Here is a 72,089-nt window from a genome sequence, read left to right on the forward strand (position 1 = left end):
ATAACTTGGGCTGGAAGAGTGGAGGGTGGCCCACATCACAGAACTCCCACCTCATGACACGTGACACAGTGAGAAAGAGTGCACGTGATCCTTTTAAACATTTAATTAAGCAACTCCTACACTGTCATGACAAAATGAAACTTGTTGAGGGTTACAGAGTTTAATGAGAAATAAAAATAAAAAATTCTCACAAAAGCTCCATTTAAGCCTATTATAAGTGCTGCACTCTCTTCTGAACATGGATTTTGAAAACAACTGTCAAAATGTAAATCCTCAGCACCCTAAAAATGACTTATCATTTTGATTCAATCTATAAGTCGATGATCATATTTCCAGTGCCAATTTTTGACATATGAGAACTGCAATAGCAAAGAATAGAAATGCATCTTGTTTGCCCAAATCCTCCCCAAGACTCGCCCACCCTGTGGGTTCCCCAGAAAGCACAGGGATGGTCCAAAGAGCCAGTCAGTAAGGCAGCATTTGCTATGCTTTGCTGCTCTGAATTCAGTTCTGCTGCTTTGCATTGAACTCTGTACAAATGTTCTGGATGACCCTGGGGTTGGATTTGTACAGGTTGTCAAACTCATCCACAAAGAAGGAGTGGTCTCTGGCAGGGTGAGTGGCAATGACCTCCAGCTTGTCCTGTGCAGCCCATGCAACCCCTATTGCACAGGTGATCACTCCTATGGGGACAAAGATCAGATGAAACAAATGCCCCTAAGAAAAAGTGTTGTTGATGAATCTTTGCCTTTTTGCTGCCCTGTCAGCACAACCCAATCCCAAATCAGAAATATGTCAAGCAAAAGAAAAAAACTCCCATGGAACTCTAGGCTCTAGAATTAAGACCAGGTATGGCCATTCATTCAAGAAATACTTTTGAGCATCCACTTCAGACAGGAGGTAACAATCTTCAGTGGGGAAAATGGAGAGACTGCCTGCTGTGATAGTTCTTGATTTGGTTGGGGGCAGTTGGATATCAGGTACTTGACCTTACTCTACAAACTCCTATTCCTATACCACCTTCAGGTTAACCAGGGTGGATGCACAGGATGGCCAGGAAACAGAGGGCAGAACCTGAGGTGGTCTTCCTGCCCAGGCACCTGCCCTGCAGCCCACTTTATGCCAGTGGCCCATCTCATCTTCTAGGTGTACAGTCCTGCTTATTAGTAGCTATCAATGCTTCACATAGCTCTGGTCTAATATGCTTTCAGTTATCCATCATTCTGCATATTATCTGCCAGTCCCTTTTCTCACCTCCCAGCTTCTTTTCTCTGAATATTGTCTCAATTAGGAGAAGTTAGCCTTGGGTTTTAAAATGCTGGTTAAGTGGCCATGGGAACTGAGCTTAGACTGGGCAAGCCCATGTTTCTGCTCAAAGAAAGAAAGAAAGAATATCCCCCTATAAAGACTAGAGAACAGTATGCAACTTTTCAGATCCTTGAGACCACCCTTGCACAGAACCTTCTACTGTCAATTCTGACAGATGGTTGTTAACTCTGGACTTGGATTATCCTAGGAACACAATGCTCATTGCATTTTTAGATGAATCACAGTGTTTGGCTGAGCAGGAACCCGCCTCCATGTAATTTGTATCTATTGGTCCCAGTTCTTTAAAGCTTCTCAGAATATGAGAATATGATCCCCTGAGAACTCCCATTTCCAACAGTCTTCTCATTCCCTCACTTCCTGGGTGAGGCCCAAAGAAGGTTTCTAGAGAAATAAGTGAGGGTGGGACTAAACGTGAGCTTGGACAGATGTGCTGGAAAAAGCCCTGAGCTGATGAGCCAAGAGCTGGCCCATGTGCCACTCACTCTGGGATTTGGAGCAGGTAGCTTATGACCCTTGAACCAACTCTGCTGATGTGAGACCAAGGGAATTTGTGACAACTGGCACAAAGAACATCACCATCTCACCATTGTGAAGGTGCCCCACAGACTCTGCAAAAGGCAAGTCCCTGAGAAGACTTTGCTGGAATGCATTGTCTAGATACTTTGGTTTCTAGAAGTCAGCACCACCCGTTCATTAAGAATTGTCTTAGAAAGGATTTAAAGCAGCTCTCAAGAATACAAAAAATCCTGAAAAAATAACCCATATTAAAAGTATGCACAGAAAAGGGAAAAATAATTGACCACTGCATTGTGTGAGTTTTGTACCCTAGCACTTAGAGGTCTCCAGTTCCTCTGACTACTTTATTCAGTTTTATCATTGTTATTGTTACTATTTTTCTTTTTCTTAGTTGTAGATGGCTAGAATACCTTTTATTTATTTATTTTTATGTGGTGCTAAGGATCAAACCCAATGCCTCACACTTGTTAGGCAAGCGCTCTACCACTGAGTTACAACCCCAGCCCATTTAATATTACTATTATTATTATCATTTTGGGTTTCTTCAGGCTATTATATTTTCATGCTATTTTATGGCACTTTTGAGAATATATATATTTATATATATATATATATATTAATTAATTAATTAATAAATGTGATTTATTTTCTAAACACTTAAGTACTTTGTTCATTTTTGGGGTTCTTTTAAATAATTATTTCTTAATTTTAGGTGGACACAATATCTTTATTTCATTTTTTTTATGTAGTGCTGAGGATCGAACCCAGTGCCCCATGCGAGTACACTATCACTTGAGCTACATCCTCAGCCCTCATATTTTTGTGTGTTTTTGAGCCTTCTCTCGACAACTTAGACATTTTTATATGGAAATATCACTTTTAAATATTCTGAATCAAAATTTCTTAAGGTTTCCCCCCAAACCCTCAATATCTAATTTACAAACATAGTACGACTTCCTTAAAGAACACTATTAGTCTTTAAAAGGTATTAAGGACAAATTGGTGTCTTCAACACAGCTAGGGATTTGTTTTTCTTTCATAGAAAGTGAAAAATAGAATTTCCTTTTAGTGCCTCAAGCCCTGGTGGGAAAAGCCTCAGGATGTAGGAGGTCAAGGAAAGGCTCCCTGTTTTCAAAGACACTGGGGGAGTCTCTGGCTGCCCTTCATCCTTCCCTCTTTGCTACTCAGACACCTGCAATATTTGCTCCTCTAATGGCTTTGAACATTTTTGAGAGTCACAGACAAAACCAACGCACAGAAAAGCAGAGCCTTCCTTGCCCTCCAAGGACAGCCTCTCCCTGCCCTAGAGAGGAGCCTCAGCAGCTGGCTGAGCCAGATTCCCCCTACCCTTCTGATGGGCGGCCATGGCTGGTATGTGCACGTCATCCTAGGTCCTGCTGTCTTCGGTGATGAGGATCATCAGCTTCCTCTTGTTGGGCTTGGACTTCTTGAAGAGCTTCTCCAGGGCATACTGGATGGAGGCGCCAGTGCTGGTGCCACCACTCCAGTACCCCACCCTCTTGATGGCATTGAGGATGTCAGGCTTGGTACTGTACTTGTCAAACCCAAACTCCAGCTGCTGCTCGTAGGGTACTGCACGGCCTGATACGTGTGTCTGTGTCTGAAATCTCAAACTCCTTGCTGATGTTGGCCACAAACTGCAGGACTGTGCAGAAGTTGCCTGTCCCCACACTGCTGGAGCCGTCAATGACAAAGCCAATGTCGGCTGAATTTAAGCAGGTCTTGCTGCAGGCCAGGCGGTCGGTGTCACAGACCCGCTTCACCAGGGGCTGCATGGTCTTGGGGAAGCCCAACCAACTCTGCACGTTGAAACATTGGTTCTGCACACAGCCTGGAGGACAGAGGGGAGGGACACTCACCAGGTCAGCAGTCAAGTCCCCCAACCTGGCACCCTTACCTTGGGCCTTCAGGTGGGTGAAGAAGCAAACAGACTCCTGTTTACTGGGCTAGTCCTTGTTGATGGCTCTTTCCCTTTCTGTTCCCCTATGTAGGCACTTGCTGAGACAAAGACCTCTCCAGTAATCTCTGAAATCACTCCTGTCTCCACAGATAACAATGCCTCAGTGGGAAGTCCTTGTACTAGGCAAACTCACAGGGAGATGTAAGTCACTGATTTCTGCTTCAGATTTATGCCTCTTCAGCTCAATTCATTTGTACTGGCAGCCACCCATGACTCGCATTGGTGGGCACCAATGCATGAGAAAATTAAAGAAAGCTTTTGTTATCCTGGGGAAAACAGAGCACACCTAAGAAGTGACTGAGGAATGTTTCCAGAGCAGGCTGCACCCACTGAGAAGGGGCCCCAGAGTTGCTGAGTAGTCACATGGGTCAGGGTCGTACTAGGTGCTCTTGGAGAGATTCTCTCATTCAATCCTCACCTCACCCTAAAAGGGGAACAATGACCCCCCCATTGTTAGAGAACAAACTGAGGGCCACTACAAGGGCACATGCCTGAGTTCCCCAAACTAGATTGCCTAGCTGTCTGCCTTCAAAACCCAAGCTCTGCCTTCCAGACAACCTTGCCAATAGGCAAACAAATATTTATTTACTTGTGCCTAAGCTTGTTCCAGAAAAAATTCAAGTCAGCTACAAATAAACATTGAGCAAACTTGCTGGTGTGTTCCTGGAAGTGACAGGGCTAGTGTTCCTAAGGTGGAACATTTGAACATTTTTTTTTTTGAGAGAGAGAGAGAGAGAGAATTTTTAATATTTATTTTCTAGTTCTCGGCTGACCCTACATCTTTGTTGGTATGTGGTGCTGAGGATTGAACCCGGGCCACACGCATGCCAGGCAAGCGCACTACCGCTTGAGCTACATCCCCAGCCCTAGGTGGAACATTTCTTCCCGTCCCTTCCTTTGCGGGTCACAGAGCATGTCTGACCTCATGACTACGGATGAATCTGTATAATTAAAAAATTATTTTGAAACTAGTAATGGCTTAAACATTCCAGGAAAAATACATGTTTTCTTTGATTTGTAAAAACCTAAAGCAGGTTACAAAACTTTCTATGGATGAGGCGGCACAAGAGGCTGAGTGCTGGTAGGAAGCTTATCTTCTGGATGGAGAGGCAGTATCCCTATCGAACAGCCTGTGTGAGATTCCAGCAGCAGAGAGTGGTGGTGCTAGCCAGGGACAGGTGGCCATTAGCTTGAGCACAGGGCCTTTGTGGTGTCACAGCAGCAGGGCCAGAAGCAGGGTTGGGACTATGCTTTAGAAGGCCTCAAGAACAAAGAGAAACAGTGAAGGGTTTGGAGCAAGAGCCCCAAAGTTGGAAGAACTCTTTATAAGCATGAGTTGGGCTTCACTGTTAAATCTCTACACAGGAGACCCAGGAGAAAGGCAGGTAAGATGTTAAATACTGACTTGAAGTGGGGAGATGTCACTGGGCAAGAGAAAGAACAGAGAGAAAAGGGATGCAATTTGGGATCTGATGAGGAATTCTGGGATGGATGGGGCTGTTCATGCAAAGTCCTGAGAAGGAGATATTTTGGGTGGGAAAGATGATGATGAACTTGGCTTGCTGCATGTAGGACTTCAGGTTCTGACAGGGCTTCCGAAAAGGGAAAGGTCACCCAGGTATGATGGCACATGCCTACAATCACAATGACTTTGGAGTCTGAGGCAGGAACAACAGCAGGAGACTGTCTAAAAATAAAAAGGGCTGGGATATACCTCAGTGGCAGAGCACCCTAGGGCTCAATCCATAGTATGGAGGTACTGGGAGAGAGTCTTTCATCTGAACAGAGAAGACTGTACAGCTCAAGAGATGAGAACTGAAGCTGTGGCCTTGGGAAGAGTGGAGGAAGAGACGATTGTGAAGGAAGATGGATGAACAGGATCTAAGTCCTGAAAAGGTCCATGTTCAGGGTACATAATGGAAGAAAAGAGCAAGTGAAATAACAGCTGCACAGGGCCAGGAAGCCAATGAAGAGGATTTCATGGAGCAAGAAGAAGTCAGCAGCCTGCTATGCTGCAGGAGGTCCGGCCTTATTAGCTCCAAAAACATAATAATAAAGTTGGAGGAGCATCATGGACAAGATTTTGCCAGGCGTGATGGCACAGTCCTGAGATCCCAGCAACTCAGGAGACAGAGGCAGGGATCCCAAGTTCAAGGCCAGCTTCTGCAACTTAGCAAGATTCTGTCTCAAATATATATAAATAAATAGATAGATAGATAGATAGATAGATAGATAGATAGATAGATAGACCTGAGGATGTAGCTCACTGGTAGAGCACCCCTAGAATCAAACCCCAGTATGAAAAAAATAAAAAATAAAAAATAAAAGACATGTCCAAGCTTGCTGGCTCTGTTCCTCCATCCCTCCATCCTTTCTTCTCTCTTTTTCTGTCCTTCAGTGGAAGCTTTGCCTTTGAAGGAAGGTTTACGTGGACAACCAGTGGAAAACACCAAAGGTGGTTTAGTAGACTGGAAAAGGAAGCCAACTATCCCATCTGTCCTGCCTCACGTCCAGCCAGACATCTCAGCAGAACCCAGAAGTAGCATTGGAAACATGACCTGCCTGAAATGTCGCAACACCTCCCTTCTCTTGTTTATCAGATTAATTTGTAGCATGTTTGTGTGAAAGTACATGTGTATGTGTGTGTGTGTGTGTGTGTGTGTGTGTGTACATACATGTGCATGCTCATGTGTTTGTATGAAGCCTTCCTGGACTGCCTGGTCGAGGTCCCTGATGCTGTGGGAGGAACAAGGAAGAGCCTCCACATGAGACCTTTGGAACACTGCTCCTGCCTTCTGTTCCCAAGCTGCTGGCCTTGGGTGGGTGTGAGACTTTTCTTTGAGAGAGTAATTTGAGGTTCCTTCATTGGAGATACCACTACCTAGATGTGAGATTCATACACTTTTGAAAGCCCAAGAAAACAATCTTCCTGGAATTTCAGCTTTTCAGAGTATGGGGAGCTTGATTGTGGGTGAGTCTCTGGCAATTACAAACCTTGTTGGCAAAGTTAGGCTCCATCACATACTGCTTCTCATTTTCCACAGCAGCTTCTACAGTGATGAAGAAAATGTTGATTCCTGATTCTCTTGCAAGCCTTGAAGCCTCCTCCACTTTGTCTGTGGGCCAACCATCCACCATCACTATGGCCACATTGGGAGCACCACCTCTGTTTCCATTGGCTTTGGAAAAGAAGGTCTTGGTCACAAAGGACATGGCCCAGCCTAGAAGAAAAAGACTCATGCTTGAAGGGATTATGCAAGTGGTAAATTCAGAAACAGATCACAGCAGCACAAAAAGATCCAGAAAAACACACTCATTCCCTCCCAGTTTGACTGTTCTATTTTTTGAACCACTTTAGTTTTAGGTGTACAATTCAGCAGCATTTGTGAGTGTACAGTTTAGTGGCACTGGGGCACATTCACAATGCAGCTGTCACATCACTCCCTTAGTTTCATTTTAAGCCTTTAATTTCTAATTGCCTTGAAAAAAGTTATAGGGACCAGCAAGTAGCAGGGAAAGACTTTCATAGAAATAAAGGGACTCTTATTTGCTTGGGTACCAGACTCACTCTAAGTCTCTAAGCTGCCTCACCTTGTGTCCTAGAGCACAGGATCAGGGGAGTTGAACTGGAGTGACAGTAGCCTTCTCTGGGCTTCCTAAATCCTGGGAGCTGCTGGGCCTGCAGGGATGTATTCTGTGGTCAATGGTCTTTCTGCCAGTTCCAAGCCAGGGGCCCAAGTTTGGCTGTCCAGGGAAGAGCTATACCAGGAACTGAGAGACTGTGTTCTAGCCCTGGCTGTGCCAACCACTGGCTGTGTGGCGCTGGGTGGTCCCTAATGGTCTCTGGGTCTAGACTTCCAGGCCAATGATCTGCTTCAGCTAAGTGCAACAGTCATGAGGCTTTGTGAAACCTTGAGATGCCTTTCTCCCATGTGCAGGGTCTCAGGACATTTTCAGAGTCAACTAGATGACAAACTATCCTACTTTCCCAGCAATTTCCCAGTCTCAGTGCTAAAAGCCCAAGTTCCCCTGGGAAAATTGGGATGACAAGGCTCCCTTGCTGGGTTGTGTGGAACCAGTGTGTGTGTGTATGTGTGTGTGAGAGAGATGTGTATGTATAGCCATGCATCCTCTGAAATTATACACAGGATCTTTTGTATGAGTACTATCTGGGTAGCAAGGCCATACATATTCTTTTTGGAGATTCTCAAATGAGTCCCTAATAACAGCTAAGTAAATATTATCACACTAAATGCTTCTCTGGTTTGGGCAGTATAATATTACCTGTCAAATGAAAGTATCAAATGGTTACATCTAAAGTCCTGGAGAAGTGTCTTAGTGAACCCCTGTGAACTGTCTGCACTGAACCTGGTTGCTAAGGGAAAACATTGGCTGCTAAAAACTGCTTCCATGGCCAAGGCATAATTTCCATCAAGACCCAAAGCTTCCAGTAGTCCTTTCTGGCTCAATATTAGGCACCATAAGGGAGCCAAAAGATCACTTTGACCCCACCTAATCTTGAGACTAGTTGAGCCTACAGTGAACCAGTGCTTGAAGCACATTCCACCCACCTTGCAGTGGATTTTTATTGTTGTTGTTGATTCATTCCTTCCTTCCTTCCTTCCTTCCTTCCTTCCTTCCTTCCTTCCTTCCTTCCTTCCTTCCTCCTTCCTCCTCCTCCTCCTCCTCATCCTCCTCTTCTTCTGGTACTAGGGATTGAACTCAGGGGCACTTAACCAATGAGTCATATCATGAGCCATTTTTTTAAAATATTTTATTTAGAGACAGGTTGTCACTGAATTGCTTAGGGCTTTGCTAAATTGCTGAGGCTGGCTTTAAACTTGCAATCCTCCTGCCTCAGCCTCCAGAGCTGATGGATTACAGGCATACACCACTGTGAGGGGCTTGTAGTGGGTCTTGAAACCAGATGCTGGATGTCTGAAAAATACAATGTCCATACTCTCTTGCATCTAGGTTTTCAGCTTTCTTTTACTTTCACAAATTGATATATTTACATGAGATTTAGAAGATGACAGCAGGCAGGGGCTGTACTTTTCTTTCAGCAGTTTATGCTGATGAGAATCTGTAGAGTATTTGACTTCTCTTGGAGCACCTTTGACAGACATGTTTGTGTTGGTTGCTAGCTTTGATGGTGTTAGGAGAGAGGGTGCAGAATAGCCCTTTTGTGGATAAGAATGGGTCAGGGAGGACTTGGTTCTGGAGTGGCAGCTGTAGAAGAAGCTTCCTAATTGTAGGCTTCCTGCTGAAGCAGGTTCCTGAAGAGGTTATGGTGGCAGAATTCAGAAAGTTGTTTCTAGATCTTGGAAGAGGTAGTAGCTCCTTTGGAAGCCCTGTTGCAAAAAAAACCTCCCAAATTCTGCTTCTTCAGTCCTTTCTATAATTCTCATAATGTTTAATGCTCTGAAATAAATCACTTTATACCTGAACCAGCTGGTTGGATTCTGTCCTCTGAACCCAAATCCTGAACCAGAGGCAGAATTAAAACCTGTGCTACACTGAAAAAGGTATACTGATTAGGTTGAAACACCTTTCTGATCTCCTCAGGGAAGTTAATTGTCTTCTGAAGTTTTTCTCCAGTAAAGTTTTGCTCATGGAAGGATTAAGTGGAGAACAAGTCAGAAATCAACTTTATCATGTTTGTAATGAAGATGCTTTTGAATTTGGGGCATGGAGAACAGCAGCTTGGTCAGTGGTTATTTAACATTGTTCAAAAGTGACAGGCTCTGCATTTACTTGATTCTTATGTTTGATGGCTACAAAATGTTCTCTCAGGGTTGGGGGAGGAAAATAATTAATCAGATTTATTGTAACTCCCTCAAGGATAAGATAGTTCTACACCCTGCACGTAGATTCTCCATGCCAAGCAAATGTGGCCCACATCTCCAGTCCTTTGGATTTTGATGGTATGAACAGGTTCCCTGAGAAGCATATAATCATCCCCCCTTGTGTCCCCCCAAATCAGGCTAACATTTAGACATTAATTACACATTGGCATGGGTTCTTTGACAGTCTGAACACGGTTAGTGTGAAAATGTGAAACTGTTGTTTCCTAATGCCCGGTCACCTCTGGGTGAAATGATAAAATGGAGTTTCTGAACCTGCTCCAGTGAGGATTACATCTTGAACCTCTGTTTCCCCCTCCAAAGGCTCAAACATCACAAAAGATTCATCTTGAAATAGAGGACAAGACTCTGTTTGCAAAGTCATTGCTGCAACAGTAGCCGATTGGAACAAGACTCCCAAGGAGCACTGAACTGCTTTCTGATGGAATTGGTGGTGGGATTTAATGTTCAATCTTGGCAACTTGGAGTTCAACCAGGAAATAGTCACAACAGCAGTCCTGCTTGTCCCGAAGAATGTTGGCATCCCGAGGAACCAAGCAAGCTGGAACTAGATGACACACATGTTTTGACAATTCTTGCCACCTGAACTCATTATAATACTTTAGAAAAGACACAGATGTTACATGAGTCATTTCTTCATGGATTCTTTTTTTCCTCCTTTAATATAGAATGTTAGAAGACAACCACATAGAAAGAGAACCATGGCAACAAGATAGAATTATCTGAAGTGGGGTCACATACCTACATTAGAAAGCCCTCCTCTCTGGGTAATTTTCTCAAAAGCTGTCTTCAGGTCTCGAGAATTCATGTGAGTTTTGAGGTTAAACTGGTTAGCAGGGTTGTCATTGAAGAGGTAGAACAAAAAAAAAATAAAAATTAGCTCAAAAGTTATTACTGTCAAGAAAGGTAAAAATAATACTTAATTCTTTTATATACAAAGAGAAGCTGCTTCAAAGCCTTAAACTGTGGTTCATAAAATGTTCCACTGTAGGCAGAGTGATAGGAAGACAGAGACCGGGATCCTTCACAGGGGATGGAGAGAGGTTATTTCAGAACTGTGACACACTGTATGGGTGTGCAATCCATGTAGTCAGATGGGGGTTGGTTTACTGCTTTGCTACCACCATTTGGGATTCTTAACAATTTTTGAAAGAGGACCTGCATATTATGAGGCTATTTTGGGCTTTAGGTTACTAAGTCCTCAAGTGTGGGCATGGAGACCTTTTTTTTTTTTAATTTGATGGTACTGGGGATTGAACTCAGGGCCTCCTGCATGCTAGGCAAGAGCTTTACCACTGAGCTACACTCCCAACCCGGGAGGAGACTTTCAAAGCATCTTTTCCAAGATCCCCAGAAGTAGATCAATGAGAAGTTGCTTTGGGCGGCAAAGGTGCCTGACAGTAGATCCCTACTGAGTTCTTGGGGATAGACAATGCAGTCACCAGGGAACCAGTCACCAGGATCTAAGAGACAGGAGACATTCTCTGCTTCTTTTCCCACCCTTCCTTCTTCCCTCTTTTCTAATCTTCTTAGGTATCTCAAGGTGATCTGAGTTATTTCCATAAGCTGTGCTAATCAAAATGGCAGGTGATGTAAAGCTGGGGTCAGGAGATAGAAAGCCACTTTCAGGGAAGACAGGAAATTTAAAATAAGTTCAACCAAGGTAAGGCCTTGGGGCAACTCCCCACCAGATGAAAACTAAGTCCCATGGTGAGGATTAAATGAAAACAAGTAAAAACAGCAAAGCAATCAGGAAATGGGGAATTTTGGACCTCTTAGCTGAGCATCAAGTGTCCTTATCTGAGGAGGTAGTCACACACTTACACTCTTACAAAGCAATCCAGTGATGGATGGAGGCTCAAACCTTTCTTTTTTTAATATTTATTTTTTAGTTGTAGTTGGATACAATACCTTTATTCTGCTTAATTATTTTTATGTGGTGCTGAGGATCGAACCCAAGGTCTTGCACATGCTAGGCAAATGCTCTACGGCTGAGCCACAACCCCAGTCCTCAAATAATTTCTTTATAGTAACAAAACCCAGACTCATGTACTCCCATTGTTTGGCTTCATATTTTGGCTTTCAAAGCCTCCATGATTTGGTTCTAACTTATGGTGATACTCCTCTCTCTTTTTCTCTCCTCTCTTCTTCTTTTCCAAGATATCCTATATTCTAGTCAAAATGCCAAAATGAACTGATCACTCTTTCCTGTGTTCTATACCATCTTGTTACTTTGTTTTTGTTTGGTTTCGTGGTACTGGGGATGGCATCCATGGGCGCTTTTTGCCACTGAGGCTGGCTTTGAACTTGCGATCCTCCTGCTTCAGCCTTCTGAGTGGCTGAGATTACAGGCATGCATCATTACACCCAGCAAGTCTTGTTATTCCTTGTGGTCATGTTTTTCAGCCACCACAATCACTGGCTTGTAGGGGACAGTGACATGTTACCTAAAAGAAACACAGGGATCCATTCCTGTGTACCTCTGGTCATAGTAGTATCATCAACAGATCAACACATTACCTATTTTACATGCGTTTGTCTTTGAAGATACTGAAAGTTAATATTTCTTAAAAATTAATGATATGTATGTTTTTTTAATAATACAACATTAGGTGAGAAGGGTTTAATACTTTTCTTGACCTTGGATAATGTGTAAATGTCTTTGGCTTTCAGTCTCATAACAGTGCTGTTCATTAGGCTTTGTTTGGTGATTTGCTTTTTAGTCAGTTGTCACCTCATGAATTCCTGAGTTTGGTCTCTTTTCCATCTTTTCCACAGCTTCACCACACATGGTAGATGTTACTTAAGCACTTTCTGAAACACACTCACATACCAATCAGCAAATCTCCTCTCCTATTGCTGAAAGTACCAAATTATCAATTAACATTGAGCTCACAACCAATGGCACTATATCTCATGCCTGAGGGAAGCTCATCTAACTTTTGTGACTTTCTCTGGAAGCCATAGCACAGCCTTCTTGTTACATCACTATTAACTATCAGAAGCAAAGAGGTTATTACAGGAAAAACATAGCTTTCCAAAAATTGAAGGAGCCAAATGGGGACCATAGACAACTTATAAATAGGTGGAGGATAGGTGTCCCAAAAAAGCTCTCAAAACCACAAGGAAGATGTTGTTAAGAATACATCAGAGGCACCAGGCACAGTGGTACATGCCTGTAATCCCACTGACTGAGGCGGCTCAGGCAAAAAGATGGCAAGTTTGGGGCCAGCCTCAGCAACTTAGTGAGACCGTGTCTCAGAATGAAAAATAAAAAGGGCTGGGGATGAACCTCAGTGATAAAGCATCCTGAGTTTAATCTCTAGCATGCCAAAAAAAAGAAAAAGAGGTACAATTTTGATTAAATAATAAATAGGAGCCACTCATATTAGGAGCTAAAGGTAAACTCAGCAGAGGAAACGAGATGGTGGATTTCTTCCTTATGTTATTTTTTAAAAGTTGAAAAGGTCACTACTCCCAAGTGCTTCCCTGCAACCAATGAGCCAGAAAACACTGTATCAAGTATTGGACAGCACCCACAACATTCTAGGCCAATCTGACAAAAAATAAATGCAGATAAGTCACTGTGATTTAAATAGCATAAAAGGGATTAAGACCTAAAGGAGGATATGGAGAACTGGAGGCCATCCTGCAGATTGTAGTATTCCTGAGGGCTGCTGAGCTGGCAAGGTATGAAAATACAAAAGCACCTTGTACAAAACCAGGGTTCAAAATGGTAGGCAGGAGATTATAGGCCTTATATCTCCCTATTATGCCAAGTAAGCACATGGAGACTAAAATAAAAGATTGATTCACAGAACACTGATCAGCTGGGCTCTGCTGATCTAAGCTGGGCTGGGCCAGACAGCTCTGCTTCTTGCTGCAGGCCTGCGGGTTGGCGGGAGGAGAGGGGGGGATCTCTCTCTTCTACAAGGATGTATACTGGGACAGCAACTTTATAAGAGAAGTGCTCATGGCAAAGGCAAAGCAGCAAGAGGACAATGGAAAACACGTGGGGATGCTCAGAACTGGCACATTGTCATTTCTAGCCAAAGGAAGTCCCATGACCAAGTCAAAAGCCAAGAAGCAAGAATCTACACTACTCAGGAAGAGGCTATGGCAAGAGTGTGAATCGGAGGGGAATGAAAAATTGGGACCAGTAGAAATCCAGTCTAACACACAGGTCCTTAATAGTCACCTTTCCTTTGTCCTTATGTTTATTGTGAATCTTGAAATAACATTCAACTGAATTTTTTTAAAAAATTCTAACTCATGAATCTCTTCATTTTATTGCTTAATTTATTTATATTTATTAGAATTACAAACATTGCTGGTCTTATTTAAGTTCATTACTTGTTTTTATGTACTATTCTTAACTTTATTTATTGATTGATTTTTAAAAAAAAATTTATTAGTTGCTCAAAACATTACAATGATCTTGACCTATCATACATTTTATTTAAATGGGGTATGAATTCTTATTTTTCCACATGTACAGATTGCAGTATCACGTTGGTTATGCAGCCACGTTATTTATTTTTCTATCTTCTGATAGAATAACCAACTGTTCTATGTTCCCTCCTCCCTCTCTGTTATTTTCAGAATTTATATATTATGCTTCTGAACTTTTAGTGTTGTCCTTTCATGCGCAGCTATAAAAAAATTAAGTTATTTTTTACTTGTACGCTCCTCTTAACCTGATGAGAATCCTAGGCCTCTTTAACTCTGACCTCATGTCCCATAGTTTTTGTTAATAATTTTAATATTACCCTTTTGCAATACAAACTAAAGTGTTATAATTCTTATTCAAAAAGATTCTTAGATTTAATACACAAGCATATTTTATTAGGTCCAGGTGTGTCATTGTGTCCTTTTTCCCTGTACCTTCTTTCTGAATTTACATTTCTTCTTGTTGATAAAAAAACATTCAAAAAATAAGAATTGATAGATACTTAACATAATAACCTCTATGTCTTTAGATCTGAAACCTATTATCCTTGCTAGCTACTCTTCTGACAAAGGATTAATAGCCAGAATATATAATGAACACAAAAAATTAACACCAAAAAAAAACCCAATCAATAAATGGACAAATGACCTAAGTAAATATTTCTCAAAAGAAGAAAGGCAAATGGCCAACAAATATATATAAAAAAAGGTTAAATCTCCTTAGCAATCAGGGAAATGTACATCAAAACTACACTGAGAGTTCATCTCACTCCAAATAGAATGCCAGTCATCAAGAATACAAATAATGGGATGGGGATATAGCTCAGTGGGTAGAGTGCATGCCTGGAATGTACAAGGCCCTGAATTCAATCCCCAGCACATTTGTGGGATGTATTAATGTATAAAATGTTTTTTTTTTTTGTATGTGGTGCTGAGGATCGAACCCGGGCCGCACGCATGCCAGACGAGCGCGCTACCACTTGAGCCACATCTCCAGCCCTAAAATGTTTAATTAACATAAGAGATTAATTACAAAGCACGAACTAAATGAATCCTAATTCTGATGAAAGTTGAACATAAACACTTCATTAGCAAAATGAAATGGCACTTGGAAGAAAATGAAGTTCCCAGCCATGGGGCAGGTGAGCCAGAGTCCTCTGCATTGCTTGAAAGCCCCCAAACCAGGGCTTGGTGTCCAGCTAGAGGGTCCTGTCACTGTGCACAGTCCAGGATTGGCCCACTTGAACACCAAATTCCCTGGTTTAGCAAAATTGTATTCTCAGTGACTTCAAATCAGTTCCATGACCTGTATAGACTGAGTGGGTTTATGCTCTCTATTGATCTCTGCTTCCTGCCATCTTCCTTCACCCTCCTCAGGTGGATCTTGTGTCTGCTCCTGAGGCTCTGGCCTTCCTAGTGGTCTAGCCCCAACTGTTGCTTCTCCTCCCTCTTCCTCCTCAGTTTGTTTTATTCACATTTGTAGTTTTAATACTAAGTATATGATGAACTCTTTCAAATTCTTATCTCTAGACTCTCTTATAAGTTCCCTTAGCTATTATTCATCATCATTGTGATACTGTTGTTAAGTACTGAATATTTTTGTTACCCCACAACCAATATGTTGAAATTCTAGTCCCCAGTGGAGACTAGGCATGCAAAGATGGGCCTTTGAGAGGCAAATAGGTTAAGATGAGGTTACAAGGGTGGGGTCTTCATAATGGGATTAGTGTCCTTATATAGAGAAAGAAAGACCAGAAATCTCTCTGTCTACCATGTGAGAACAGAGAGAAGGCAACCATCTATAAGCCATGAAGAGGACCCTCCCCAGGAACCAAATCTGCAGGTACCTTGACATTAAACTTTAGAGTCTCCAGAATCATAAGAAAAAAAAATTGTAGTTTAAGTCACCTAATTGATGACCTTTTGTTATGGCAGTCTGAGGCGACTAATACAACTTTGTAGATGTCTCAAACCAAATATGCAGAAAGAAGCTTGTAATCCTTCTGACTCCCTGTCCTGATTTGTGGTAGGCCCATCCACACAGATGGCCAGGTTGTAATCAGAGCATTGGTGCATCTCTTGATCTGGCTTTATCATTCTCCTTTTTCTTAAAAAATACTCCTTGTTGAGGTATAATTCACATATTATAAAATCTACCTATTTTAAGTGTGCATGCAACTCAATGGCTTTTACTATGTTCACAGAGTTGTATATCTACCCCCCCAGAATCAAAATGTTTATAACTCCAGAAAGAAACCCCACAACTTTTGCCATTCCACTTTTTCTGTTTCTTCTGGTTACAATCAACTCTATAGATTTACTAATTCTGTAAGTTTCATACAAATGGAATCATACAATATGTGACTTTCATTTAGCATAACGCTTTTGAGGTTTATCCCTGTTGTAGCATGGACCAGTTCTTTATTTCTTTTCAATGGATAGATAATCCTACCATCATTTCTTCTGTGGTAAATTGTACAAATTCCTGATTTGTTCCTTGCTTTACTATTATTTCCTTTAGTGCTTTTTCCCCACTCTTCCCAGAGGAATCTGTAAGCATTACGCTGCTTAAATCCCACTTAAGATCTTCCAGTGCTTCCCACTGTTTGCAGGACATCCAAACTTCTGGGTGTGTCATAGCAGTCCTAAGGTGCTTCCCTTCACTACCCAGACTTTTCCCACCCCATCCTACTGTGCCCTTGGCGCAGTCATGGGAACATCTGTTTTGCCTGTGTCCTACAGGTGCATCCCCTCTCACCGAATGTCCTTCTTCTAAAATTCAGCCCGGAACACTCCGGCTCATCCTTCTTTACCTACTCGTCATCTCCTCTTTGGGTTTCCACAAGACCTTGAAGGCAATTCTATTAGGCATGTGCCACTTGCTCTAAGGATTTCTGTGTACCTTTGAATTCCTTGAGTCCCTGTCTATCCTCAGGGCCTGGATTGTAATACAGGCAGAACTTGGTAAATGTTGAATAAATAAATGATTAGAGATAGAAAGAAATATACTATGTTGAATTATCCTGTTAGTGGCTCACAAAATAATAGCAATTGGAAGATTTGTATTTGAGCACATGTGTTGAAAACCTTCAGTTACTAAACATCAGCCTATTCTTGGATAAACCCCAAGAATGGCAAATCAAATCTACCTTTAAAAGGGACACAAATTTTACTGCCTGGAAATAGCTTAATTTACTTATCAAAAATTCGCTAGATATACTGCTGACCACTGTTTTTTACCTTGACACTAATAGCTCAAGGATCTCAGTCAATAACTGTTTCATAGGAAGTACCTGCTTTTGAATTTCACTGAGCAAAATGCCCTTTGCACACATGCAACAAATTTCGATCATGTGATTCTTGTGACTGAAGGTATGATTAATAGATGTAGGTATCAAAGGACTCTGTTGCCACATACTAAATCTAAGCAGATCAAACAGAATTCATTTTTAGGAAGTGGGTGGCTGATCCTCACTGAATGGTCAGTGTCCTTACCTTATTATGAAACTGAAATTAATTCCATGAATTTTGTTTGATACCATTTTTAAAAAATATTTATGTTTGGTAGAGTTCCTACTCTTTCATTCATAGTGGCAGTATTAGGATACCTTCTGAAAAGTTAATGGTTTTGGGCAACAGGTGATATTCAGAGACAGAGTGTGGCCTCTATATTCAGAAGTACATAAGAAGCCTAAGTAAGAACTGAGGTTTGGGCTGAGTGGTAGAGCATTTGCCTATCATGGGTGAGGCACTGGGTTCGATCCTCAGCACCACATAAAATAAAGGCATTGTGTTCATTTACAACTAAAAGAAAAAGAAAAGGAAGAAGAAGCCTAAGTAAAATGATAGACCCAAACATCAAGAGTTAGGGAAAATCAACATATCTACCCAAATACCTCTCCTTTCCATGTACATTCCTCTTCTACCTGGAAAATTACTTCAAGTAGCTAGCTGGACTTAGAATTCAAGTCCTGGACAGTAAAGCACTAGGAGTTTCCCTCCATCCCATACCCTAGGGCACTTCTCAGTTGTTTTCTTGGGTGAACCTGTGGCTGTTGAAGGCTCATAGGCAATAAGAAAAGCAATGAACCTCTATAAAGAACCTCACTTTCCATGTCCAAACCAGGGGATAAAACTTCATGTATGTTATCAAGATGATTATTACCTGACAATATTATTAGGCCATCTCAAAATCCTCCTCTTCTGGCACATGAAAAAGAGCAATGGCACTCAACTTCTGGAAAGACTAGTCTTCCATATGCTCTATCCAAGGCAAAGAATTTTCAAAGAAAGAGTTTGGGTGATAGCATAGAACCTATGTTTGATTAAGAGAGTCATAGAAGGGGAAACCCCAAATCTATAGACTCCCTTCAAATTTTTGGCACATGTTCAAACGTGATTGTATGGAATGAGATTCTGAGAATCCTCAGGGGGAAAAAAAAAACATCAACAGGAAGACTTAAAAAGTCAAGGAGAGATTTCTGCAGATATCCACTGTTGGTGAGACAGAATTTGAATCCCATGTCCTGCTGAATTAGATAGTCTTGGCAAATATCTCAGGTTTTTCACTGAGTCTACAGAAAGGGTATGACTTAGAATAAAAAACACTTTCCAGGATTAAGAAAACCACCATAGGGCTGTGGTTGTGGCTCAGTGGTAGAGTGCTTGCCTAGCACATATGAGGCATTGGGTTTGATCCTTAGCACCACATATAAATAAATTAAAAAGGTATTGTGTCCATCTACAACTAAAAATATTTTAAAAAAAAGAAGAAAACCACCATAAGATTGATAGCAAAACCTATATAGATGACCCTGACAAAACTTAAAAATAAAACATAACAAAACCTTTTCAAGAGATATTTGATCCATCAATAACTTAATTGCTTGAAAAAATACAAGCGATATTTTCACAGGAAGATAACAGAATCGAGAGTTTCTAAAATGTATTATCCATAATGTTCAAAATACAATTTTTAACAATGCTATACAAATGAATAACATAGGGAAATGTCATTCAGAGACAGGAGTAGGGTAATGGGTGGGGGTTGAGGAGGCAGTCAATAACAACAATATGAAAGGGGTGAGAGACAATCAGATCTTGGAGTTAGCAGACAAGGACTGTAAAAAAATATTCTGATAAATATGTTAAATAAGCATGTAAATATAATGGTAGACAAGGTGAAAATGCGAAATTGAAAGAATGACATGGGAATTCTAGATCTGAAAAGTACATTTGAAATTACAAATTTATTGAATAGGATCAACACAGATTGGACACAAGTGAATATACTTCAAGGTATGTCCGTAAAATTATTGAAAGAGTTTCAGAAGCACAGAAAACGGGGGAGGGGGGAATGAACAAATTTCAGTGACCTGTAGGATAGCATCAAATGGTGTATCATATATATAACTGGAGTCTAAAAAAAGAGAGAGAGAAAAAGAGGTATAAAAAATCACTTAAAGAAGTATTGGTCAAAATATTCCAACTTTTAGTGAATAAATGACAAAACAAAAATTATCAGAATACATATAAAAGAAAAACACATTTATGGACATAATGATATACTGCTCAAAATTCATCCAGAGGGAGGGAAAAAGACACATTATATACAGGAAAACAATGATAAAAAATGATTATTGAGTTGTCATGAGAATTATTGGAATCTAGGAAACAATGGGATGATGACCCATTTTTAAGTGGCAAAAGAAAAGTGTACAAGTCTATTTGGAATTTAAATCCATTGGGAAAAAAAAGAACTGTTTGCCATCAGTGAGTGGTATTGTTCCTAAGATAATTACTAGAGTCATTCTTATTTGTTAGACTTGGAAAGTAACATAAAAAAATCAGTTTCCAATAATGGTGCCCTACAGCAACTCTCCTATTGAAAACAGCTATAAATTCTGTACAAAATATTTTTACAATCTTCTTAAAAGAAACACAAAGCTGACAAGATAACAAAGAATGACATGGTCAAAATTTGACAAGACAAGGGAATCCAGTTAAGTACATGGAATAAAAGCCATTTTTTCCCCTTTTGGGTATTGAACAATCAGAAAAAAAACTTGAACTTTAGTTTGGACAGCTATGTAAGACCCAAGGGAAAAAAATCAAAGACCCAGACAATCCAAAATAGAAGAGTCTGAGAGGTAACATATTTCACACTAAGCTAAGACACTAAAGAACAAACTCAAAGCAAAAATGGCATAAGTGTAGTGACACTCAGATGTATTTATAATCATAATTTATATCAGCTGGGTGTTCAAAAAAATCTTAGCAATGAATTCACTTTAAAGTAGCTTTGAATTTTGATAATGCCTCCAGATATCCACAAGAAGCAAAAACAAAACCCTCCTAAAGAAGACACCTCTATCTCAGAGCTCATATTAGTCTTATACTTTCTAAAGGACAGTGAGTAGAACACAAAAATAAACCAGGAATATAAAAGAATAAGTCAAGTCATCATGAGCAAGAACTAGAAAACAAGAGACCATTCAAAGGCTCCTCTAATATCTCAAGTGTAAGAACTACAGAGACAGTAATTATGAAATAACTACTAAGTTTAAAGAATAAAAGATCATTCTGAAAATATCTACTACAAACAGAATGTTATTTGGAGGGGGATAAAAAATACCCAGCAGATTTGATTGAAAAAATAACCAAGGTGAATGTCAACAAAACCAAAACTTCACTGGATAAAAGGATTAGAATTAAGACATGAGAAAATGAACTAGAAGATAAATGAGAATAAATTACCCAGAATAGAACAGAGATGACATGCATGGTGGCACACACAAGTAATCCCAGCTACTTGGGGAATGAGGAGAAGATTGCAAGTTTGAGGCCATCATTAGCAACTCAGTGAGATCCAGGCTCAAAAAAAATAGGAAAGAAAGAAATTCAGAGATAAAAAGATGTAAAATATAGACTAGAGAAAAGGAGAGGACCTACGATATACATATAATTAAAGCCTTTTTTCAAAAAAAGAAAGTGCAATCAGAGACATATTTAAAGAAATTATGAGAATTAGACAAAATTAAAGAAATGCCAACCTAAAGATTTAAGAAACCTAATAAAGTCCCAAACAAAATAAAAAGGAATCCATACTCTGACAAATCAATAAAACTACAAAACACTAAAGACAAAGAAAATATGAAATGTAAAATAAGAAAGTGGCAAAACACAATAAAATATTTGTGTCTGATATATTAAATAAAATAAGTAAAATGCATTCTGTCACAACTAAGGAGAACAAATAAAAATCATAATAATAAAAAGTAGCACTAGTGTGGCTCTGATTACTTCTGAAAGTTTTAGGAATGAAGGAGATATTAGGGCTGGGGTGTGCCTTAGTGGTAAGTGTGTGTTTAGCATGTCTAATGGCCTGAGTTTGAACCCCAGAACCAAAAAATAAATAAAATAAAATCAACAATAAAAAGAAAGATAGTGGGACTGGGGTTGTGTCTCAGTGGTAGAGCGCTCACCTAGCATGCATGAGGCACTGGGTTCAATACTCAGCACCACATTAAAAAATAAACAAAATAAAGGTTGTGTCCATTTACAACTAAAGAAGAAATTCTTAAAAAAAAAGAAGTAGTATCTGAAAAGACTTTTTAAAAGAGTAGCTGGATCTGGGCATGATGGTACACACCTGTAATTTCAACAGCTCTGGAGGCTGAAGCCGGAGGATCTGGAGTCAAAACCAGCCTCAGCAATTTAGCAAGGTCATAAGCAACTGAGTGAGGCCCTATCTCTAAATAAAACATTAAAAAGGGGGTGGGGGGGCTAGGGATGTGGCTCAGTGGTTAAGCGCCCATAGGTTCAATCCCCAATACCAAAAAGAAAAAAAGACATCTGTTAATTTAAGTGACAGAGCTTATAAAAAACTATTTCATTCTTGATCATTTAATCTTTCTCTCTCTGGCCTTACTTTACCTATACCTAAAGTAAGGGTTATTTTCAAAGTTAGTTCCAGCTCAAAGATTACACTGTCATTATATACTTCAGTCAGTGGGAAGTGATTCAAATTATAATATTCTACTGCCTAAAAATAAAATGCTAGCTATCATCAGAAAGAACAATGGAAATAAAAAAAGAAATCATATCCCAAATTCTATAAAGCTATCCATATATGGAAAACCAACACAAGTGTTGAAACTGCCAAACTTTTTTTAATACATACTGTGTGTTTTGTATATGTAAAAACAAAAAACAATAACTAAAGCACTTGTTCTTAAACCTTGCATATTACAACTATAAGGTAGCTTTAAAAAATGAACAAACAAACAACAACAACAAAACCCAGTAATGCCAGGGACCATATTTCCAAAGATTCTGATAAATATTATTGATTGGTCTGGGGTGGAGCCCAGGGAATATGTAACTTTTAAAGTTCCACACATTATTCTAAGACTTCAGCAAGGTTTGAGAAATGTTAAAACTTAAATAACAAATAACAAGATATGTTTTAAAAGAGTAAAACCTCATAATTAAAGCTTGTGAAATTATCAAGGCTATGAATAGAATGAAAAATGAACCTGCTCACAAAATTATACCATACCATCATGGGGTTTACCTGTTCCCAAAATAAAGAAGTTAAAGGACCAATTGAAATTGAGGATTAGTTGCATAGAGTAGTAAGTGTGTACAATGTTACCCAAGGTATAATGCAAACTTTAGATAATTATATTCAGAAGAGCTCATATGAATTCCAAGATAGCAGATGCCTGGGGGTTATCAAAGAGAGCAGTTACTTTCAAAGTATATAACTATTTTGAAGCAGATACTCAAGATCATCATTCCTATTAAAATGTCCTTAGTGCAAGGGTCAGAACCAGAATACTAGACTGCATGGACCCAGGATGGCACATACATACTCTAGCTTTGAAAGAATTCATGACTGAAGATCATACTTTTCTCTGGGGATAAAAGAAATAGAGTAAAACTTAACACAGTGCATTTGCTGCTATTTATTTATTCAGCACTTATTTGTGTTATGTACCACACCTGTACCAGATACTTTAAAATAACTCATTTAAGTCTCACAAGGCAATTAATTATCCTCACTTTACACACAAGAAATCAAGGCTCTGGAAGGTCATTTGGGCAAATATGTATTAAAGGCATGATATACAACAGTAAATTGTAGAGCATGGAATTAAACAAAGATCTATACCACTGTGCCTTTCACAATATTTTATATATTATCATAATAACAAAAATAAACATCATTTTAAGTGCTTACTTTTTTCCACTTAAATGCTTAGAAAGTCTTCTCCACAGTTTTATGAAGCCACTTCATCAAAAGATGTTTCAATCATTTTTGACTCCCCTTTTTCTCAAATTTTACATCCAACGCCTAGTACATCTTGCTGGTTCTATCTTCAAAGCTGTTCAGAATCCATTATACTTTGATGACATAACAAAAAATACATTCATATATCCCTGCCACCCTCACTCATTTATAGCCTGAATTAACTCAGCCTCCTAACTAGTCTTCCTGCTTCTTCTACCCTTCCACATCTATTCTCATTTTGGCAAAGGGATCTTTTTAAAGACAGCCATTACCTCTGCTCTCTGATTAAAACATTACAATGGCTGCCCATCTTGCTGAGGTATAATAGGCAAGACTCAGTACTTCTATGACATTATTTTTTCCATCAGCTTTCTCTACTCTTGCCACATCTGCCTCTTTGTTATTCCCCAAACATTCCAAGCATTCCCCCTTCTCCTGGCTGCTTCCCCTGCTTACACAGCTTCAATTTAGGTTATTACATTTTCAGGTTTTAACTCAAATGGCATCTTATCAGTAAAAGCTTTCTTCCCCTCTCAAGTATTACACATCCCCCTTATCCCAACAGGGCATTTATCACCTTCCAATCTGTTATGTATGTATTTATCACTGTCTGCTCCCAATTTAAACTTGATTAGAGCAAGATCTCTTCATTCTCTTCATTGTTGTATGTTTTCTGGTACCTCAAATGGGATACAGCATGAGGTAGGTACTTAAGAAATATATGCTGAATGAAAATATAAATTATTACTGACAAAACCCAGATTCATGAATACTCCAGCATACAACCTCCACACCACATGCCCTGCACAATCTTATAACCAACTACATACAATTCTAGCACTTTCTGGTAAATATCCAAGCCTCTTCCAATTCTACCACATATAATCATCAAAATCTAGGGCCAAGCCAGGAACAGTGAGTGGTGCACACTTATAATTCCAGTGACTTGGGAGGCTGAGGCAGGAGAATCATAAGTTCGAGGTCAGCCTCAGCAATTTAAAGAAACCCTGTTTCAATTTAAAAATTAACAACAAAAAAAGGAGGGATGCTGAGGATGCAGCTCAGTGGTAAATCACCTCTGGGTTCAAACCCTAGTAATCCCCAAAAATCAAGGGCATGGGTTATGGGGAAGGACCAGGAATTAAACCCAGGGGCACTTAATCACTGGGCCACATCACCAGACTCCTTTTTACATTTTATTTTGAGACTGGATCCAAGTTGCTGAGGCTGTTTTTGAACCTGTGATCCTCCTGCCTCAACCTCCCAATCTGCTGGGGTGGTGAGCACTGTGCCACTGCTCCCAGCTAGGGCCACTAATTTTTGTATTTCATATATTTGCTTTCCTAATAGTTAGAAAATTTCAAATACTGACCTTTGGGTTCTCTTTAACTCAAAGCATTTTCCTCCAGCTCTCGTTTCCTTCACTTTCAATTCTTCCCTCTTATGCTATTCTAAGAATATTAACCTTCCTAGCAAATTAGAAACTCTGATTCTTCTACATATTGTTTATTTTCTATTATACTAACTAGACTACATGTTTCTTTGGGGTTTTTAGCACAATGTCTCACATACAGAAAATATTCTCAAATCCTATTAGTATTCCTTCTCCAATTCCTTTCACACATGTAAAGCTCAGTAATACCTTGATTATTCTTTTTTCTCCCACAAATAGCCTATTCTCTTAGAGTGGGAGAACATTGCCAAAAGTTAATAGACAGTCTATTAAAATGTGCCTGGGTAAATAAATGACAAAAGTTTTTGGTACAATATAGCTGTTTCCTTACTCTCAAAATCAGAATGTGGCAGAGGCAGGCCAGGTAGTTGGGACCTTGGATTGCCTTTGAAAACTCTGCCTTGTCAACTTGAAAGAGACAGAATCTTAAATCTTTGTTGGTGTTAATAACATGAGAAGAAATTTTAAAATGATCCATATTTCATCAAAATTCATTTAACTATTTTATTTCCTATTGTTTTACTAGGAATATTTCTAATGGTGAAGAAGAAAAAGGAAGTGAAATGTTTGAATTTAATGATGATCTGATGCAAAAAAAATGTTGTTGTTTTTTTTTTTAAATTTCCAATTTCACTAATAAGGGAGACAAAGATCACAGAATACTGCAAACCCTCTTCCCCTTTAATACTTAGGTTCAGAAAATATGACAGTTTTTAAGTTTCTCTATGGGAACTTAATTTTAGCACGAATCAAGACACTGTAAAAATGTATTGTTCTTAATATGATGAGCATGAATGAGAAACCTACCTTAAGTTTAAAGTGTTCATGTGTGTGTCTGTGTCAAAAAGTAAAGATTGACAACACAGGAAAATCAAAAAGTTTAAACCTGAGGGAGAGGGTGAACAGGACAGGATGGATTAGAAATTCCCAAACTCCTACTTATAGTATTGAGTTCTTGTTTGTTTTTGACCAAATTAGCATGACTTATTTTACAATTCCTAAATCAGAAATTAAAATATAAGCAGCTATATAAAAAATCATATCCTGCAAATGCACACATTAATGTTAAGCCCTGCCTTTAACTCTTTCTTGAAGCCTGAAATCCACAAGCTCATTTACACAATGCATTACTAATAAAGGTAAAAATGTATAAGCATTCAAACTTGTTGGGTACTATATAGACATGATCAGACTCATTCTAAGAAAACTTACAAATTTCAAATAGACTATATTAGAGCACCATAACAGTAGAAATGAAAGTCACCAAAGAATATAAACATACAACTGTAGAAATACAGACTTAGAAGAAATCATAGACACCATGGACAACTTTCACATTCATTCAACCTGTTCATCCATCATCTCCATGAGAGATCTTCCCTAATGATCCCATCTACAACAGCTGCCCCATCACACTTTATTCCTCTACCCTGACTTGTTTTTCCCCACAGCTGTTACCACTGTAAACCATTATTCTTACACAGCTGCACTTGCTGATTATTTGCCTTCAGACTAAAACATAAACTCCACAAGGGCAGAAGCTCTGTCATTTTTGTTAATCCCATAACCTAGACACACATGGTGGGTATTCAGTAAACATGTCATGAATATAAATGATGAAAGTGAAGCCCAGAGAGGTTAAAGGATTTCCTCAAGGTCACAGAGCTAGCAGCAAGCACAGTCCTTATTGATAACCCTGTCTACTATAATCTTGCCTTGTTGGTCTTTCCAGAACCACTTCTCCACAAAAGCAGTCTGTTTTAGCACATGATTCTACTTAACAGATTTTATCTTCTCTCTCTGCCAAAGAAAATACATGTTACAAAAAGAGGTGGGGGGGGGTAAACTGGATAGCATTTTAACTTCAAGTACTTTACAAACAAAAACTGTACTCAAATTTCCTAAGCATATAGGATTAGCCCCTTAAACAGGCACAACCAATAACAGTTCTTTAAGTTCCTTCTGAAATTAAGTGTGTGCTTTATAACTTTTAAGAACCAGCACTGAAAACCAGCTTACCAACTCAGAATGGCCTGTAAAGTATCAACTCACTTTCATTCTTCTCAGAGCCCACGATAGCTCACCTCTGGATATATTTTATCTGGCAGATTATGTAAGGCAAGTAATTAATACTGAAGCCTCTTTAGCTCCTTTAAAAATACATGCCAATCTCACAAAACATGGAACATAAAATTAACTCTTGGCAAGTTTTAGATTCTGAGAACTGGAACCATCTGCAAACCAAGACTGGACCACAATTACCTAGGTCCTTCATTCAAAATCCATGAAACTAAACGAAACACAGGAGCGGTGAAAAGAGAAGAAAAAGCCAGAAAAAAAGACATTCACATACAAAAAAAGGGAGTTGATATTTCTAACACTATTGCCCAACATCAGTCTCTCACTGAAAGCCAAGGCCCCAGGGACACAACTTGGGCTGTCTTCTTGGATCACTTTCCTTGCAGAAAGAGAAATCAACTATCAATACCTTTGGCAGATAACGTGTCCAGACCTAGGATGGGACACGGTAGGACAGCATGTTTTGCTCAGTGTCTCTCAAAACTACTGTCAGCCCAATTAGTAAAGTAAAAGGGACGCCCTAAGATGTAGCATGGCAGGAGAGTGGAAATGAGACTGGGAGTTAAGAGTGGGAAGCAGCAGAGGAAAAGGCGCGGGGAGGGTCAACAACGCATCCAGAGCTGGAGTGAGAACCCGGGTGGAAGAAGTGGGGTTAGCGAAAGGCAAAGGTGAAGGGAAGAAGGGGATGAGGTTCTGGGTGGGATGGGCGCGAGCCAAGGGGGAAGGGACGCGAGAGGACTGTGGGAGGGACTCGTCGCCGGCTGCAGCAGCCTCCGCCAGAGGCCGGAACCCCTTAGCACCGCCGGCGCCCGCCTGGGTGGTTGTTACTGAAGAAGACGCAAGGACCTGCCTTGCTTGGCCATGGCGGCCGCAGAAACCCAGGGAGCTGCCCAGGCGCCCAGCAGCTGAGGCAACGGAGGCAGCCAGCAGCACCTCCCACTCCCTCCGCAGCTCCCGACCCACACCCCAGTCAGCAGGGAGCAGTCGCTTGGGCGCAGGGCCAGCCTAGCCCGTGACTGGCCGAAAGTGGGTCAACTGCGGCTGCGCCGCAGCCCAGCGCCTGCTGGGAAATGTAGTCGCGGGGCGGGGCGCGGGAGGCCTGCAGGCTGCGCCTGGGCTGGGCGTGGCCGCGGTCCTGCTCCGCCCCATCTCCACCGAGGGGCCTTGGAAGCGCCCGGAGCGGGTTTCTTCTAGGTCTGGGCTAGGCGGCGCTGTGCCCGGCGCCCGCGGATGTCCATCTAGGGCCCTTGGAAGCGCCCAGCGCGGATTTCCTTCACCTATGGGCTAGGCGGAGCTGTGCCCCGCGCCCGCCCGGGGGCAGAAGCTGCGGAAGTTCATGGTCGGCGCTCCCAGTTGTACGCACACTCACACAGGGAAGTATCACGCTAACATATCAGCCCGAGTTGTACATCGTTTAGAGCTTCCTGATCATTTTGTTTTTAAAAATAAAAAAGCTCAAAGCAAGCTGTACTGTCCACCTGCAGGACGTTGGTCCTCCCACCGGCCGCACTCCGTCCTCTCCTCCAAGACCTTCTACTCGCCCACTCAGGGTCGCCGTGGCGCTTGCCTTTTTACCCGAGGGGCTCAAACCTGTTGCCTGATGAGTTTTCATTTACAGGAAACTCTGATCATCTCTTCCCTGAGACAACACAGCGGCTTCCTGGGGCTTGTTCCCATTTCTAGTTTGTTGAGGTCTCCAGAAAAACTCTTTCATCTGAAGTACATTTCCCTTTGTAGTAATCCTGCAGTGAATCCTGTAAATGTTTCAGATATCAAGTAACAGATGCTATGTTTTTTCGGTCTCATTTTTCCTATCATCCCCCACTCCCCGAGATTTTTGCTCAATTCATTAGAGCAGATATTTTGATTTGTCAGTTATATCCCGCGCCCTGGAGCTGTAAGATAGATGACACAGTTCAGAGTTCCTATCATCAGAGATTGAGATTTTATACACACACACACACACACACACAATGCCTTGAAACTACACTGACATTATTATTACCCTATATAAACGTATGATTACACTACTGGTGTGACTCAGCACCATATACAGCCAAAGGAATGAGAAGTTATCCTCCATATGTGTTCAATATGTCAAAATGCACCCTACTGTCATACATAGCTAATTAAAACAATTAATAAAAAAAAAAAACTACACTATGTGAAAGAACAAAGTCCCTTTCTGCTGCAGACCAGATCTCCCTTGGGTATCTAGGGACCTCTCCTTTCTCACTTGTCAGGTTCCCAGTTTCTTCCACATTTTACTTGCATACTAGCAACACTATCAATCTACTAAAGGCACACCCAAGTCCATTCCTTTTAAATGAACGTTTTGTAAATGTTTTTCTTTTCTGAATACCTTGATATTATTATATTACTAAAAAAAACTCACTACAACGAAGGGACAAAGGAAGGAAAAACACTTAGAATTGAAAATGAAATTATTGGGCACTGATTTCTTCAACCTAAAAAGTTACTTGTAATCCTCTGTTACATAGGATGATCTTTTGGGATATCAGAACTAATGTCCACGGCGGGGGGGGGGGGGACGTAAAAATATAGGGTGATGAGTGATATGTAAGGGAAGGACATCCTCTCCTTCTCCTCTCTGGCCTCCCCCTCTTCCCATGGATACTTGTGCAAAGAACAGGAAACACATTGTATCTGGTCTAGTTGCAAATAAAGATGGCAAGCTCTAGCTTCTCTGTTATTGAATGTTTCTGTTTTGTGAATTCATCCTTTAGTACAATAAGAAGTTGATCAAGGCCTGGTGTATTTCCTGTGTCATAAATTATGTTGGATGCTAAGTGTCCTTTGAGATACAACCCAGTTTTTTCATTTACAACTCAAATAACAAAAGTCCAAAGAAATTGATTCTTGTCCACAATGAGATTCTGAGTGCCGAAGCCAAAAGTAGCACATAGATTTCCTGCCTGCTAATTCAGGGATTTTTTGTTAATTAACAGGTTGACTCTTCTCCTTTGATCTACCAGAGTACCAAGGAGACAATTATTCAATAACCACTTTTTTTTTTTATCTGAGAGGTTTAAGTAATCTTACAGGTTTGAATATTAGCTGTTTTTCTCTAATGTAGACGTGTGCTGATTCATCTTTCAACTCAATTCATAACAGACTATGAAACGTAATTAAATTGAGATAACCTGGACTACCATATATATACAAAAAGCACTGTTTTGATTCGTGGTTTAACTTTATTACCTTTTTTTTCCTTTTCAAGAATTTATTTATACTCAAGATAATGTTGATGATTTATGTCATGAGAATATCATTCAATTTACCAAAATATTAAAAGTGGTTATAGTAGAAATGGGATTATGGAGCAATTTTCACTTGGTCAAAAATTTTTCATATATGGTTATATTTCTTTTTAGTAACAAAAAATATTTGTAAATAGGAGAACTTCCCTTGTAGTTCTTTTGCCTCAAATTGCTTTAAGATAATAAGATACATGCATTCCCAAATTTCCTCCTAAATGAATCAACTTCTAAAATTATTCATTTTTAGTAGTGAACTTACTGGTGTTTCCCCTGCCCCACTTTGTGCTTTTCTGTTTTTCACATTTTCTATATTAATTATGAATTACTAAAAGTATTTTATTGAATATAACATATATATAGAAAAAGCCAATGAACTTTGACAAATTCAACATATCCATATAACCACTATTCAAATCATGACATACAACATTATAGGCATCCCAGAAGCTTCCTCTCAATGTACATTCTCAGTTATAACAGCAAAAATGTCTCTTGAATTCCAGGGAAATATCCTTTAAAAGTTAATGCCAAAAATGACATAGCATTTGTAATTAGTCAAAGTTAAACTTTATTTTACTCTCTACTTAATTTTCCAGATTTGGAAACCTTGAGCAAATGAGATTTTTTTCATACTTGATTATTTTGTTTTTAATATGGTAATATCAGTTACACTACAAAGTAACAGTGAGATTATATGAGAGGTGAAATGTAAATCCCTTTGCATAGTGCCTAGCATATGGTAAATACTAATAATGGCTATATTTTAATACAATTCAGAATATTGACTAAAATGATACATATAAAAAGCAGGCTTTGAGCTGGGCAAGGTGGCACATTCCTGTAATCCCAGCTACTTCTGAGGCTGAGGCAGGAGGATTACAAAGTTTGAGGTCAGCCTGGAGAGTTTAACAAATTTGTCTCAAAATTGCCTAAGCAATTTGTCTAAAAATTAAAAACAAAAAACAGGCCCTGATAAATATGAGGGGTTCGGTTATTGTTCTTTTTACTTTCTCATCCCTCTTCCCCTATTCAGAATTTTAATTTAGTAGAGTTAAAATAATCTTATAAACAAAACAAAATTAATGCCTAAGACTAACATTTAAGACCTCATAGTGTGGTAGATTTCCTAGTCTTTTCCTTTATAATGAAGTCTAAATAATATAAAAATAGTGTTCCCTAAGAACACAGAGTTAAAACCAGATTAAAGTGAAAAATGTAAAATACTAAAAGTTTATTTTGATAATAGGAATATTTTCTACTTTTTTATATATGTGTATGTGTTGTGGGATGAGCATTATAGTTCTATAAAATGACAATACGTCTGCTTTTATGTGTGTGTGTGTGTATGTGTGTGTTTCATTAAAATGAGTGGTTATCTTTTTTTCAAGTGATTTTATTTTATTCATTTTTTTAATTTTTGATGCTTTTATTGAAAAGGTACATTTAAAAAATACACAGACATTTTACCATTTACAGATTGCAGATATAGATACTCTAAAAGAGTTCACTATTTTATTGTTTTATGATACTTCTTGCCCCTGATATCACAAATATTCTAGTCTTGTTGATACCAACTTTGAAAGGGGGGCATGGGAGCATGACCTGCAACATATTCAGTGAACAGAAAGACAAATTGTTCAATTATAAATTTTATATCTTCTGTACATTATTGCATTAGGGAGCCACAAAATTATGTAGCATCATTACAAATGAAAACAAGTTAAAAATGAAGATAATTATGTAGAAATACATGGATTCATTGTCTTCTTGCAGAATGCACAGGAGGTGCCAAAATGTGCAATTTAGGAAGCTCTTTTTGTGTTTGTGTATATTTGCTTAGCAACTCAAACCAGTGAGGAAGCTACAAAATAAGTTAGACAAAAATAGCAAACAGGTAGTAATTATAGCTATGTTATATGGCTTTCTATTTTGTTTAAATATCTCCAAATAAAATATGAAATAAAGAAAATACATTATCTTTTGTTCTCTTAACAAGAAATTCAAAGCTATTTTGCTTCCTAACATTTACACAGCAACTAAAGATGTTGAATTCAGACAAGAGATACAATCTAGTACTACACAGGATACAACAGTACTTGGGTCTAAAACAGTACACAATCCCTGTCGATGAGAGTACACCAAAAAGAAAATGTGATCCTTTGGTAAGATGGTATTCACAAGTAAGCACTTGTGTTCTATTTTTCTTCCACACTAGAATATGCCCGGTTGGATTCCAGAGCTATTTACAGACATCTGAGGAAGATCCTAGTTTTCAAGTCTGTCAGGAAAATATTCCATATTGTTCTAAGCCAGATTATACCCATGGGAAAACAGAGACTGGTTTTCTTTTTCTTTACTTTCTGACTGTACATTTTCAAGCACCCAGATTTCTCAGATACACCAATTAAATGGCGTCGAGTTGGGGAGGGAAGAGGGAACCTGTGCTGCTCACATTCCAAAATGATTTGATCGGTCCATAAAAGCACTCTTGAATCTAGTGATTTGTTTTTCACTGAAGCTGGGGTTTCAGGTGGTAGGCTGCATTTTGTGGGTAGGTGGGATACTTACTGTAACACAAAATGCTCAAGTTACTGAAATCCTTTTGGCTTGGCTTCTCGACTTTCCTACTGGCCTGGTTGGTCTTGGGACTTGCATATGTCAGTATGGGGCAAACAGGATGGAGGCTGGAGTGGCACAGATGGGCCCATGCCCTGGCCTCAGGAGAGCTGGAGGGATGGCTGGAGCCTGGAAGAGCGAGGCAGATCGCTGGGGTGGCAGTGACAGTGCAGAGGACACAGCCGCTGCTGCTGCCAGGGATGAGGACAGGAAGGCTGGGGCCAAAGGTTTCATCATATCTTTCTGGAATGCAAGTTTTGCTGTTAAAATGCTTGGGCTCCACTGGAGTTTGTTGTAAGGGCTGTATTTCAGCTTCAGTGGCTTCCCTGCAACTAGGTCTTTATGCCTCCGGCTAGAAATGTGCTGTTTGAGTTGAATTTCTGAGTTAACATGAACATCACAGATTTCACAATGAAATGTCTTGTTCTGTAGTCCTGACCCCTTATTGCCATTCTGCATCTTTAATCTTGATCTAGGTCTAGGATAGGACTTAATTGGACCAGCTCCATTACGAGCCTCAACCATGGTCTTGTGTTTAGATCCTGTGTTGTGTGCCTCTAGCTGTGACAGGGAGTTCACAGCCACTTTGCATAGTGAACAATAAAGCAATTTTTTGGCTTTCTCTTCTTCGGATTCAGCAACAGACCCTGGTGCTCCATTTGTGCTTTTGGAGGGCGAAGTGGCTGTCCCAGGTGGCAGGGCAGTTGTGCCAGATTTGAGGAGAAATGAGCCACTTTCAGAGCATGATGGCTGACTGGAACTATTGGCTTTCAGCTTTCCTTTATCTTCTGATTTGTCAGAGCTGTTGCCTGTGATTGGAGTGATGGAGCAGCTGGGATTAGCCTTTGTGCTGTCCTTGGAAGAAACCATTTTGGGTTTATTTTTCGTTGCCTCTAGTGCTTTGACCTTCTTGGCATGTTTACTTCCTTTGTAGTGGGCCTCGGCCTGGCTATCTGAGTTAAAGCTGACAGACATTACAAGAAATAACTTGTTTCTTCTTTGGGGGAATGGATACTCCAAATGTGTGGTTAATGACTGCCTTTTGCACAGGATCCATTGTGTTAAAATTTGGAAAGAGCCCAACAGCCGAACTACCTTCCACTGGAAAAGACATAAATGGTTTGATATCCAGTGAAGGCTGCATCATCAGAGTAGTAGTGCGCATAAGAGCAGGAAGGGTAGTAGTATGGCATGTACTGCCTGTGCTGGTGTTGGGGCTGGGGCTGGCCAGCAGTGTCCCGGAGCTCTGGGCTGGAAGCGGGGGCTGCCCATCACTCAGCTGCTTCACTCGCTTGCGATGGGATTTGCCGTTGTAATGGACCTGGGCCTGGGCTGCAGAGTACAGCTGGATGTTGCACACCTCACAGAAGGAGAACAGAATTTTCTTTTTCTCTTTACTTAACTGGTCCTCAGGCCTGTCGGTCTTAATCCCCCTTTCTTCAAAGCCCCGTAGAAAAGCTGCCATATTCATAATTCCATCTTCAAGATGGTACTTCATACATTGGGTTGTGTTCTAAAACCCCTTTTTTAAGTCGGTTGATGGGAAATTGTGCATATTTTCTTATAGATTTAGAAAAACAAATTGCTTTTAGGTTTCCAGATCAGCCCATAAACATCAATTTAATCTTCGATGAACTTGAAACGTAGACCATCTCGGCGCGCCGGCCGCAGGCGCCTAGGGCAGTGGCTCCTCCAGCCTGGAAGCTGTTGCTCGCGCTCCTGCGGTTGCAGCGGTCTCGCCAGGGCTGCACTGAAGCTCCGAGCAGACGCTCTCCTGCGATCTGCTGCAGCCCTGGACGGTGGCTACCGCGACAGCGGCGGCGGTGGCGACGGCGACAGCTGGGTGCAGCGCGGCCCCGGAACTGTCCAACTCTTTCGGGCGTGGGGCTCAGACGCCCGGCCGCGGCCCCGGCGCTGAGCGCCTGCGCGCCCGGCCTCGCCCAGGTGAGCCGCGTGTGCCCCGAGCCCACAGGGCGCGCCCTGCCCGCACCAGCCGCCCGCCGGGCTCCCTCGTCTGGCCGAGGATCCCAGGGTTTAGACGCTCCAACGCCACTCCCGCGCGCCAATGGTGGTGACGGTTGACCAAGGAGAAACTTGCAAGGCACACACACTAAAGCGATGAGGCGGGACTGTTCGGGGATGGTTGACACTGCAGAGCCTCCCGCAGCAGCGCTGCCTTAAATCCGACCTTGCCAGGCGCACGCGCACAGCTAGGGACAGCAGGCGCCGGCGGACCAGGGGTCCCACCCGGGGCGCAGCTTCGGGGCTCAGGTCCTTGAAGAAATGCTTGGCGATGACAGAGGTCCCCAAACCCGGATGCCAAGCCGCGCAGAGGGCGGATGTTTCATGTATTAGGTAAACCAGAGTGAAACTCTCTTCTTGGAGATGAGCAGACCAACTATTTGTTTTTTCTCTTTGACCAGCTCTCTGCTCGCTGACCACCCGGAGCAGCCTGGGCGTTTTTGGCTGAGCCGGGAAGGCCCGGAGAGCCGAGGCATCGTAGCCTTGCTTGGACCTGAAACCCTCGTGGGCGGGGAGAGGGCTCATTTCCTCAAGTGATTTTAAATGACCAGTTATTTGAGTATTTGAGAATTTACCCAAAGAAAAACTTCAAATTGAACTTGACAGTTCTTTCAAATTTCTGAGCAAGAAAAAAAGGGGAACAGCTGGAGCTAAGAGAGAGGTCGCCCCAAGGGTGAAGAGAATTTTGGGGAAGAACAAGTGATAACCCATTGCTTAGGCTCCTCTGCTACCATCTGGCTTCTTGGCAATCTCTCTCCCTTCTCCTGACTGCTTACCTGCATCTGCGTCTGACTTCCCTTAGACTCCAGCCAAACCTACTGCCTAGATCTGAAGTCTGCTAATGGCTTGGTTGGGAAAACAGCCAATAATAAGTTAGAAATGAAGGAAATTTATCATTTGAAACTCTCTTTGAGTCCAAGAACTAAATCTACATCATAGGCTTGTGATATGATGGGAAAATAGCCTCTGTTAGTTGTTGTTATTATTACTATTATTATTTTCTCTTGGATGAGTATGGTTGAGGTTAAGGAGCTGCCTAATTTTAAAATTATTTTATTAATTATGTTTAATAAGTTTATGAAAATTAAATTTAATTTTAAATTAAAACTAATTTTATCATAATTGATAATCTGACAAATAAATACTTCAAATCCCAAATCAGGATTACTTTAATAAATTTAAATAACACAGGAGAGACCAAATTGATTACACAGTTCTGAAACTGTAGCAAGACTTCTCTTGGAATATTAATGGTGATCAAATTCTATTTTTCTAAGCAAAGACTGGGTTTTGACATATTCAAAACCACATACAAAACCACATTCTGGTTTTCTCCCCTTCAACTCCATCTCTTGTTTCTCTACCCCTTTTCCCTTTTAAAATTTCCAGTGAATGAAAATTCTACTCAACAAATATTGTTTTTTTTTAATAACTAAAGTCTCCCCATTTCTAAGCTAAGAACTGAATTTCAAACAATTATATAACCTTCATTCTCTAAAAATAACTCTGTGTGTGTGTGTGTGTGTGTGTGCGTGTAAGAACATTTTTGAACACTGGCTATTCCTGCCAAGAATGCAACTGAAATACACTGGCTTCTAGGTATAGCCACTTTCTCAGCAGAAGACACTCAATCTTCGTTTAGGTGTAAATTATTCAGAACAGCACCACCTCCCCAAACTCCTGTTAGACTGCTTCTCAAAAGAATTAAAAGGTGATATACTTTTGCACATTATTTTTTTTACAAACCTGACAGGGGAAAAATATCTGGACTTTGTGCCAGAAAACAAAGAAAAATGAAGTTAATGTCTGTTTAAGTTTTTGAAGACACATGCTTTTCTTAGATTTTTTTAAAACAGCATTTAATATATTTTGAATGTACTACAACTCTATTCTGCAGGCTCTCCATAGGGTACTATTATTGTTCAATATCTGTTAATTATAGTACTTGTTCTTGTTCTCTAAAATGGAAAATTCTACCATTATCTATGTTATCTCCTTTTCCAGATTTCCCCTCAGCAGCAGGAAATAAAATAACAAGAGTAGGAGAGTAGGACTGGTTTGAACCAGCTAATCCAGACTTTCCCATGAACTCATAATGTTTAATATGACCAATAAGCTGACTGCATTCAAATTTAGCCAATACATATAAATTTACTAGGGAAAAGAAGACAATTTAAATAAAATGGTTCTTAGTATTTGGCAATAACCAAATTAATGCTGCAATATTAATTAAAAATTAATTCTTCCTTATTTTTTTTTAAAAAGGAAGAGGGCAGAATGGAGTTTTAAAGCAGAGTTCAAATACTCAGAGGAAGAAAAGTATGATGAAAGAAACCCAATATTGCTGACCCAAAAAGTAATAACAATTATTTTATAGTTAATATTTATTGAGCATGTACTAAGAAGAGCATTTCATGTGTTTTAATTCAAACTTTACAATGTCCCCATAAGGTAAATTCGATCTTTATTGGACATCTAAGGATACTACCACATGGCCATAGATACCAGAAGGCAGGGGCCAGGTTATGTAGGACCTTGAGAATTGTGTTGAGGAGTTGGTCTTTATCTAAGGTAACCAGCTGAAGGGTTTTTAGTAAGGTGTCAAATTTTAATATATGTCATTTGATTTTGTGTGTAGAAAACAGCAAATCCAGAGCTACTCTATGAGATAAACAGTATTATTGTTCTTATTTTGCAGAAACAGAAACTGAGGCAAAAAAAAAAAAAAAAAACAAGTGACTTACCAGTGTTATACAAGTTGTGACATAGCTGGATTCCTACCCAGGCTGAGCCTACCATCCACAGCTATATTTTTACTTCTTCACCTATGATGGGAGTTTTATCCTGATAAAATCATCTTAAATTGAAAACATCATAAGTCAGAAATATATGAATATACCTAACCCACGGAACATCCTAGCTTAGCAACAGGGTACACTGTAGAGACATGGTTGTGTTTCCTCTTAGTAGCACGAGGCTCAACTGAAGCTGACCAGGAGCAGCAGTTCACAGCCACTACCCAACATGGAGAGAGACTATCCTATGGCTATTCCTCACCTGGGAAAAGACTAAAATGCAAAATTTGAAGTATGGTGCTTACTGAATGTGTAGCACTCTTGCTTGTACCATCATAAAGTCAAAAAAGTTTAAGATGAAACATTGTTAAGTCAAGAATCATCTTTACTGCAAATGAGCATGGGGAACTGGAGTAGGGTAGTAACAGTAATAATAAAGACACATGGAAGGATTTGGTAAGATATTGAGACTTGTGCCCACTTCGGCGGCATATACACTAAAATTGGAGTCACACAGAGAAGATTAGCATAGCCCAAGTGCAAGAATGACATGTGAATTTGTGAAGCATTCCATGTTTTTAAAAAATTTATTGAGATCTGGTGATATATTAAGCACAGTGAGTGAGAAGGCCGGAATTGTAAGTGATGATATGCTTATGTCTTAAGCAAAATGAGAATTTAGCTGTTGAGTGGGAGATCATGGTCACAGAAGCAGGTTTTAGGTAAGGAGATGAAGAGTTCAATCTTAAATTAACCAAGTTTGAGGAGTTTCTGAGACAACTAACAGGTTATTTAAGATGTAAATGTGGCTGGGTATGGTGGCACATACATGTAATCCCAGCAGCTCAGGAGGCTGAGGCAGTAGGATCACGAGTTCAAAGTCAGCAATTTCAACTTAGCAAGGTACTAAATAACTGAGCAAGACCCTGTATCTAAATAAAATATAAAAAATGGCTGAGGATGTGGCTCAGTGGTAAAGCAACCCAGGTTTCAATGTCTGCTATAAAAAAAAAAAAGATGACAACAAAAAAGTAAATCTTAAGGGCTCCTGATAACCTTTAAAAAGAACATTTTGTCCTCTTGCATGCCATATTTCATACCATTCCTTCCTTTTTACTACCATCTGTGATTGTTTTATTCCATCTCCTGCCAGAATGTAAGGCTATTATGATAGATTTTTTGTTTGACCACTATATTCCCAACATCTGTCATACATGATTTGTCCAATGAATGAATAAAAGACAGCCTTGGAGAATCATATCACAAAATTTTTTGATAAAGCGGAATACAAGTTCTCCTTATTCATGTGTCCAGTGTGAATAAAAGCACTGTCATAAGGCAATCCATTTGAGGAGCGGGTGGCTTACTAGGGATTGAACCTAGAGGCTCTTAACCACTAGGCCAGCACTTTTTATTTTGAGATAGTGTCTTACTGAGTTACTTAGAGTCTCACTAAGTTGCTGAGTTGACTTTGAACTCACAATCCTCCTGCCTCAGCTTCCAGATCCACTGGGATTACAGGTGTGAGCCACCACACCCAGCTCCATTTTTATTTTACAGTTTAGGAAACTTTTTTAATATTTATTTTTTAGTTATAGGTGGACACAATGTCTTCATTTTACTTTATGTGGTGCTGAGGATGGAACCCAGAGCCTCACATATGCCAGGCAAGCTCTCTACCTCTGAGCCACAACCCCAGCCCCAGGAAACTCATTTTTAAGTGTTTTCCAAATTACAGTGACATACTGACCTGTTTATGCAGGTGGGCTATCCTGGACCTCCTACCTAAAAATTAATGATCACATGGTTCTTTTAAAACCTGAGTTCCTCTAAATCACTTGGCTTAAATGAACATCAGTTTGTCATTGTCCTTGACATTCTCTACCCTTCTCCACCTCCTATGTATACACACTGGGGTTCACAGTATTTAAAACAGTACTATCAAAAATTTAGTATTCACTAAAAACAGGCCAAACTCATTAACTTTTCTACTTGCTGCTCAACTAAAATGCCATTAAAAAAATATAACACTGCGTTATATCAAAATATATGGCAATGTAAAAGGTCTCCTTTATATTATTTTCTTGGAGTTTGGAAAAGAGTGACCCAGTTTCATCATTTTCAAATCTGTTTATTCAAAAAAAATTACATTCTAAAGATTCAACAATCTATCAAAATTCAAGTCTGTTTTTTTTTTTTTTTTTGTCCCTGGTAGGACTAGAAAACGGTCATATTTTTATAACCCTTTTAGGAAATCTATCCTAAAAAAATAATACACAAAGTTTGACTTTTTAAAAGTCAAATGCAACATTACTTATTGAAATGTAAAAACTGGAAACAAAGTGTACATGTACAGGATATTGATAATGGCACATCCAACATTAAGTAGCCAGCCATCAAAATGTCATTGCTAAATCCCTCTTATATTTTCAGAGTAGTAGTATGGGGGAAATGCTTATAAAATAAATAGAGGAAAGCAAGATACAACATCCACTACGTAGGATGATTGCAACTATGGAAATAAATAAAGTCAAATATTAACATTTGTTCTGGTTGGTGGGTTCTGGGAATTTTTCCAAAATTTTGCTGAATGTAAACTTAATGATTGAAATAAATTAATTCATAACAAGATATAAAATTGACTTTCCTTTTTCCTCTGAGTCTCTTTATATGCTCATTGGACAAGATTAAAGCCCTTGCTGGGCATAGTAGCACTATCCTGTAATCCCAGCAACTCCAGAGGCTGAAGCAAGTAGATCCCCAGTTCAAGGTTGCCTCAGCAACCTCAGCAAAAATACTCAGCAACTTAACAAGACCCTGACTCAAAATTAAAAATAAAAAGGGCTGACAATACAGCTCAGTGGTAAAAACCCCTGGATTCAATCCCCAGTACCAACCAACCAACCAACCAACCAACAAAAAGATTAAAGCCCTTTTTTTCACAAACAAAACAAAAGCCATTTTTCTCTCTAACTTGAAATAATTTGAAATGAAGAAAGAGGTAAAGAAAATAGTCAAAAACAAAGGAAAAAGAAAGGAAGAAAGTATCAATAATGGAAGTTAGAATACTCGAAGAAGTCCACTTAAATTTTATGGATTCTTTGACTAGAATTGACAGTAGTGGGGTAGGGAAAAAGACATTATAGGTATGAGAACATACTGAGGTAGAAAGCCATGAGTTCCAATGACAGAGACAGAGAATTGTGGATATCAGACAAAGGGTGTAAACAAATTCCTCTTTGGGAAAAGAATAGAGTAAATGGGAAAGAAAGAGTAGTTGTAACTTGTCACTGGTAGACATGATTATCACATGCTTGCTTAGGATAAATTTTATAAAAACCTGGGATAGTTATGATTGATATATAAAATTCTTACTTAAGTAAAATTCTGTGAGCTGTATAAGAAAGAACTAGAGATGAACTTATAATGACTAAATCAGGTTTTTAAAATAACCCATCTGATGGAAAGTATTAAGGAAAGAAATTTATTTATAGCTATACTTTAGTCATTTCTTACACAAACATAAAAATTCCAATTAAGAATGAAGAAAATGTGTAGCTGGTTATGGTGGCATAGTTTGGTAATCCCACTGACTCTGGAGGCTGAGGCAGGAGGACTGCAAGTTCAAGGTCAGCCTCAGAAATTTAGTGACACACTGTCTCAAAATAAAAAAAAAATTAAAATAATTATTTAAAGAGGTGGGGGTGCGGTTCAGTGGTTAAACATCCCTGACTTCAATCCCTGATACCCACCCCCCCCCAAATGTGAGGAATAGTAATGCATATAATTAAATAGTTATTTCATAAATTAAATGTTTTGGAAATTGGCTAATTATATCCATCATTCAGTATTGTTTGAACGGAAGACATAATGAATATAAAGTGTCTAACACAAGTCTGGCATTCAACAGAAATGGAAGCTTTTATCTTATTTATTTTTATGTAGTGCTTAGGATTGAACTCAGGGCCTCATGCTTGCTAGGCAAGTGCTCTACCACTGAGCAATAGCCCCAGCCAAGAAATGGCAGCTTTTATTGATAGTTAATGATCTGCAATATTTCTTTTGCAACTTCATTTATTTATTTATTTTATGTGGCTGAGGATCAAACCCAGTGCCTCACATGTGCTAGGAAAGCTCTCTACCACTAAGTCACATCCCAAGCCCCATGATCTGGAATACTTTATAATTTCTGTGCCTGCATGAAATATTTGATGTTTTATGCTGTCATACTGTAACAAAAATTTTACACACATGTAAAGACTATTTATCAAACTTAATATTATTATTATTTGCCAATATTAAAGGATTATTCAAAGATTCACTCTTGATAAAAATAAGCAGATAACTATGAAGACAGATGTACTTTTTAGATACATAAAAGATCAAAGAAAAAATACCTATGGGGCTGGGGATGTGGCTCAAGCGGTAGCGCGCTCACCTGGCATACGTGCGGCCCGGGTTCGATCCTCAGCACCACATACCAACAAAGATGTTGTGTCCGCCGAGAACTAAAAAATAAATATTAAAAATTCTCTCTCTCTCTCTCTCTCTCTCTCTCTCTCTCTCTCTCTCTCTCTCTCTAAAAAAAAAATACCTAGTAAATTTTCCACTCATTTTGTAGATGTGGTCCTGTATTTTATCCCTGTGACTAGTAGAATCTATTCAGAACAGGAACACCTGACTTCAGAGCTTATTTTTCTCTAGATAAATTGAGAAGCCAAACTTATAATATTGATTAATGAGAACTTGGAAAGCAAACAGAAGATACTTTATTGCTTATGCTATTTAAACTACTTAGATCATGCTTCAGAATTCACTGGCTATAATGCTGCTTCTTCTTTTAGCTATATGAGACTGGATGTTTATAATCTAAATAGATATGATTTTTGGGGTTGTAAAAATCTCATGGGCTGGGGAAATATTAATAAATACAAAGCATCAAAAAGAATTTCCTTTGATAGTTGATTGTAGATAATTAGAATTTAAGTTATCAATGGCTTAAAAATATTTAGAGAAAGAATAAAGATGTACTAACAGAGAGAGAGAGAAAGAAAAGGAGAGAGGCAGGGAGGAGGGGAAGAGAGACATTACTAAGATATGATGCAGTCTACCCTGAAAAGGGTAATGATGGAAAAAGTTTGAGAGATACCAAGAACAGCAAAAAATAGCCAAGGCAGAAATAAATATATAAATAGATGACTGAAAAGGAGATATGTGTATACATGCATGTGTGCAAAAAAAATGAGACTAGAAGACAGTCTTGTAGTGCCTTAAAAAGTTAAATATAAAGTTACTATTTGAGTCAGCACTTCCACTCCTAGGGATATACTCAAAAGATTAAAACATGTATCCAGCTGGGCATGGTGGTGTGCACCTGTAATCCTAGTGACTCAGGAGGCTGAGGCAGGAGGATAGAAATTTCAAGACCAACCTCAGCAATTTAGTGAGGCCCTGAGGACTTAGTGAGATGCTGCTTCAAAATAAAACATATAAAAGGCTGGGGATATGGCTAAGTAGTTAAGCACCACTGGATTCAATCTCCAGTACCCAAAACAACAAAAAAAATATGTATATATAAGTATACAAATATATATACACACACATACACACACACACACACAATAACTGGTACATAATTATTCAGAACATCATATTCATAACAGGCAAAAAGTGAAAGTAACCAAATGTCCTTCAACTCATAAAATATATCAGTTGATGATAAAATGTGGCATATATACAATGGAATATTATTCAGCCATAAAAAGGAATGGATTACTGATTCACACTACAACATGGATGAGCCTTGAAATATTTTGCACAGATAAAAAAACAGTCACAAAAGACCACATATTATATGATTTCATTTATATGAAATACCACTGTAGAAAATTTATAGAGACAGAAAGTAGATTAGCAGTTGCCTAAGGCTGATGGGAAATGGAAAATTGTGAGATGACAGGTAAAAAATATGGAGTTTCTTTTGGGAGTAATTAAAATGTTCAAAATTGACTATAGTGAGAGTTGTACTATCCTGTGATTATAATAAAACAACTGAATTGTACACTTTAAATAGAGGAATTTTATAATATGTGAAGTCATTTTATAGCCTTGGACAGCTTTATTCAGATTACAAATGTTTTTTATTATACCAAGGCTTTTAAAAGGTAGAATAAGTAGCTGGCTTTTTAAAAAATTAGAATCTAAGGCTAAACACAGTGCAGGTGTAGCTCAGTGGTAGAATGCTTGTCTAGTGTGCTTAAGGCCCTGTTCAATGTCAGTACCACACAAATACATACACACACACACACACACACACACACACACACACAGGCAAATGAATCTTATTAATGAATAGAACATTCATTAGGAGGGTACCATCAAATAAATGAATAAATATATTAATTTGACAGCAACATTTTTAGACTTACCTTTATATTGAGTGATATGATTCCAAAAGGGTAAATTTTCTTTTTCCTTTCTTTTGGTACTACAGATTGAACCCAAGGGCACTTAACCACTGAGCATATCCCCAGCCCTTTTTATATTTTTTATTTTGAAGCATAGTCTCACTAAGTTGCTGAGGCTTCTTTGAATTTGCAATTCTCCTGTCTCAGCCTCCGGAGCCACTGCATGAATTTTCAATTCTTGAATTTGTTTTATCCTTGATTTTTTAAAGTTTGTTTTTCAGTGCATTATAGTTATACATAAAAGGAGAGTTCATTCTGACATATTCATAAAAGAAGTAACATAGTTTTCTCCATTTCAATCCTAATACTCCTTACCTCTTCCCTTTCGTTTGCTTTCTCTCTGGTTCCCTTCCTCTTTTCTATTGGTCTTCCTTCTATGGTCTTATTTTTCACTTGATGCATTATAGTTACATATAAATTGGAACGCACTGTGATATATTCATAAATGTCCCTAGAATAATTTGGTTAACTACATTCCCCAGTTCTTCCCCTTCCCCTTGCCTCCTTCCTCCCCAATGTGTCCCCCTACCTGCAAAGCACACTTCTACTCTTCCAAAGTCCCTTCTATTTTTCTGAAAAAATAATGGTTAGATGTCATAGAAGAAAGTGGCAATGTCTTAATCTAATGCCTACTGTCTGGCCCAATGTCTCTTCCATCCTTGTCAAGGGAGTTATAACCTTTTATCCTGTCATTCAACACTATCACTCAATTGCTTTTTAAAAAATTTTTGGTTGTAGATGGACACAATATCTTTATTTATGTATTTATTTATTTTTATGTGGTGCTGAGAATTGAAGCCTCACATGCACTAGGCAAGTGCTCTATCACTGAGCCGCAACCCCAGCCCTCAACTTTTTCTTAATTATCTCATTTGCAAATACTCTTTCTCTTAAAAATTTTTCACAGGAAACTGGAAAGGTAGTAGAGGTTTTTGAAAATCTATTGCAGGACTGGAGTTGATACTCAGTGAAAAAGCATAAGCTTTAGCATGTACAAGGTCCACAAAGCCCTGAACAGAGGAAAAGAGGGAAAGAAAAGGAGAAGAAAGAAAAAATGAAAAGAAAGGAAGTCCATTGCAATAACTCCCTTCTAAAAATCTATAGTCTAGAACTATGATAGCAGAAGAGAAAAATGAACAGATGAATGTAAAAGACAAATTCATTTGATCTGATGATTAATGATTCACAGATTATGGGGAGAAAGAAAAAGAGGCAATTACTAATATATGCATGGAAGGAGTGTCAAAATTGAGAAAGTTAGAGACAACTGTTTTAGAGAAATTGATAAATTTAGTTGAAATTAGTAATAAATTAATATATAGGTTATTTTGGTAGAAAATTTATCACTGACAGTATGGCATGTTAGAAAAATCAATATAATTTTATGTGTATTTTTATTTTACTACTGTGAACTTCATAAAGATGAGTTCTAAATCTAATTCATTGTGTAATCCCAGCACTGATCTTACTGCCTTTAATAGTTAAAATAATTTTCAGTTGAGTCAACTCAACTGAAACTGGTAGAGCGCTTGCCTAGCAAGTACGAAGCACTAGGTTCGATCCTCAGCACCACATAAAAATAAACAAATAAAATAAAGATATTGTGTCCAACTACATCTAAAAAAATTTTTTAAAAATCTAATGGACATATGTATTTTTCCTCAGTCTTAAAGGATATATTCCCAGAAAATTTAAAACTCAGTATGTTGAAATGTCATCAGTAATTCATTTAGAATTTCTGCTCATAAAAATAATCAATTCAGAGGGGGGATAGTAGAGAATAGGACAGACAGCAGAATACATCAGACACTAGAAAGGCAATATGTCAATCAATGGAAGGGAAACTGATGTGATACAGCAATTTGTATACGGGGTAAAAGCGGGAGTTCATAATCCACGTGAATCAACCGTGTTATATGATGTATTAAGAACTATGTAATGTTATGAATGACCAATAAAAAAAAATAATAATAATCAATTCAATGCATTATGTTACTAACATAAGCAAATATATTATGCTTTCAGACAGTAATTGCTCCTTAGTAAACTTACTGTTGAAAATGCCTATGTCCAATATCAAATAAGATTTATGTCTAATACAGATCTTCATTTTGGAGTAATGGCTTTTTATTAAAAATACTTACTGTTATGTTTTTCACCAAGAGCAACCAATGTTTCAAGAACTTTAATTCCCTCTTGAACATCCAAAAGTTCATTGTTACTGGCTGGTCTGTTTCTTTCAACAGCTTTTAGCTTTTCAACCACTATGGGGGCTAATGAATGGATGTAGGGAGTTGAAAGGGCATGGTTGGAATGCTGGAAGACCGAGAGGAGAAGCTGGTAACATTTGGCTTGAACCTATGTAAGGAGATCATTCAATCAATTAACACATGATAGTTCTTATCTGCTCTACAATCACATTACATCTTAATATGTATGTAATACAGCACAATGAAAATATAAATGTTATTTTCCATATAAGAGAAATGAAAGAGAGTAATGGAACTTTCTTTCAATAAGCTAACTGAATAAACCTCTCAAAAAAATCGGAATCTCTCAAAATAATTCTTTATACCAATTTAAGTTTTGTAGCCATAGAAAATAAAGTCTCACTGGCTTTTAGATTAGAAAAAACTTCATATGAATAATTATTTTTTAAAAAAGGAAGAAGGAAAGGAAGAAAAGTTGTAAGTATTGGGGAAAATAGTGGAATAAAATTGTTTCAGCAATTTGTAGAATACAAATTGCCAAACTTCACTGACATCAGAAATACCTGGGGAGCATTTTAAAAATACAGATTCCTGAGTCACAACTCTGAAGACCCTGATTCAGGGAGCTAGGGAGCCAGGAATGTTCCTAAGTTGTTTTATTTTTCCTGATACACAGAAGATTTGATAATCATAACTTAAGACTTCACCACTGTAAAATAATAAAACATGTTTTCTAAAAAAACAAGTTTTGAATAGGCTTATTAAAACATGTAATAATAAATTTATCCATTAATGTAGTGAGTATCATTTAAATAAATATTGGAAACCCTGAAAATCTCTCCTAATATGGCCGAGAACTAATCAAAGATATTAGAGAATTTCTGCATATTTAAGTAAACATACAAATGTGTTTCTTTTATAGTTAAACCCAGTGATATTTTCTAGTTTTTCCATTTAAAACTCTTACTGTAAATATTTAGGTTTTCCTTATATATAACACATTTTAGTGAATCAACCAGATATTCTCCTGATAAAGTGGAATGTTTGCTTAGGTGTAACTTACCCATGGGTCACATGAATTTAATGCATTTTTAAATGTGTTCATGCAGCCATTCTGTAATGACTGAACTCCTATTATTTCACTACAGCAGACCACAGGAAGAGTGCAATTGCTGTCAGCATGCTAACTTCATCAGGTGTGGACACAGAATCTTCTGAAAATGAAAAATGGAAAAAAAGTGCCATTTCCAAAACTTTTGGAAATTTAATCTTCAACAACTCTCTCCTGCTCCTAACATTAATCAAAGTTTATCAAGAAAATAAATTAAAATGTTACCATTTTGAAACATGTAATTATAAATAATTCAGGCAAAATGGATACTAAAACCACTGTGTGCAAGTTATATAGACAGCAAACAATTAAGGTAGTTTCAAAATATCTCCCCATTGATTCCTTGTTAGTTGTAAAAGGGAGAAATGACAACTGTATAGTGGAGAAACAAGGCAGATACACGATCTTAACGAAGTCATTAAAGTTAAGATTCCCAATAATGAGACAAAGCAACATTATATGCTTTCTTATATAATGCTCTGAGAAGACATAACAATATTTATATAGTATTTTTCCAAAAATGCATAAAAGTAAAGAAAAAAATAGATAACTCAAAATTCTGAAACATTCTACAAAAGTAGATGGCCTGCACTCTTCAAAAATATTAATGTCATGGGGCTGGGATTGTGGCTCAGCAGTAGAGTGCTCGCCTACCACATGGATCCTCAGCACTACATAAAAAACAAGTGGATAAATAAATAAAAAACGAAGGTATTGTGTCCAACTACAACTTAAAAACAAACAAACAAAAAAACATTAATGTCACAAAAGATTAAGCCTGAGGAACTATCCCAGATTAAAGAAAACTAAAGAAATATGACAACTAAGGAAAAGAAAAAGTTTTATAAAAGTCATGATTAGGACATTTAAAATATGCATATGAATAATAACAGCATTTTATCAATGTTAAATTGCCTAAATTTTATAATTCTTCTATTATCATGTAAGGAATGTTCTTGTTCTTAGGAAATCTGTGAAGTATTTAAAGAGTCATGATGACTTCAACATATTTTCAAATGGTTCAGCAAAATTAATAATAAAGGTACAGAAGCTGAGGTTGTTGCTTAGTGGCAGAATACTGGCCTCCCACATGTAAGTCACTGAGTTTTATCCTTAGCACTGCATAAAAATAAATAAACAAAATAAAGATATTGTATCAGTGTATAACTAAATTTTTTTTAAAAAAATAAAGGTATAAGGGTTATGTGGATAATAATAAATCCTTGAGGCAAAATGTTAACTGGTGAATCTAGGAGGAGGGTATATTGGTGTTTTCTACACTTGAAATTAAGTTTGACTGGCTGGGGATGTGGCCCAAGCAGTAGCACACTCGCCTGGCATGTGTGCAGCCCGGGTTCGATCCTCAGCACCACATACAAACAAAGATGTTGGGTCCACCTAAAATTTAAAAAATATATATTAAAATTCTCTCTCTCTCTCTCTCTCTAAAAAAAAATTCAGTTTGAAATTTATTTCAAAAATCAAAGGATTAAAAGTGAAAAAAAAGTTTTGCAGCATTCTTGATGGGATTTATGTACATGTGTATGTATGTCCACATAAATACGCATACACATATTTCAAAATAAAATATCTCAGCTCTTAGAGTAAAGAAGTAGCGTTTCCAAATGGAAATTCTTCATTATATATTTTTTTCTTAAGCAAGAAATAAGGGGGCTGGGGATATGGCTCAAACTGTAGCGCACTCGCCTGGCATGCTTACGGCCCGGGTTCCATCCTCAGCACCACATAAAACCAAGGTGCTGTGTCTGCCGAAAACAAAAAATAAATATTAAAAAATTCTCTCTCTCTCTCTCTCTCTCTCTCTCTCTCTCTCTCTCTCTGTCTCTCTCTCCTTTCTCTCTCTATCTTTAAAAAAAGGATTAAGGGAATTGCTAGCCTTATACTATATCAATATTCCCATGGCTTTGATCCTTCATTCATAAGTATACCTCCTGTGAGTTCAGCTCTGGACAGAATATCTTAGGCAAGTTAATTGTATTATCAGACCTTCAAATTCACTTCATATAATGAACCAGCTTGATAAAATAGCAAACACTTTCTGTTAATGTTGACAATTTAGGTCTGGGGTTGTGGTTCAGTGGTACAGTATTTGCCTAGCACATGTGAGGCACTGGGTTTGACCCTCAGCACCGTATAAAATTAAACTTAAAAAAATAAATAAATAAAGGCATTGTATCCCTCTACAACTAAAAAAATTTTTTTTAATTGACAATTTAGGGTTCGTGCTGCAGCTCAGTGGTAGAGTGCCTGCCTCACATGTGTGAGGCACTGGGTTCAATCTTCAGCACAACATAGAAAAAATAAAATAAAAAATAAAGATATTGTAGGGCTAGGGCTGGGGCTTAGTGATAGAGTGTCTAGCACATGCGAGGCACTGGATTTGATCCTCAGCACCACTTAAAAATAAAATAAAATAAGGGTATTGTGTCCAACTACATTATATATATATATATATATATATATATATATATATATATATGTGTGTGTGTGTGTGTGTGTGTGTTTGTGTATATATATATTCTAGATATGCTCAACAAAATTAAAACTAAACTACTTATAACAAATTCTTAAGCATTTCTTCTTCCTGATATTTCTATTTATCTATCAATCTGCACATACATTCATATATGAGGCATTTAATCTTTTTAAGTTTGTTAAAATCTATGTTAAGATGCAAAATATTAACACTTTATAAAGCTAAAATAATTTCAGTTACATTAATATAACTAAAGTTTTTCCCTTATACATGATTTTTTAAAAAAAAATCACATTCTAAATATCTGTACATTATTCAAAATATAAAAAGCATATGGAAAAGAAAATAAGAAAATAAAACTTGTAATTCTACCATCCAGTGACAGTTTAGGTTTAATTTCTAGGTTTTGACTTAATTTCTTCTGGTCTAAGTTAATTATATATATGTTTTCTTAAAAATATGATATATAACAGATAAAATGGACATATAATTCAAACTAATATATCATCATGAATAATTTTTCCCACTGACAAATATATTTATAACACATTTTATTATTGTAAAATAAATGTATTGATGATAAATAATTTTGAATTTAATTTTTTAATTAACAAGGCCAAAGAGTATGCATTCTCTGTGTGTGGTACTATGGATTAAATTTAGTGCCTCATGCATGCTAATCAATTGTTCTACCACTGAGCAACATATAGCCCCAAGTATGCATTTTCTTTCTTTTTCCTTTTTTTAATTGGTATCGGGAATTTAACCTACTTTATCACTGAGCCACATCCCCAGTCCTTTTTATTTTAAAATCTGAGACAGGGTCTCACTAAGCTGTTCGGGGCCTCACTAAGTCACTGAAGCTGGTCTCAAACTGGCAATCCTGTGTTAGCCTCTCTAGTCATTGGGATTACAGGCGTGCACCACCACTTTTACCTAATGTGCCTTCTTTCCTTTGTTCTTTCTTCTATTGGTTATTAATTCTCTTATAAGACCTCTTTATTTGTTAATAGAATAAACAGTGGCATAGATATTATTATTAGTTTTTCAGATACTTTTCAATGTAAGATGCTTTGATGTCTACATAGGCCAATATATCAGTCTATGTATATGTATATTTCCTCTGCAGTATCTCTCACTGACTTATAGTTAGTCTTTTGCCATTCTGCCAAAAAAAGCTCATCTGTATTTTCTTTGTTTTCTTATTTTAAACATTTGATATTGCCATTTAAATTTATCTCATGTTTATTTTAAATCATGATATAAGATGAAGGGATAATGAGAATTTATTTCTCAAACAGTTAATTGGTACACCCATTTGAAGAATCATAAATAAATGATATTTATTGTTTATTTGCTTAAAATACATGTGTCTTCTATAGAAATCTCTTCTGTTCTACTGTCCCATCCACTGATTCCTGGGCTACTAAACATTTTTAAATTATGTGGAATTTTTGTATTAGGCAACAGGACAAATCTTTCCTTATTATTCTTTTTTTTAGTTCTTCTACATTTTCTTTATAGCCAAAAAAGAAAAAACTTGAGAGAAAAAGCCAAACACAGAAGAAAATGGACAAAAACATGACTAAGGATTTCCCTCCAAATGAAACACAAACATGAAAAATACTTATATTCATTAGGAAAATGAGAAGTAACAATTAAAGCAACATGATAGGACATATTAGCCATCATATAACAAAATTTGGAAACCAAATAATACCAAGTATTGGTCAGGATATGGGGAAACAAAGATCATCTTATGCTGCTGATGTGAGTGATAATTCACTTGGCTACTTTGGAGAACAATTTGGCGATGTCTGATAAAATGGAAGTTAATATATGCCATCAATTCCACTTATAGATATATACCCTAGAAAATTTCTCACAGCACACATGCAAAATCAATCCATGTTTGCTAAAGCAACGTTTTTATTTGGGAGAAACTAAAAACAGCAAAAATATCCATTGACAGGAATGAATAATTGAACAAATAAATGTGATGTAAAGCTACATAGGAGTTAAGAATGAATGAAGGTTTTATTTATCTACATTAATAGAACCAAAAATTAATTACAGAGGGAAAAAAAGTAGAATGGGATATTATAACATTACTTATGTAAATTAAATAGTACAAAAATATATATCATTCATGGTTACTTATCTTACTTTCTATATAATGAATATATACATATATATAAACTAAGTATATTTGTTAGAATAATTGATACATATTAACATAGAAAATATAATTTATAATAGGGAAATTTCTGGAATAAAATATATCAATACCAAGTTTATGGTTCCATTTAGGGTACACTGCAATAGTGACAGATACTTGAACTTCTTTCCAATTTTATATCAATTATACTAACACATGTCAATTCTGGGTATATATCATATCTTTTTTTTAAACTTTCCAGTATATATGAAAGTTCTAAGACAAAGATATATAAAGTCAATGATTCAGACAGAGTTATTGAAACTTCAAATCCAAAAAATGTGACTAATGCACCTCTCTGAGTTAATTCAATGTTATACAGCAATTTTCTGATTAGAATACTTAAATAATTAATTAATTAGGGAACAGATAGATATCTGAATAGATCAAAGGTTTTAAAAAACTCTGACAGGTTACCTGGTCGTGAATATTCCAGGATACATGCAAGAGTGCTATGAATTAGAGCTGTCAGTTTTGGCCATTGAAAGCGTCACGATACTTTTAATCCCTTGAAGAGCTGCACTGACTGGTAGAGGAACCTGATTGTCTGCAGACTTTATTGCTGTGTCTTTTAATATTCTTGCAATTAAGAACAGAATTGTAGGCAGGATTGTCATACATACTAAAATAAAAACAAATCAGATTACCTCATAACTACTCAATGCCACTGTAGAAGTTTCCATTCCTTATTTTTTTTACAATTAATTATGTTTGTCTTTTTTTCCCCTCTTCCTTTAGACAGGGTCTCACTTTGTTTCTCTGGCTGGCCCCACATTCCTAGGCTAAAGTGATCCTTCTGCCTCAGCCTTTGGAATAGCTGGGACTAGAGTGCATGCCACCATGCCTGGCTGACTATGGTTTCATATTATTTATTTTCTTTGTTTTTATATAAAATTTGCTACATTACTTTTACTATAATTCAATGTTTGAAAAAGAACATAAGAAATTGCCATTTATTTTAGAGAAGAGAGAACTGATATTTTCTTTTTCCAACCCAGCCATTTTGTTACTGCTAATATTTCACCTATTTAGTAGTCCATGCCCTTCATAATTAAAATGAAAAAGAAGATAGAAAAACAGAAAGAGAAAAATACCATATACATTGAGAAGCATCTAAGTTACCTGGTGAATCTTATTAGTAATTCTAAAATATATAATTAAACTTCAGTGTACTAAAGGCAGCCTAATCAAGCCAGGAAAATGAGAAGACTACTGAGGTAAGCAAAGAAGAAATTATAGAATCCCAGAATTTGTGGATAAAAATTCAACCATGGTGGTGGGGGTGGGGGGGCCTGGGGTTGTGGTTCAGTGGTTGAGCATGTTCGAGGTGCTGGGTTTCACCCTCAGCGCCACATAAAAATAAATAAAATAAAGATATTGTGTCCAACTACAACTAAAAAAAAAAAATCAACCACACACTTAACAAAAGAATCCCTTCACTATTCTTATAGGTAGCTTCCTACAAAACTCCAAGGAGAGAAAGTCATTCTTTTTACACATGTAGGGTAACTGTAAGAATCAAAAAATTGTCCCTTGGTTATACTGAAATTTACCAGTATGTTTACTAATAATTATTTTTACTTTCCAGCAAAACAAGGAAAGTTTGCTTCCATACAACAGTTTTTCAATATCTATTATATTTACTAGTCATGATTTCTTTAGATACTCCTTAGAGATGGCTATCACTCTCCTCTGAAATTCTTTAGCTTTTCAATGTTGCTCATGAATGTAAACCAGATTAGAAAATAATGAGCTTTGTAATTCTACCTTACTATCTTCCCAGTCTGCAGTTCTGTCTTGTTTGAAACATATCTGAAAAGTCAGCTTAGGTCTTTCATTTTTTGAATCTTTAATCTTTATAGGATCTTAAAAGTACATAAATCTTTTTAAAAGACTGACCTCTCATTTCACACTTGAGATTTAAGAGAAAAATAAATTATAAGTGTTTAAAATTCAAGCAAGATCACTTTCATTACTGCTTATAATGCATTTTGAAATACTGATCAATACTGTACCAGCAGGTGAACAAAGGGACTGTAAATCAGAGGGAATAGTGACTGTGGCTGACACCAGAGGAGCACTTTCTTCTGACAGCCGGGTTTTAGTGGCTATGTGACTTGGAGAGTCTGACATCTTGGTACTCAGATGTGGCATATGCTGAACTAAAATGAACATCAATAGTTCCATAGTTGCAAACATAAGAGATTTTCCAGGAATGAGGCCACAACTGTAAAGTCCTTCTCCTAATACTGGACAGGACTATTTTTCCATTTGATCTTCATCTTAGATAAAAAATAATTTTGGTGAAATTTTCAGCAGAAAATTGAAAATGGCATATAAAATATCACAATAAATACCTTTAAGAAATTCCTTCAAACGGATTTACAAGTAAATGCCTAAATAATGCCAAATGTCTTTCTTAGTATATAATTCTATGCCTTACTAGAATTTTGTGTATTAACTTCTCTAAACTGATGGATAGTTATTTTTTACTTGGAAAATATTAGGTATTTATTTCCTAATAAAGATAACACATATTCTAGGTTAAACTATGTGAAGTTAACATTTTTGGAGGGGAAAAATGATGAGCTATCAGCAATTTCATTTGGTCCTAATGAAAACAAAATCAGTTTCAAATTTTCTAAATGTATGATCATTTTTTAAATCATAAACCTCCTGGCCTTACACTCAGCACCTCAACACCAATCAGCTATTATGAATTGAATCAAATAAGTTGAATTAATTTTAATTTTAAAGGATAAACGTATATTATTAAAAGCTGAGAAAACATACATATGAAAACAAAGTATTTTGCAATTAATATTAACATAGAGGGCTGTGTAACAAATAAGAATATTAACAATCTTGGGAAATGGTCACATTTCATTCCAACAGGTATTTAAGCAACAGATGTCTTAAATGTTTAAGTTGAATTATTCTCCCACAGTTAAAAAATACTTGAATTAAACAATATTGATAGAGTTTAGTGCCCTTAAACCAAATATAAGCTCAGTACCTGAGAGTTGTGTGCCACAGACAACAGGGATTTTTGGGGAGTCCCTCCTCTATTCAACTCAGCAAGGATTACAAACTTTCAGCTTTCACAGGTAGTCTGCCCAATGAGTCTGCCTCAAATTTCAAAGTCAGAGAAAGCTCAATCACAAATAAAGTACCTTTACCTCTTCCCTTAATGTTTCCACTTTATCTAATGCCCAGTTTCTTTCCCAAGTTGATTCATCTTTCTTCATGTGATCCCACCGTTCCCAGCCTAGTTGACTTCCCAGGGATTCTTCAAGGATTTCAATCATATCTCATATGTCTTCAACTGGGAGGTTGAATAGTCTAGTATATAACTAGACAGGGATGTCTAGTTAGACTATTCTCCTCAATATAAGAAAAATGTTCAATTCTTTCTTATCTAAAGCTCCCAAAGTCTCTTAGACCCTTTTATCTACCCACATGCCTCCTCTGTCTTGCTCCTTCCTTTCCCAGCCTAGATGTTTCCACTTCATTTACTTTCTCATTCACCCCCCTGATCTTCTACAATCTGGCTTTTACCAACCCAAGAAAATCCTCTGAAGAAGGTCTCTAATAATCTCTTCCGGACCCTTTTCTTTCCTCATTTATGTACTGTTTCTTTAGATGTTATAATCTGCATTTTTTTTTTTGGTACTGGGGATTGAACCCAGGGGTGCTTAACCACGGAACCACATCCCCAGCCTCCTTTTTGTTTTGTTTTCATTTTGAGAAAGGGTCTTACTAAGATGTGTAGGGCCTCACTTAATTTCTGAGGCTGGCTTTGAACTTGTGATCCTCCTAAATCAGCCTTCAGAGTCACTGGGATCACAGGCATTAGCCACCACTCCTGGCCTCATCTGCCTTTCTTGAAATTTCTTTCTTATCTTATGGGGGGGGGAAGTGTCCTCCCGGCAGCTCTGGTTCAACCCAAACTTCTGGCGGCTGCGGTGGCCTCGCTGAGCTCCAGGCTGGGCTGGCGGCGCCTCCTCGGTCTTCTCTTCCTAGTTGGCCCGCCAGCGGCGGCTACGCAGCCTCGGAGCCTGTCCCGCCTCCTGAGCCGCGGAGTGGGCGCGGTGGCGCTGCAGAAGGTCCAGGGGTCTACTCTGTGCGCTCAGCTCGCCTCACTCCTGCAGGGCTCCTCCAGGTGCTTGTTTATGGCTGGAGCCTCCGCTGCTCGGGCTGCGCCATCCCCCATCCTACCTCATCCCCCAGACCTCGCCCCCCCCAGCAGCGCTCCCCTAATTGACTGCCCCCCCACCCCTCTCGGCCTGGCTGGCCCCATCCCCCTCCTCCTCCTCCCACCTGGGCGGCCAGGCCCTTCCTCCCTTGCACGCCTCTTCCTCATCTTTTCCCTCCTTCTCCTCTTCCTCCAGCAGCCTGACGAGCTACTGCTCGGCGCTGCTTCTCTGCTTGCCTTGGTTCCGGGCGCACCCAGAGAAATGGGAGAATCGCCTCGTTCAGAGCGCCCGCCAGCACAGTGGCCACCGCGGCTAGCCTAGGAGCACCCAGGGCCAGAAGGCTACACCAGTGCCAGGCAGTTTTGAGTTCTTTCCCTCTGTCTGATTTCAGAGTGTATGTGGCTTGCTAGATGGAGCTCTGTTGAATATTTGCTCCAAACTCCCAACTCTGGGATCTTTATTCAATATGAGAAACTCCTTTCTCTTCTTTAAGAAGCAATATGTACCAATAGGGTGTTCAGGGCTGCATCTCTTCTTATTGGTTGGTCCAACTTTCCTGTTCATTGGGGGGTGGGGGGTCACTTTTAATTGTCCTCTTTGGTCAGCCATCTGTAATGCTTGATCAGCACCCATGCAGTTTAGTTCTTAAACATAGTGTCTCCTCTGCTTTCTAGAAATCATTAATTGAACACATGAGCCTGAGTATATGTTAAATGTTTTTGATATCTCTTTTAATCCTCAGAGTAATCTCATCATAAGTTATGATGAGACATATTTTTTTACAGAAGAGAAACTGGCTCAGAGAAATGATTTAATTATTCCAAAGGGCCATAGGCAATGTGCCTGAGTCAAGATCAGGTCAAGGTTCTGGTGACTTCATGTTGACACTATGTTGCTTTCCATCCAGGAGCAGCTTGTTGGTCGTGGAGTCTGGAATGCTTATCATATTCCACATCAAAATGTCTCTGCTAGGTTTCACTGTGTTTCCGCGTCCCTAGTTGCTGATCAGGGTGGTGGCCATTTACCTGTTTAGAACTAGGAGTACGCCCAAGTCTTACTGGCTAACTGGGCTTACAGGTCTTTCTTAACTCCCCAACATCCAGCTCATCCTGATCTTACTACTAGGCTAAATCCTGCTTAGATGAGGCAGAAACTGTACATGTCAGTGTCCAGATCTGTGTGAAGATTTTACATCTTTATTCTGACATTGTTACATTCTGAAGCCATCAAAGGATTAAAGGGAGAGTTCCTTGTTTCTCATTCTAAGCTTTATTTTTTTTAGTTACTAAAATAAAGTTTGAGACTCTAAGCATATCATCAGAGCAGTTTATTTGCCAATGATGCAGTGAAACACACATTAAAAATGCTTTCAGGAAGTAAAACTTGGGGCTAGGGTTGTGGCTCAGTGGTAGATCACTCACCTAGCATGCATGAGGCTTTGAGTTCGATTGTCAGCATTATATGAAAAAAAGATAAATAAGTAAAGGTATTGTGTCCATCTACTATATATATATATATATATATATATATATATATATATATATATATGTGTGTGTGTGTGTGTGTGTGTGTGTGTGTGTGTGTGTGTAAAAATAAAATTGGTGGTTTAGGTTTCAGCAGGCCATGAATCCAGATATTATTACAGTTAATGAAATTAATGGTAACTATTATTTGTTGATTATGTATATTGTTCCCAGACTTTATGTACATTCTCTTGTTTAATCCCCAAACAATTCTACATAACAGGGACCATTATCTTGGTTTTATAGATGAGGAAAACTAGGCACAAATCAGTTAAGCAACTTGTCTTAGATCAGGTTATAGGTTATCAATCGGAGAGTCAGGATTTGGAGATAGGGTATCTGATTTCAGAGCACAAGCTTTCCATCAAACATAAAGAATTATAATGTTTTATTTAAACAAATAGAAAATTATAGATAGTGTTGTTTTTCAAAGTAATAATGCTGTTACCTTGAGACAATATATATATACCCATTTCCTAAGAATATTGTCATTTCCCCAAAATATTTTTGGTACTGCCCTTTGATCCAATTATAAATATACTAGAAAATTAGACTTGTTAGATTCCTAGCCTGGTTTTGATTTTAAAACACCATTAGCTTAGTATAAAAATAGTTCCTTCAATCAAAAAAATTGATGAATATTGTCCCTCATGGAAATATACAAAATCAATTAATTCCCCAAATAAGAAATAAAAATGACAAATAAACATACAAAAAATAGTTTAAGCAAATATAGTCAAAGACATGCAAATTATAGTGAGAAAACAATTTTCATCTATTAGATTCACAAAAACCTTAATGACTGGCAATATCCAGGACTGGCAAGGCTGGAGGCAACAAGGACTTTCATGAATTATTGATAGTACTACAACACAGTTCCTTTTTTTCTGGAAAGAAGTTTGGCAACATATATGAAGTTTTAGCAGGATGTATTCCTGATCCAGATATCATAATTTTGTGGGGCGGATGGTTCTGGAGATTGAACTCAGGGGCACTTGACCACTGAGCCACATCCTTAGCCCTATTTTTTGTTTGTTGTTTGTATTTTAATTAGATACAGAATCTCACTGAGTTGCTTCATGCCTCACCTTTACTGAGGCTGGCTTTGGACTCAGGATCCTCCTTCTTCAGCCTCCTGAGCCACTGGGATTATAGGTGTGTGCCCTGACTCCCAGCTCAGATACCACAAATTTTTATTGTATCTGTAAAGATATTCATGATGCATTGTTGATTTTTTTAAAAAGGAATGATATGATAATAATCATGGTAGAATCTCATTTTATTTATATTTATACTTAACTTTATATCCTATCACTATACAAAAAATATCATATATAAATAAAATTCTGGAAAAAATGTTCACACACATATGATTTACATTGGCACAGACTGCAATAATTTTGAACTGTTTTTAAGACATGAAACATATTCACAAATGAAGTGGACTTGCCATGTAGGAAGACAAGCTTTCTTTGTGTGAAACGTGGATCAGTCTCAAATGAGAATTTACAAAATTGTTTTATAATATGATGGAAAGAAGCTCTCCAAATGGTGAAGACATTCAAGTGCTCAATATTTGAAGGTATAATTCTGGACTGTTTGTTAACAAAATCTTCATACTGATCTTATTTTTGTACCTCATTTGTTCTGTTTATTTACATCAGTTTTCATTAAAAAATTTGAGACCTGACCCCTAAAGAAATTCACTCACTCAGTGTATGAACAGGCAGTAATCCCTTTAGCTTTGGCATGCATTAGTAAATGAAAGCATATTTTTAGTTGCTTGACCAAGCTCAGGAATCTGCAAGTCTGCTAACATTGCATTATGTGGATGGTGCCCTGAATAATACCATGTACCTTATTGCAAAAGCTGAATATGTGCTTGTGGAATTCATTTTATTTGATTTATAAGGACTGCTGCACACAAATAAATTATTGTAGTGTCTGTGATTAATGGGACACCACACGGCTGCATGGATTTCATAAATCATTTGATGCAATGTCTGAGTGAATTTTACTTGCAAAATCAGTTTCAATCAGCCTGGCTTGAAAACTATGTAAAGCAGAAGGAGCTGTCCAGTTGTGGGAGGTATCAAGGTGGAGCAGCAGGGAGCACTACATCCAGTTTATATCTCCAGTTATTAGTGCTTTGGAAATGTGAATACACAGCACATAAATTAAATCTGCAGATGGAATTGAAAATGTCACAAATGTTGAGAAGGCCAGGGAAATGATACAAATTGGCCTGAAGTGATAAGTGGGGGTTGGAATAAAGACCAAAAAAATGTGACAGATTTGTCCGTGTGCATGAATCTGCAAATGCTTTGAAAAGTTGGTTAATTTTATAACTCCGTTAAGATCCCAAATATCATATAAAATCTATTTGGGAATAATGAATATTTTAGAAAGTGACTACATGGTTTTATTCCAAGATAAATAATATTCAGCATTTGTTTTTAAAATAATGATTTTATGGCTTTTTCAATACATAGATAATACATATTCATCATGGAAGAATCAGAAGCCATAGATCAGCAACAATAAAAAATATTCTTTAGATTTTTAATGGGATATATATTCATATAAACAAAAATGAGAAAATGAACTAATGTTGCATATTTAATTTGGTATCCAGCTTTGTGTTGTTGTGATTATTGTTTTATTTTTTTCTTTGTTTTTTCAGTACTGGGAATTGAACCCAAGGTCTTTCATATGCTGGGCAAGTATCCACCAATGAATGACACCCTGCTAGCCCTTTTTTTTTAAATACTTTTTTTAGTTTTTGATGGGCCTTTATTTTATTTATTTGTTTATATGTGATGCTGAGAACTAAACAGTGTATTACACATGCTAAGTGAGTGCTCCATCACTAAGCTACAACCCCAGCCACACCAACCCTTTTATCTCTCTCTCTCTGTCTGTCTGTCTATATAGATGAGAGAGAGAGAGGAGAGAGAGAGAGAGAGAGAGAGAGAGAGAGAGAGAGAGAGAGAGAGAGAGAGATGAGTTGATGGGTCTTTATTGTTATTTATTTATATGTGGTGCTGAGAATCAAACCCAGTGCCTCACACATGCTAGGCAAGCATAGAGTGCTTGCCTACAATTGAGCTACAACTCCAGCCTCACTACCCCTTTGTTCCATATTTTTATTGGTGCTTTAGAATTACACATAATGGTGAGATTCAATGTTATATACTCATACATGCAGACAACATAACAACATAATTTGGCCAATATAATTCCCCAGTATTTCTCAATATATTTCAGTCAATATCATTCTCCTTCCTCCTTTCCTCTAGTATGCTCCTATACTGATCTCCCTCAATTCTTCTATTTTCATGAGATCTCCTCATTTTCTTTTCCTCTTTCCACATATGATAGAAAACACAGGAACATTTGCTTTCTGAGTTTGGCTTGTGTCACTTAACATAATGTTTTCAAGTTCCATCCATTTTTCTGCAAATGACACAATTTCATTCATAAAGGCTGAATAAAACTCCACTGTTTATACATATAACATTTCCATTCTACCTTTTCAGATAGCCATTGTGTAACCAGTCTGGTGTCAGGTAGAGTTTCTCAATGAACAAGGCAGACAAGGCCTCTGCTTTTATAGAGCTTATACTGAAATGATTGGAGCATAAATCAGCAAAGAAAAAAATCTTATTGGTACTAAATACTTTACATGGAATTAAAATGAAGAGTGTTAGGGTCATCCCAGATAGACTGAATGGCTATGTTAGAAGGGGTCAGGAGAGAGCATTTTTTTGAATAGGTAATCTTTAAGCTGAAATAGGAATGAGCAGAAGTGAGCCATTGAGTATGAGGTCAGAGTATTTCTGGCAGGGGGAACAGCTAATACCAAGCACTAGGCTGAGAACAAGCCTAGGAGACAGGAGGACATTGGGGTGGTGGTAGAAGAAGAGGGATGATGAAGAATACAGGGGAGCCAGACTTAGTGAGGAAGGGGCAAAGTCAATGTGTTGGAAGTCTTAATGAATTGCTGATGCAAAGGAAAACTCAGAGCAGTGAACTGTCAGAATAGAGAGACATGAGCAGAGAAGAGTATGCCTGAAACTGAGATTATAGAGGAGCTATAGTTACTGGTGATGATGAGGTTAAGCATAGGAACCAATGAATGAAGAAATTGTGATGGAAAAATAGATCACTGGATGACCGAAGTTCATTAAGAAAAAATATTTTGTACGGCTTTCTTTATTTTCTTTAGATATATTTCATAGTTAACCTACATAAATACATTTTTAAAAATTAATACAATTCTCTAACTAAAATACAAGGATAATTAAAAGAAAACACTTATAAAATTTTATGTATTTCAATATTTAAGTGCTTAGATACAATTACATTAGACATAGAAGTAGCATACAGTAGATATATGCTTGCACCTATGCATAGTATCTCCTATGAATTTAACAGCTACAAATACAGATTAATGCAGGTGTGTTATGAGGGTGACTTAAGTAGCATTGCTTCAAGTGATACACACACATTTCTAAAATGGAAAAGACCTACTTTCAAGAACTCATTGTATAATTCTGAATTTTAAAAAAGAGTAGTCTTCTACTTATTGGATACTTGCATTCCTGAAAAATGCCATATTAAAACTTCAAAAATACTGTAATCCCAGTGGTTGGGGAGGCTGAGGCAGGAGGATTGTGAGTTCAAAGCCAGCCTTAGCAAAAGAGAGGTGCTAAGCAACTCAGTGAGACACTGTCTCTAATAAAATATAAAATAGGACTAGGGATGTGGCCTAATGGCTGAGTGCCCCAGAGTTCAATTCCTGGTACTCAAAAACAACAACAACAACAACAGAAATGTCAAAAATACTTTGTGTTTCTATGTTAAACATAATTAGGTTCAAGGATAAAATGGCTATAAACAATTCTTTTTAGCAACAGGAAAAAATCCAGCGCATTAAATAATGGTGCAGGACATAAGATGAGTCTTTGTTTCAGGGACTGGCCAGTACAGTGTAGGAAGCATATGGTCTGTGTGTTCTGCCAACTGAGGAGCATCATCTTCCTACAATCATTATGCCCACAGAAAATGACCCATAGATTTGGGAAAGCTGATATGTGTGTCCACCCACAGAGTCTATTTAACTGGTTTAAAGCAAGGCTCAGTTCAATTACTGGTCTAGGAGAGGCCCAGTTGAGTGCTAGGAGAGAATTGTCTATATTAAAATATAGATCCCTTGCATCAAGGCCATCAAGAATGGTGGTACAGGGCTGGGGATGTAGCTCAAGCGGTAACATGCTTGCCTGGCATGAGCAGGGCACTGGGTTCAATCCTCAGCACCACAAAAAATAAAATAAAGACGTTGTGTCCACCAAAAACTGAAAAATAAATATTAAAAAATTCTTTCTCTCTCTTCTCTCTTAAAAAAAGAAAAAAAAATGATGGTACAGTTTGTACACTGCATAGTCCCAGAGGGCAAAACTAGTCAAATGACTATTTTTTTCTCTCAAATAAAAACCTTAAGCTTGCTAGGTGGCTCAAGTGAAATTGGATGTGAAAATATCATATTCATATTTTAAGTAACAATTTTTTAATTGTTATGTTTCTCTCTTCATAGACCTATAAAATTTATTACATATATTAAAAATTAAGCCTTATAAGGTATTTTAAATTTTAAAAAATTATATAATCATGAATTCACAACCTGCACACCATTCTTTTGTCTTTTTCTAAGAAACCCTATCCTATCACAACTTGGAATACAACAAACTCTGAAGTACTCAAAAGAAACAAGAAACTTCCTGAGTTAGAAAGATACTGGAGATTGCAGACACTCTTAGAAAAATAATAAGCATGCTTCCATATTAGGATAATCATAGATGTGAAAATACTGTTACAGAGAAATTGGAATTGATTATTTTATATTACAGAGTAGTTCTTTTGTTTGCAAAATGGCTCTCTGATTTATAAAGGGGTTTACTTCATGCACTTTTATAAAGCTTCCTATTACAGTGATAAAGTGACTTGACCTACAACAATATTCCTTGAGGCATAGTTCTTAAAATCTGAATATTCATTTGATGGTATTTATTGAGTTTCTACAATGTGTCCCTCACTGTGCTGGGCTCTGGGTATCTCAATTAAGACCAGACACTACCTCTGGCCAAGAACAGCTTCCAGTGTGAGAAGACAATGTGTGAACTGTGAATTCAAACACAATATCACAAGTAATGAATTTAGAGTTGTGATTGAGGTGTCCAGAGGACAGTGCATATAATTGAGCCTGGAGGAGGTGGCAAGGGTCTTACCAAGGAGATGGCAGTTCAATTGAGTCTTGAGTAGTAGACATTTTCCCAGGGAAAAAGTAAGGAGAGGAGCAATCTAGCCAGAGGAAATAGCAAGCACAAAGGGACTGAGGTCTGACAAGTGAATGGCTAGATGAGCCTGAAAAGTGAATTGACAGAGGGGTGATGCTGGGGTGAGGGGAGCAATAACAATGAAAGTAGCTACAGCCTGTGGAGGGCTTTGGATGTTATGCTGAGGAGTTTGGATTCGATCCTGCAGAAAACTAAAAATCCGCAGGAAATTTTAGGCAGAGGGCGATATCAATTTTGTTCTTTAGGGAAGCAAGTGGGAGCCATGTGGAAGTGGGACAGCAAGGGGAAAGACAGATGACAGAGAGCACTTAGGAGACCTGTGTTAGTGGCACTATGCCCTGGTGGCTTTCATGTGTAGATTTCACCCTCTGCAATCAGGTCAGGAGCTGTGGGCAGGAAGTAGGTTGATAATGAAGCTTAAAGTTGGCTTTTATAGGCAGCAGGTAAGAGACTGAAAAAGAAGAGAGGGTAAATGCAGGAATGAGGTACCAATATGGACTTCAGTGTAGAGCAGTCAGTAAAGGTTGGAATCCGGAACCTAATCTAGGAAAAACAAAGCTGAAGGGATAAGAAACCATTGAACAGAAATCTAAGACACAGGATGTGGGAGGGGGGTGGGGAAAGGCTTTAGGCCAAGGTCAGGGTATGGAGAGTGGCACCAGATAACAGACATGCCAGGGTTTCTCAAACTTTACTTAGTATCAGAATCACCTGGAGGCTTTGAAAAATACAGCCCCCAAGATGATTATTTGGTCAAGGTCTGGAACAGCATCTAACAATTGGCATTTCTGCAAGTTTCTGAGACACTGATACTGCAGGTCCATGGACTAAATTTAAAGTAATGAGGTTCTGAGGGTGCTTCCAGCCCTACAATAACCTGAGTTGTCTACAAGATTTAAAAACATTTGAAACTTCAGGTGTAGGCAGTCAGTTACTAGAGAGAGGTCTGAATCTGTGGAGAAAGGCCAGTTCTGACAGATCAAACACACAGTCTGAGAGGCAGCTTAGGAAGGTGGGCAGCTGTCCATGAAGACCAAACAAGACTTGATTTAAATTGTTTTGTTTTGTTCCTTTTCTCTGCAGGCAGCACCTACAAAATATGAGAAGTGAGAGAAAGGGGCAGGCCTGTGCAAGCACTGTGCTCAGAAACTGTCTCTGAAACAGGATCTGTCAGGCCAGACCTGGGGTTTCTGCCCACCCTATCCTTCATTGCTCAGGCTGCCATCCAGGAACATCCAGGGATCCCTGGGACCAATGATCTCAGCCTCATTGTGAAGTTCACCAGTTTTTCCTGGGACCTTCTTCAAATGGGACTGAAGGGTTTTGTTGCACTATTAAAAAGGAAAAAAAAAACATAGGTGCAGATGATCAAATTATTGAGTTTATTAAATTGTTGTGCATCTTTTAATATCACAGACTGAAGAGGTTTCTAGAAACTAGGCCACATTTTCTGGAGAGCTGCCAGTAATTATACAGTATGAATGCATATACAAACGAGATGTTAATGCTCAACATTTTTTCTTATTCATTTTTCTTTTTTTCTACTTAAGCTGTGAAGGTTACAGTAACACTGAAGCCATAACCAGTACAACCCAGGCAACAGATGGCAATTTGCTTAAATTGCAAGATGGATTTGAAATTGGAATTGATTAAAATACTGATGCCTATAGTAGATGAAAAGAGTTGATTCATTTTTTGAGATCCTTCAAATATGGAAATTATTAATCAGTGAGTCTGCTGGTTTATCACTAGGTATTAGAACATTACAAACACCAAATTCCTCTAACATTATTATCTATGTGACATAAATCCATTTGGTTGTATAAGAAAATAAACACTCAATTTCCACATCATGAATAAACATAAAAGGTAATCAAGGCAACAGGGCAACTTGAACAGCATGAGTTACATTCTAGTTACTTGCTATGAATTTATTGACTGACTGACTGACTGACGGACTGACTGGATGAATGAGTACTGAAGCAGAAGATAGAGGTAACCGTCAGCCTGGCACTAGACCAGTACAATAAAAAAAGGTTAAATATTCACTGTTGGATACAGAGTTCCAAATTGAGGGGATGTTAGAAGGACAGGAGAGATGGAGGAGGAAGAAGGATAGGAAAGTATAGAGACTGGATTGTTGGTCAGGAGGGACCTGGGAGACTGGAAGAGGACCACTAGAGAAAATTGGATGACTGAACTCCTGATGAAAAAACACTCCAGCAAAGTAACTCTTCAGACAAGGAATGGATTAAAATCAGCATTGACATAAACAAGCTCTTGGTTCTAATTATTTGGCAAGTAACTGCTGCAAATCTCAAAGAAGTTGTGTGGGCGATGCTGGATCTGTGGTTTCTGGAGTCTACTCAAGTCATCTCAAGGCTTTTAGACAAACACAAGGTGATGGAAAACCCGAAATGTTGGGGATACCAATTAATTCAACAGGGTTCAAGGTACAAATATTTTGCTTGACACAATGGCGAGTGATATGTAATTCATATCCTCAATCTTCATGCAACCTGTATGGTGAGAACATATATGTTTAGAAATAATTATATAATAGGGTAAACTTTGATAAGTGCCCAGAAATATGAGAATGATTCAGAATATCCACCCATTCATCCTTTTAAAAAATGTGTGCAATTCAGTAGTATTAGTATATTCACAAAGTTGTACAATTATTACCACTATACATTCCACAATATTTTAATCACTCAAAGAGAAACCTCTCTCTTTCTAATCCCGGATAACTCTAATCCATTTTTCCATCTCTATGGATTTCCCTATTTTCAGTTGATATCTCAAAATAAACTGGCCATAAATGTAGGGTTTATTTCTGGACTCTGGATTTGTTTATGATTTATAATTTCTTTATGTCTATTCTTACAACAGCATCTCACTTTTGATTTCTGTAGCTTCACAATAAGCTTTGAAGTCAGGAAATTTAAGCTATCCAACAATGTTCTTTTTCATATTCTTTTGGTTATTCTGAGTCTCTTACATTTCCATCTATACTTCATATGAGATTGTCAATTTCTGCAATATATATTATCAATCAGCTGGAATCTTGATAGGGATTCCATTAATCTGTAGATCAATTTAGAGATCAATTTTGTCTTAAAAATATTAACATTTCAACTCATGGGATGTCTTTCTACTTATTTGAATCTTCATTTATTTCAATGATATTTTATAATTTTCAGAATATATTTTTAAATTTATTTTTTTTTAAAAAAAACTATCCCTAGATATTTTATTCCTTTTGGTACTATTAAAATGGGATTTTTGAAATTTTATTTTCAGATCATCCATTAAAAGTAGTATATAAAAATACAATTGACATTGTATGTTGATCTGACATTCTTCAGTTTTGCTGAATTTGTTTATTAGTTTTAATAGGATCTATTTTTAGTGAATTTCTTAGGATTTTCTATATATAAAATCATGGCATCCCTTAGCTTGGCTAGGTTTTGAATTTTACTATGGATGATTATTATTTCCTTTTCTTTTCTGATTTCCCTAACCAGTAGGATGTTCAATAAAAGTACATAGAATGGACATATTTGTCTTAATTAAGAAAATTTAAGCCACCCTCTTCTATTAAGTACAATGTTAGCTGTGGGTTTTCCATAGATGCTGTTTATCTGGTTGAAGAAGTTCCCTGAATTCCTAATTTGTTGAGTATTTTTGTTTATAAAATTGTGGTGGATTTTGTCAAATTCTTTTTCTGTGTCTAGTGATTGTGTTGTTTTTATTATATATTCTGTTACTATGGCATATTACATAATTGGTTTTTATATATTGAACCAATCTTACATTCCTGGGACAAATCTCACTGGGTCATGGTGTTTTTTTTGTTGTTGTTGTAGTTTGTTTTGTTTTTAAAAATATATATCTCTGTATTTGGTTTGCTAGCATTTTATATGTTTTATATATATATATATATGTTATAGGTGGATGCAATATCTTTATTTTAGTTTTATGTTGTGCTGAGGATTGAACCCATGGTAGGTGAGCACTCTATCTCTGAGCCATAATCCCAGCCCTTGCTAACATTTTATTGAAGAATTTTGTATTTGTTTCTATAAGGGGTAATCCAAAGTTTTCCTTTCTTGTAATGTCTTTGTCTATTTTGGAATCAAGGTAATACTGGCCTCAGAGAATAAATTAAGAAATATTCTCTGCTAAATTGTTGAAAGTTTTGTGAGGAATTGGTCCTCCTCCCCCCACCCACTCCTCATCCTTCTCTTCCTTTTCCTCCTCCTCATTCTCCTCCTTCTTCTTATTTTGGAGTACTGGGGATTGAACCCAGTGCCTCACACATGCTAGGCAATTACTCTACCAGTGAGCTAAATCCCCAGCACTTTTATTTTATTTTGAGATAGAGTCTTACTAATTTTCTATGCAGTCCATAGCCTAGTTGTGCCAGGGAAATGGGTTAGGTAGCCAACAGACCAAAGAAAGTGCCTGAAGACAGCATGGGAGATGTATGGTTTATTGAGAAAAGCTTAAAAGAGATCAGGACTGCTCCAAGAAGATTTCAATTTTGATAGTCAGAGAGAACCTCAGGCCCTCACAGTGTTCTGTCCAGTAGTGGCTGGTTAGATGAGTGACATGCATCATTTCCAAAATGCCCTCAGTTCTGTGCCTGTCCTCACTTTGAGATAGTTTTTTTTTTATGTTAGGCTGCAGAAGCAGTGACATCATCAGCATGTTTGCTTACTTTGCTTGAATGACCAGCATTCCCAGGAGCAATGGTCCTGGCATATATGCAAGAAAGTAGTTTTAGACAGAAAACACTAACTTGCCCTAGTTTCTAGAGTACATAAGAGAAAGCCGGTGGCCTTCAAGATAAAATGTATCTGGAGTTTCCAACCCGGGCTTGATCTCATCCCTTAGCGTGGCTAGGTTTTGGGAAACAGAAAGGAACATTTAAGGATGTTGTGTTTTACTGTCCTCCTTTTATTTAGGGGAAATTCAGTTGCCTAGACTGTCCTTCAACTTGTGATTTACCTGTTTCAGCCTGATGAGTAGCTAGGATTACAAGTGTGTGCCACCACTCCTGGTTATTCATTCTTCTTTACATACTTGATAGAGTTCACCAGTGAAGCCACCTCATCTTGGGAAGATTAAAAAAAATATTTCTTATCACTGATATAATCTCTTTACTTTGGTATACATTGTTCAGATATTTTACTTCTTGATTCAACTTTGGTAGGTTATATCTTTCTAGGAATTTGTCCATTTTATCTAGATAAGATTTTAATTAGATTTTTATCTACTTTGTTGGCATGTAATAGTTTTTCATATTTTCTTATAATTTTCTTTTGTTTGCTTCTGTAAGGTTGATTGAAAGGTTTCTTCTTCCATTTTTTTCTGTGACACATTGGTCATTCCACATATTTGGGACTTATTTATTTATTATTACACATATTTATTCTTGTTTTGACTTACATAATTTCATTTCATTGTCTTCAGAGAATATACTTTGTATTTTCTTTTATTTTTTTTAATTGTAAGTTTTATTTTATATCCCTTCACATAGTCTGCCCTGGACTGTCCTATGTGCACTTCAGAAGAAAATGTTTGCTGCTACTATGGGATGGCATTGCTATCACTGTCAGTTTAAAATATGGTTGATATATAATGTTATTTGTGTCCTCTATTTGCATGTCGATCTTCTGTTATGTTGTTCTTTCCCTTATTGGAAGTGAAGTATTGAAGTTTCGAAATATTCTTGTAGAATTATCTGTCTTATATTCAGTTCTGTCAGGTTTTGTTTCACGTTTTGGGGACCTGTGATTTGGGAATTCTTAAGGGAGAAAACATCAGGCAGTGGGTGTCCCTAGACACATATGCACAGAGATCATGTGCAGGTGCTTTTGCCCCACCACAAAGGCTCTTCTAAACAATCTGTTCTGCCTTTGGTGTCTCACCAACAAACACCTGAGAGACAGTTAGGCAATTGGTATACAAGCTGCCTGAGAAGCACCAGGCAACTTTCTGTTTGAGTTAGACATGTTGGAGCAGAGGATCAGGGAGGTGGGTGGAGTGGAAGACAGAATTATATCCCCTTTATGTTATGTGGAAAATTGTACTGCACCATCAAGGGATAATGGAGGAAAGTATTACCTCAATGGTCCAGAAACCTAGAAGGCTGTTTGAACTTGCATGTTTTCCATGTTGTCTTGGGACCTTGAGTATAATATTCCTAAAGAAGTGAATTTATGTCAATGGAAACAAGAATACATGTCTTCTAGGGTCTGACATCTTCCAGACACACCAAGATTTTTTTAAACTTTTTACCTGTAAATGGAAGAATAGATATATTTCTCCACACACAAATACACAGGCACACTCATACACACTCTCATGAAAATTTATATTCATATATTCATATATTCATATATTCTGATAATACATATATTTATCTTCCATGGTTTTATCTCAAAAAAGTACAGATACATCAAACTTTTCTAGGAAAACAATTCTAGGAATATCTAATTTTTTAAATTTTGATTTATATTTTTAACTAATGCCTTTTCTTGGGCAGTAATTTTCTGTGTTTATCGTTTCACTTTTCTTAACTTACCTTTTTGATTCAAGATGTGGCCAAAAACCTAGAAGACCTACCAAAGATTTTCTGTAAGTATTATGAACCTGAATTCAACTTTTGAAAAATATTGAGTGAATTTGAGATAAAAGTACTCATCTCTGATGGGAATAGCACCAGGTAGAATCTTTTGTGCATATTGTTAGTGAAGGATGGTGAGCATTCTTCCACTGAGCAGAGCTGGGGATAGGGCTTCTCCTGTCTCAAAAAAGCAAAGAAACTGAGAAGGACACATACTCAGAATAAAACACCATTCCTCCCTGATAACTTCCCTGGAGCCCTGCATGAAAAGGTGAAGACAGGTGGCACCCTTAGGCTGGGCCTAAACTCTCCACTAGAAGTAGTTTCAGATTCATTCCTGTCTACTGAACAATGATAATCTAAACACTAAAATTTTGATACTTAATCATTGCCGTTATATTATTAGGCTAGAGATATTTTATAACAGGTATCCTCCAATGCCCATATAGGACATATTGGTAAAACACAAATACAATATATTACCTTGGACAAGCTAAGAATTATAAAATGTTCACCTAAGTACTTGAATCTCTTACTTTGTTTTATTGGTTTTTAACCTTTATCCTGTGAATGTTTGTGCTGAGGATATCTTTCAGAAATGATACCCTAGGCTACTACCTGTTTGACTGTTATTTTTGGTGTAAGAAGTAAGGCTGACAGTCTGTTAACAATGTTATTACCTGAAACAATCACAAAATGCATGACAACAGACTGAAAAAGCTACATGAGAAGATGCTTATCTTTATTATTTTATTTTGGTTTCTGAGGATGGGGAAACATGTATTCAGGTCATTAAAAAGAGAAAAAACAAAACCTCAAGCCCCCAAACCAAGCACTATATATTGATTAAAGGGAAGGTCTTACATGTCCTTATTTTACCTTATTTGAAATTATTTCTTAAAAAAAGATTTTTAAGATAACTTTTAAAACATTTTACTAACATACTAATAGCCATATCCTTAATCATATGGCAAGAGATAGGTTTTATATTCATTTTAAAAATGGGAAATCTGCTGGGCATGGTGACACATGTCTGTAATCCCATTGGCTCAGGAGGTTGCGTCAGAAGGATCACAAGTTCAAAGCCAACCTTAGCAACTTAGGGAGAACCTGTGTCAAAACAAAACAAAACTGGGATGAAGATCAAATTTGGTGGTAAAGCACACCTGGGTTCAATCCCCAGTACCTTCCTCCCAC

The 72,089-nt window shown here is 37.8% G+C and overlaps 3 non-coding genes and 2 pseudogenes across 3 annotated transcripts; 1 reads left to right on the forward strand and 4 right to left on the reverse strand.

Moving 5' to 3' along the window:
* Nucleotides 1–504: 504 nt before the first annotated feature.
* On the reverse strand, nucleotides 505–11,964 carry LOC144253112 (vitrin-like; annotated as a pseudogene).
* Trnaa-agc (transfer RNA alanine (anticodon AGC)) lies at nucleotides 10,929–11,000 on the reverse strand. Its single transcript has one exon. It is a non-coding gene; the product is annotated as a tRNA-Ala (tRNA).
* Nucleotides 11,965–32,905: 20,941 nt separating the features above from the next.
* On the reverse strand, nucleotides 32,906–34,346 carry LOC144253116 (zinc finger protein 385B pseudogene; annotated as a pseudogene).
* A 3,807-nt stretch (nucleotides 34,347–38,153) lies between these two features.
* Nucleotides 38,154–38,260, forward strand: LOC144253119 (U6 spliceosomal RNA). The gene has a single exon (XR_013343117.1). It is a non-coding gene; the product is annotated as a U6 spliceosomal RNA (small nuclear RNA).
* A 6,462-nt stretch (nucleotides 38,261–44,722) lies between these two features.
* Nucleotides 44,723–44,847, reverse strand: LOC144253120 (U6atac minor spliceosomal RNA). The gene has a single exon (XR_013343118.1). It is a non-coding gene; the product is annotated as a U6atac minor spliceosomal RNA (small nuclear RNA).
* Nucleotides 44,848–72,089: the final 27,242 nt, after the last annotated feature.

The sequence above is a fragment of the Urocitellus parryii genome, unplaced genomic scaffold (genome assembly GCF_045843805.1).
Source record: "Urocitellus parryii isolate mUroPar1 unplaced genomic scaffold, mUroPar1.hap1 Scaffold_95, whole genome shotgun sequence".
Taxonomy (NCBI): Eukaryota; Metazoa; Chordata; class Mammalia; order Rodentia; family Sciuridae; genus Urocitellus; species Urocitellus parryii.